This window comes from Papaver somniferum, chromosome 8 (assembly GCF_003573695.1).
Source record: "Papaver somniferum cultivar HN1 chromosome 8, ASM357369v1, whole genome shotgun sequence".
In the NCBI taxonomy this organism is placed as follows: domain Eukaryota; kingdom Viridiplantae; phylum Streptophyta; class Magnoliopsida; order Ranunculales; family Papaveraceae; genus Papaver; species Papaver somniferum.
Window position 1 is genome coordinate 175,013,170 of NC_039365.1, and position 72,089 is coordinate 175,085,258.

Consider the following 72,089-nt stretch of genomic DNA (forward strand, 5'->3'; position numbering starts at 1 on the left):
CAGTACATCTGTTTGAAAAAGGTTTATACAATTTGCTCAGTCGAGGAGTCTCCGCCCGCACGCTCGTCTCTTCACTTTCCTAAAAAACAGCAAATCGTTTTCACCCATCAACAAAAAGGTAAGTGAAGACTGAACCACCTATTTACCCAGATATTCAGTCATGTCCTTGATTACAGTTGCGGCCAATTTGGAACATAACCTCCTCCATATAGTTCCTACATCAATTAGTCTCAACCCACCTCCAGGTTTGAGCAATGGGGTGACACGGACACTAGCCACATATTCACCGAGTATGGGAGGGCACTTACATGACAACCATAAGTTAACAACCCCATCTATGGATTGTAGTAAGTCATCAACAATAGAAGCAGCAGGGCCACTCATTGCATCCAACATATGTTGTGCTATGAGACCCTCTCTCCCACATGAAGTCCCTTTAGTGAAGCTCTTAATGGAAGGTAGAATCGAAGTTGCATCCACTGATAAAGTTGTAGCTGAAATGTTCTTTATGGGGATAGCATCAGGGGGTGCTGGCGGGTGTTTTAACAATAGTAATAATATTTTTGGTCTGACCGACCGGAGGGCCCAGAGGGAGGGAATCCTTTTTATGGCCACTTTTTTGTCAAATGAAACCTAACGAAAATGTTCAATTTCACAAAATGATTTGATACACAGAAAAATTTTGTGGCTTTTCTTTTTTCATTACTTTTGTCATGAAAGGAAATAGCCCTGCTGAATCATATCTCTTTCTCTTATCTATTTTATTTTCAGTTAACCATCGTCACCAAACCACCAACAGATCCACCACCATCTTTCACCGATAGATCCTCCACTACCAGCAGCGCCAGATCACAACCATTACCACCACCGCCACCAACACCATCACCTCCACAAACACCAAAAGCTCTGCCACCAACTCTAGTGACATCATCTCATTTCTTCACCTGCCACAACCATCACCGCTGTCACCACCTGAAAAGGCGAGGGTACCCAAATATACCTCAAGCTAAAACTTTTCCTACCTATAAGTCCTTTCTCCGAAAGTGATTGTCTATGGACTGAGTCGAGACAATTTTTTGTACCCAAAATAGATTTTAGGCACAAAATATGATAATTTGATTGTGATTAGTGTTATGAAACAAATCTAAGAAAAATAAAGAGACACAAGAATTTAACGTGGTTCGGCAAGTGTTGCCTACATCCACGGAGAACAGAGAAATAGTTTATTGATGGTAGGATACAATAATTTTCCATGGGTTAGCTAACCTAATATTCCCTATCTCTTAGGGTTTAGAATACATATATTTATAGTGTTATGTAACCCTAATTTTGATGTAAACTTGATATGCAAGCAACTTGGGCAACAAGACTTCTGGAAACTTCTAGAATCTTCTTTACGGGCTTGATTAGCGGGCTTGATTAATGGGGATTCCGTGTATTTATACACGGTACAAACATCGCCCCCCCTTAACCTCCAACTTGTTGGGGGTTAAGAAATTTCTTTATCCTTCTGTGTCGACCGTTGATGACGTAACTCACCCCCAAGTGTGAGTAAAGATATTACAAAGACGCCCCTAACTGTAATCACCTGCAAAAAATTTGCTCACGTGTTAGACGAGACTTTTTTCCACGTGGTGGACTTGTGATGCTCGAGAGCTAGTCGGGTCTTGAGTAAAATGTAATGTGCGTGCTTGAGTCTTAAGTTAAGGAGATTAAGGCAACATGTGACGTCGGCATGTACATAACAGCACAAATGAATCATGGCACACTGTTGTACATATCCGGCATGGTTTTCCCTGCAAAATATGCTCATGTTAGTTTACCATTCTTAAAAAACGAGATACATACCTGAAAATTTCCTTCCTAAATACACGGATTGCCAAGTCCATATTTGTCCTCGTTGGGCTTTATGGGCAAGGCTTTTTGCTCGCAACGTAACAAGACTGAAGCGCTCGCTGCTCGGGCAGGCTGCTGTTGGTTGTGTTGAGTACGATTCTTTATACCAGTATCGGGCATCGGGCTCGTGGTTCGACGAGACTTTGGACCAACATTGTGCGTTGGGATCGTGTTCTAGACGAGACTTTGTGCTTGCCAAGGTGCAAGTCTTTGTACTCGCGTGCAAGGAAAGATTTTATGCTTGCAATAAAAGCAAGACTTATGTGCTCATGTGAAAGGTGAGGCTTTAGGTGCTTGCGATGTGATGCAAGGATAAATATTGAAGGGTCTAAGCAATCCTCATCTCGTACTCACCTCTAACTTCAAACTTGATCATGTCGCTATCCACGAACCTCGAACTCGATCATGTTGTTGCTCCAAGTGCATATAAAAATTCTTGAATACTGGATGTTTTGCTTCCATGTTGTAGTGAATTGAAATGCGATTCCAACGAGCCAAAAATCACTCAATTCGGACTTAAAACGAAGAAGTTATTGACGAAACAAGATTTGAATGAAGCGCGTGTGCTGTTGCGTATGTGGCAGTGCTGACTGTGCAGAATTTGCTGACATGGCAGATAAAAGCTGGCGTGACATTGGTGACTGGACACAGAATGATGACGTGGCACTTGTTGCCCGACCTAAGTTGTTGATGTGGCGTGGCGACGTGGCGTCGTGTTTGTTGACGTGGCAGGTCTCCTCACTGACATGTCAAATGTTGAATGTACCTATCAGCTGACATGGACAGGTGATGTGGCATTTTCCGCTGACGTGGCGAGTTGACTGTGATGCTGATGTGGCGAGTAAAGTCATCTGGTTGAACCAAATCGGTCTGGTTCCTGTTGAACCGTTACTGAACTGGTTCGGTTTGAACCGAACAGTGGTGAACCTGAAGCTGGATCGTGGCTGGACAGATCTTATGGTCCAGATTCGATTGATTTGACGGATTGGATCCTCTGGATGAAGAGGTGTACCTGAGGCTGGATCTATGTGGTTGTACAGGATAGAAGCCTTTCTAACGCTTTCTTCCACACCTATATCTGTTACAGTATCTCTGATTTGCATCTCTTCTGCAACTGTTTTCGCAACAGTTTCTGTAACTGTTTCGCAACGCTTTCTTCAAGTTTGCAACTGTTTCGCTATGAACCCTAATATTTTTTTTCCTTTTTTGTGCTGCTGATTTTTGCATGGAATTTCGTGCAGATTTCTTTCGCACCTCTCTCAATGATAAAGCACGATTCTTTCACTCGAATCCCCTTAGACGGCGCCAAAAGATGTTGGAGCATAAATTGATCACCCCAACAATCTTCGAGATACGTGCTAGATGATCGAATCACCGCCGTTGATGAAAATCTCCAAAGAATTGCTGATTAAATAGATTTTAGGCACAAAACACGATAATTTGATTGTGATTAAATAAATTAGGGTTATGAAACAAATCGAAGAAAAATAAAGAGACACAAGAATTTAACGTGGTTCGGCAAGTGTTGCCTACATCCACGGAAAACAGAGAAATAGTTTATTGATGGTAGGATACAATTATTTTCCCTGGGTTAGCTAACCTAATATTCCCTATCTCTTAGAGTTTAGAATACATATATTTATAGTGTTATGTAACCCTAATTTGGATGTAAACTTGATATGCAAGCAACTTGGGCAACAAGACTTCTAGAAACTTCAAGAATCTTCTTTACGGGCTTTATTAACGGGCTTGATTAATGGGGCTTCCGTGTATTTTATACACTGTACAAACAACAATACAAATAATTGGTTCACACTTCGTATGATCGTCTATGGATATGAGATCGAGACAATACAACAACGAAGTATGTTACTTGATAAAATGGTTCAGACTTAACCAAAAACAATAGGATTCACTTATCAAGTAAATAGGAATTAACGTTTGTGTTATTTACTTTAATTATAATAAAACAATTGTAATGCGGAAATACAAAGTAAATAATACAGCAAGATTTTGTTAACGAGGAAACCGCAAATGCAGAAAAACCCCGGGACCTTGTCCAGAATTAAATACTCTCAGGATTAAGCCGCTACACAAAATTACACCTAACTTCGTATAGTTGAGACCAAGAAACTAAACCTATAGTTCACCTAGTTCCGTCTGTATTCCCACGCCTCCAACTTATAAATAAGTCACGTACTTGGAACAATTACTTTGGTTCGTATTCCAAACAGTAAAGAAACAACACATTTGTTTGGTATCAACTCTCTTCAAACAAGTGTTATGAGTCGGACAAAGGCTCTTCTGTTTATCTTAACATAAAATCCTTCGTCGGGTCCTTAGATCTATCTTATGTTCAATTACCGAAGTAATCATTTAAGATTAAGCCAACAACACTATTAATCCAAATAATTGTGTTGATGTCGATCTATTAAATTAATCAATCCAATCTATCACAAGGATAAACCGATTATTAATTGGATCCTCTTTTACCGAAACAAGTATTGTGCACACCAAAGATTATGAACCCACAAATCGTAAATCTTCAATATCTTCTTCGTCTTCAAATCTTCTTAGATCTTCAATAATAACCTGCACACAATCACTTGAATCTCTTGTGATCAATCACGCACCGAACGGAGTCTATTAAGAATGGATTATCACAAGATCGTCTTTAGAACTAACAACATTCTAAAGATCCCTGTCAAAACTCCGAAATAGTTTGAGTGAATCTTATATCAGAAAAGAAAATTCTCAAGCATACACAAACTAGGTGCAATCAAAGTTCAACCACCGTTAGTCAATCAAATCAATGACAACAAAAGATAAACCGCAATTATCTAGTTTCCCACCAACGGTACACGCTAGAGCTTCTCAATCCCAAACAAGACTTTAAACTGAGCGGCCGTAAGAGATTTCGCCTAATTAGGTTACTCTCCTCTCCGAATAGGCGGATGCACCAGTAACAACACAACAAAGAGGAAGCTTTTTGTTACGAATGATTAGTTTGCTAGAAAGGAAAACTTCAAGTATTTATAGGCAAGGAAGTTTGGACACCAAGGAATTTCCAAAACCGAAAATATTCTCAAGATATTCATTAAAGCAAAATTCGGTTTTCATAATTCCTGGAAATGCTCTGTCCAAAAATAATGATCGAGATCTCTCGGAAAATCTCTAATTAGTAAATGCACATTACCAATTCTTATTTCCCTATAAAATGAAGTTAATAACCTTAATTAAATGATTCTTAACTTATTTATGTTTCGATCCTGGGATTTTCTTCCCTTAGCTATTAAGGAATAACTTTGAACGATTAAAGAAATAAACATTCATAGCACGTGTTCAAAGTATGTCGACATCCTTAATTTTTAAGTTCTCTTTCACGCTTACAACCTTGAAACCGATTTGCCACACTTCCAAACAAGTTTAGAATTGGTTCATCTGACTTTCAAGAACTATGCGATTGAACAAATAACATTCAATCCCAATCATGGGTTTAACGGTTCTATCAAAACAAGTTTCGGTTCTACCTTCCATGTGAGTATTGTGCATAGTCACACTAGTTTTCCAAAATTCGGTTGACTAGGTACTAGGATCGGTTCCCCACATATATATGGTATCTAACTTATATGTGTTGCACATGTCCATAGGATCGGTTCCCCTTTGCCTAAAAACGTGTTGAACATGTTCATATGATCGGTTCCTCTTTCTGGTATAAACCTTGTTGCACCTCATACAAGGATCGGTTCCTCTTTGTGATGTACTGCACCTCTTACTAGGATCGGTTCCCCTTTCCCATATTTGGCCAGACATAAAATCACAAACCTGATCATACCATCTCAGGTGATTATTTATGATCGGTTTCACTAATAAAAGTCACACCAATACATAAGTCAGGCCTTTGTGAATAGTTCTACCAAGAACACAAACAAGTCGTGAACGGTTATACTCAATCACACATATTGGTTGTTCATAAGATATGAAATGAATAACAAAACCAATAACGTCTGGCGATTTCCTTTTCAGTTCACAAACAATTTTATGAACTTACTTCCTTAGAGCACATGTAAAACATTGTTCCCTAGGATGAAATCCTCACCTCATACCCATATATAATCACAATAGTATTCAAATGATTATGGCGATGTATTATCTACAAAGTTTAATGGTTAAGCAATAAACCTCGTATTGTATTCCTTAATACTATGTTTATCTAGAGTTCAAATATGCTTCGCAGTTTTGTTTTCAATATGCACGACTTGAAAGATACGTTAGGGAATGAAACAGTTCAAGTCAAATATCACTAACCTCAAGTGGAAGGATGATTGTTGTCATTGTAGCTCCTTGCTTCTTCACATCTTCAAGTCTTCGCAATACTTGTAATGTCTCATTATCTTAATCCTTTCAAGCTAACTTATACGAAGTTCAATCTAGTACATAATCAAGCGACTCTTAACATGAGTTTTGATTCACTAAAATATGACAACCAAACTTGACATACCAACGCTTGGTGCGTTCAACCGAGCTATGCTCTAACACCACTGTTACCAATTCATGCCTAAAATTCAACTGAGCTCAAAACATTTTTTATTTTCAATCAAACCCCACCAGTACGAAGTTACAAGAACAACAACATGGAACCCCATGTACAACAATAACACACCACTGCTACTCTTCCCATTTCTTCATCTTCTCTAAATGTGAAATTCAATAACCCACCAGTGCAGTTTCCAAACCTGTTGTGGTCAATACTTTTCAATGAAATATCAATTTCATATACCAAAAATAAGATTAAATCAAAATCTAATATAAATCCAGGAAATATATAAACCGTAAAATCACAAAAACATACAGTTTGTGATTAATATAATGAAAATCATGAAATCAATAGAAGAAAAAAACAAAATAGAAAAATCTAAGGTTTCAATTTTGTAATTTTATATGAACAAAATCAAAATTGGAGAAGAAAACCAACATAAAATGATACATGATACTGATTCATACTAATTAGAGAACGAAATTTCTTTGATTTAAGTTTTCAATTTTGTAATTTTATATGAACAAAATAAAAATTGGAGAAGAAAACCAACATAAAATGATACAGGATACTGATTCATACTAATTAGAGAACGAAATTTCTTCGATTTAAACGAAATCCTTCACATAATTTGTTGTTGAACTCATCAATTATACTGATCCATACGTGAATGTTAAGAAGAAGAAGGGGAGGAGGTGGTGTGGTTGTTCTTTATAAATCTAGCAAGATGAACGGCTGTAAACTAGAAAATAGGTAACGGTGGATGCGCTTCTGTGAGGGAGTAAAAAAGAATGGAAATAGAACAAAGAAGAATAAAATCGTTTCGATTTAGGGAAACTCCTATGGAGTACAAAATCATCCATATCTTTGTGATAATCCGGATCTTATGGACCAAAGAATGCTACTATGGATAATGTTAACATCCACATCTTTGTGAAGTCAAGAAAGAACTCCACACATTTGAAGAGGTTGATATGGAAAGTCCATCCGGTCATAGGGTGACCGGATATGCCATCCGGACATTGAATGTCCGGATATATATATATTTTTAAACTTTTTCCTCATCCGGTCACTGGATGACCGTATGATAGTTTTTTTTTTTGATATATGTGGTTAGTGATGTTTATATGCGTCCCAAAATAATAGCAATGGTTTATTTCTAAAGGTAACATTTTCTGTTCGAGAGAGGCACGTTTATAAGCGTTGATAATCTTAAAATTTAAAAGGAAGGATCATTCGGTCTTTGAGGAGCCGGATTGTTTTTTTCGGATTTTTTTCTTCCTAGTGTCCGGATAATTAGTGACCAGATAGATCATCATTTTGATTTATCCATAGTGAATTTTTTCTCCAGTTATTGATAAGGATCCCTATATTTATGGATACTCCTTAAGTTATGGTTGATTTTAAATCCATACCATAGGAGTTTGCCTTAGGAGATAGGTTTTCTTTCATATGTAAAGGTGACACATGGATGGTCACGGTCTAGTAAGATGAACGACTGTAATCTATTGGTTAAAAACCAGTTTGATCAGTCGTTTTGACACTACAACAGTTGACCGAGCCGAAAATCCAATGATTATGACTTCTTGAACTATTGACCTAGCCGAAATCAACGGTTCGGCTCGCATTTGGTTCAAATTTAGCCGGTTTCGGTCGGTTTCGTCTGTGCATCCCTAGAAACTCGCTCGAAAGCTGCATTTTTTTCGCCCCGACTAGGATGTGGTCGGGCCACACACATTTTGTATGTGGCCCCTCTTTATTTTCTGACACCTATTTAACTAAAATATCCGTCCCCTCCAAATCCCCTTAACTGCTCTATTTTTTGAGAAAAATAGGAAGTTAAAAAAAAGTAAAAAGAGAAACGGTTAGGTAATAATACTGTTTTCCAAGTTTTTTCCTGTTTTGTACGACGTGTCAGCATTTAAAAATGGACCACATATTTGAAGTATATGGCCCGACCACATTGTAGCCTTGCCGCATTTTTTTTGGTTCAAGTCCAGTATATTAGAAAACAAAAATATTCACAAAGCTAAGGCACCTCCAAAAGAAACGTCACCGTGGAAGCATCTAATTTGCTTCTTATTTAGCCGTTTACTATACTGTGAATTTGCTCGTACTTTTATTTTTAACAGTTCCATTTCAGCGGTGTTTTGCTTTTGTTCGATCAGCCTTCCCCACCGTGGCAGTGGTGTTCTACTTATTATTTTTTTAACTACGAGTTCTAAAGAATATTATTACAAGAAACTTGTTGGAAGCCTAACAAGCTAAGCTCCAACAACATACCACTATATTAGTTGAACAAGTTATCGTGCTAGTCAAATTCCGTAGGAGGTAATTATATGGCAAAGGGGCAATCGAAACAAATAGGGGGGCTAATTGTACGGCAAAGAGGCAACCTAACTATACCTTACATGTCAAATTCCATAGTATTGCGCCATCGGGAATTCGAACCTAGGACATTAGACGGCATCAAACGTTTGAAGAACGAAAATGACCAGCTGATATTCACTGGGCTCAGCAAGATCGAATCCGTCCACGGATTTTGAAATCTGTGTGTTGGATTGGATGTGGATGGGGCTGAACCCGAACCGATCCGGGATGTTTATTAGTAGGCTCTAGCTTCTCGTAGTAGATGCCCATAACTAAATTGACCTAACTCACACAGGCCCAGCCTGTTAATATTCAGCGAAATCCTATCTGTTTTGCTCCAATAAATATCGCTCATTGGAGAAGCCAAAAAACTAAATCTATTTCTGTCTCGCCGCCTCAAGTAGGGTTTCTCATCTTTCGTTTTCTAGATTAGAAAAATTAGGGTTTTAATCTTTTTTCTTCAGAATAACTTAAGGTTTTCATTGAGTAGATTGAAATAACTGGGGGATTTGACAATGACGATATTGTAATGGTCTCGTTCGTCGTAATGGCTGTTAATCATGGCCTTGCCGACCACTCTATATATCACCACCCATATTCTGAGTTGAATCCCTGGATTTCATTGTTTTTCAAATATTTGATTTAGTCTATTTCTTATTGTTTGATTTCGTTGTTTTTCAAGTATTTGATATGATTTAGGTTTTTTTTTTCAAGTTTTAGAAGGGGCTTATGATTAAAGAAATTTATAGACAAGCATATGGCTGAATCTATTCTATGTTGATTAACCTAATCTTCTCTATGAAGCCTTTTTTCTTTGATTAATAAAATTATCTATCAATTTGTTTTTTATTATTTTTAAGATTTATGTTATTATCCAATTGATTTTGATGGTGAAGGAGGATTGAAGTGATGATTGTTGCATAGTTCAGATGAGATTCGTCTCTGATTAATTTAAACAGAAATTAGTCTTTCGCTCCTATCTGATCATTCCTTACCATTTGATCTGTCTGTAGATTTTGATTTTTTCTGTAGTTCAGGTATAATATTGCTGGTTAATTTATCTTTTTGTATTGTAAGAATTTGAGTGTCGATGATGATAAAACAAAGGCTTGTTTCTCAAGAACATTCGCAGTTGCCGCCTAAGAGCTTTCGCCTTTCGCCGGGTTTGAGAGTTAATGCTGTTCTATCCTTCCTTGGATGTCTGAGACACACTCTTACTTTTTAATTTCCGGCTAGGTTTAGATGTTGAGTAAGATGGAGGTGATGATTCTTTCCCCATATTATCGACTATGATTATAATGTGCGTTTTGTTTAAATCTCTTTCTCAACAGAAGAGGTTTTCCAAGCCAGTACTCTGATCCATCTTTACACTCACAAATTTAATGTCTGTTTTTTTTTTTTTTTTTTTTTTGTGTTATTACATAAATCCATTTTTCTGAATTCTGCAGTGCATAAATTGTTTGTGTTTTTAAAAGGGCAGTCCCTTTGCTCTGTGAATTTGCTGCCTCCATCTTGTGTCATCTTTTTGCTGTGTTGTGACAAAGCTCTCAGATTGAAAATACATAACCTGAAGAAGACATCCCTTTTCTTTGATTATTGTTGCCTCTCCACACCTTTGAGCTTACTAATCAAATAATCTACTTAGATTTGCTCAGTCATAGATGAAAATATGAAAATTGGTCTGGTTACACGTGGGGGTTTACTTATTCCGAATGTTTTACCTCTAAAAACTCTGGCTACATCTATTGAATCTGAATTTTTGTTAGATTATGAGTAAATGTTTTACGTCCTAGTCTTTGATCATAAAATTGGCTATGATTACAAAATACCCGCGCTTCTGAGAGTAATCTATGAAGCTAAAAAGGTAAAATGGTTGAATTTCTTGATATGAGCCATTATTGATAGACTAAACGATTTAGGGTTTGGATATTTTATTCGGTTATCTGATTGAATTCATTTGGAAATTTGGCAGTGATGGCAGTTCTGCTTCAGAAAATTCCTGATAGAGAAGTTGAAATATATCTGAGCTTAGTTTTGTTCATCTTTTTGATAGATTTGTGTATGAAATTTTTATTCCAATTAGTTGAGACCCTGTTTACAGGGATAACCACTTGGGAAACTATATATTCATATGACAAACTGAGGCGATATGGCATTTTATACTGATTCGGCCTATATTTTTGATTTTTTCTTGCTAATTGTGGCGATTGTTCAGTTTGTTTCGGATCATGTTTTGAGTTTGGACGGTATGCCATACTTGTGTCCTGTTAGCTGGTGTGTTCGGATAACTTGTGGACATGAAGACTAAAACAACTCATATAGTGTGTTGTCCGTAGTAGCTTCTTCTCAGTATTTATTGAGATCGGAGCTTTCATATCAGCATAACATTTTCTAAGTCAAAAATCTGACTAAAAACTTTAGTTTCATTTTATTGTTTCATTTTATTGTTTCATTGTTTCACTAAGACTAGCTGAAGATCATCATGGTTAGAAAAGTCTAGGTTAGTTCGGATTTTTGATGAGGGTTTAGATTATCCCACTACAACCATAGAATTTGTGTACCGTTTGGGTTTGAAAACCAAATAGTTATTCATAGATCCGCGCCTGCCTTTATATAATTAGATACAAAATTATCTATTTTTGAAACAGGGATCAAAGTAGTTGATCTTTTAGCTCCTTATCGACGTGGGGGGAAAATAGGACTATTCGGGATGAAGCAATAACATTGTCGAATGAAACCATAGAGGAGACATTAATATGGTAGAAGGAGGCTCTGAATTAGATGTTTGCTACAGCAAAAAGGTTAGAAGCTTTAAAAGTGAGTCACACTAATGGTAAAGTGGAGTTTTTTTGGAAAGGCTGGAATAATGGGTAAAAGAAAGTAGGCTATTATTGGGGTGCCACATTTCTTAAGAGGGGGCTTCACATAACAAGACAAAAATGGGTCACACATAAGTAATATCAAAAGCTCTTTATCTCAAATAATTTTGTAACAACTAAATAACTAAACCCATGCCAAACACTTCAAAAACCCAGATGTTTGGTAATATGTCGTGCCAAACACTTCAAATACGTTTGGAAAAAAAATTTCACGAACCTAGACGTAGAAGAGAAAGTTTACTTCGCGAACCTAGACATGGAAGATTACATCTTGAAAAATTACATTATAAACCTAGATGTAATCCATTTTGAAGCTTCTTCTAAAACATCCAGGAAGAATTACGTCTAGGTTAGCTTATAAGATAAACAGTTGGAATTAAAAGGAACCTGGACGTAAACATGCAAGCTAATTCTACGGTTTGAATTCATCCAAACCTGGACGTAAGTTCTGAAATTACGGCTAACGAACCTAGATGTAATCGCAACGATGAAGTGAATTGAATTGAACTGAAATTAGTGCGAAGGATGTAAAAGTGAATTGAATTGAACTGAAATTAGTGCGAAGGATGTAAGTTCTGAAATTACGTCTAGCGAACCTAGATGTAATCGCAATGATGAAGTGAATTGAAGTTGAATTGAAATTAGTGAGAAGGAAGAGGAGCTGTTTTTTTGTGAATAGAGGAGCTGTTTTTTTGTGAATTGAAATAGAAAAAATTAGGTTTTTAAATTTTTATTTTAGTTCAAGGATAATCTAGACATTTTGTTTATATGTTAGGGTATCCCATAACTTTTTTTTGGACAATAAGAATCCAAGTGAAGCCTACTCCTCTTTAATGGAGCGTGACGTCCTTCCCAAAAAGCCATCAGTTAACCACGGAATGTCACTTTTATATCAATTTCCAAGAAAAAGCGCATGATTACATTTTTGGATAAAATAGTTCCCCTTTCTTCCATCACATTCATACAGTGTCAATTTTGTTATTTTAAGAGTTTATTTTTCTGTAAGGCTTTGAAGCCGCTCGGTTTGTAACTTTGGCAAAGAACATGTAAAAGAGTTAGCATACCTTTATACCTTTATATGGGAATCAAAAAGACCAGTTTAAATTGTAACTTGGCAAAGAACATATAAAAGAGTTAGCATACCTTTATATGGGAATCAAAAGAGACCAGTTTAAACAAAAGATTTCAATCGTTAGATCTCTGACAGAGATGAGAAACCATCGTTCACGGAACAATATTCTGAAATTTAATTGAAGTTATAACCATCAGTGGTACACTATGGTTCAAAAAAGCTAAAAACTCTGAAATCCAATTGAAGTTATAAGCATCAGTGGTACAAACAATAGTTTTAACAACATTGTTAGGGGTACAATATATCCTCCAACACAAATGCCATTCAAAATAGCAATAACTCTAACTCATACCATCCATGTATTTAGAGTTGTTACTAAGATCAACACAAGCAAATGTCAAAAACATCAAGGGAAGTATGTGAATGATTGATCTCTCCAAATATAATACTTCACTTCCCATGTTATTCATAGTACTGCACTTCCCGTGCTATCCGAACATATATAGAATAAAGAATAATAATATATAGAATAAAGAATAATACTATTTACTCATCTAGCGCTATTCAATAATATTGTGATTCATGTGCTAATCAACTTAGCAATCAGTTGTGGGGAGACCTCAACATTCATCGCAAAAAGATCATACAACACATACTACACAATCCAATAAGATTTGCAGTACACACATCATACAATAGTTTCATCATCTGGACTAAGTTTCCAAATATTTCTAACATTGAAACTCAAGTAGCCACAATAATAAATGATTTTAGCAATCCATCGATAACAACTTATTTTGAGAGTAATAAGAGAAACTAGACTTCAATAGCAGTAGTAATTAAAATGACAACCGTATGTATGATATGAGCTTATTCATGTTTGTAGAAAATTGATCACTTCCCTTCTATCTAGATTCCACTGTAGTAGTAGCACTAACCAAAATAAGTTAGATAAAATTGATGGATTGGACCTTAAATATCCCATGCATATTGATTAATTTTTTGCCAAACAACATGAATTATTAACTTGTCACACCATGTACATTCTCTTCACATGATAAGATCATGAATGAGTGAACACCAAGAAAACAACAACGAAGTCGGATCTTAATACATTTTTTCCAAAATCAAAACGATATGAATTCAGAACATTAAAATCTATAACTAGATTGAAACTACAATAAACAACATTTTTAGTATGGTTACATATGTACCACACAGAAATATGGATGCTAGCCCAGAGAGTAATTTCAATTCACAAATATTTATAAATTTAATAAGCTACATACCTTATGTTGTGAATGATAAAAAATTTATCAAACCCCACCAGCAAATCACCCCTACCACTACTGAAGTAAGTAGAGGAAGCAATAATAACTTTTATCCCTTTCTCTTCGTTCAGGCTTTTTATCGAACATTTGCAGGAACTTGTGGTGATAAGACACCACGGTGTTGTGTTAGAAAACCTTTGAAATGTTCCCCCTTCCCTGCAAATTCGAGTTCTAAAAAGAACCCAAGTTCCCTAATCATATAAGGAGGTAAAAGAATTCAGAAATCAATCCCTCAATCCCTTAAATCCGAAGGTGGTAGTAGCACACATGCAACCTCTCCTTTTTGTTGATTTCTCAGTTATAAAACCAACCTCAACATTAATTAAATTAGTACCCATTCTTCCTACATCTCTCGGTGATCCGTTTATTGTTTGTCAAGAGCACCAAATCTTATCTAACCAAACCCCAAAGAATTAAGCATTTCAAGATAAAATCTTAAACACCGTCGTTGATTTCTCTAAAGTTTTGAGACAAAGAGAGAAAGTAATTTTTTTCCTGGATCCAGAGAAGAGAAAGATCGTACCTTAAAAATGATTCAGGATTTGTTTGTCTAGTTCGAATAAGAGAAACCATTTCCTTTCAGGGTTTTGTGAGGGTATTTTGGTCCGGAACGGAAGCAGTGAACTTACTGAATTACAACGAGTCAGGAACGCACATGGCTGTTAGCTTTTGGAAGAGTTGCACCTTTCCACGGAATAACAAATATTCCCGAGGTTCGCTCTTGTAATAACGCTAGATTCTATAACCGTCAAAATGTGACCCATATTCATAAATCTATAATTCCGGTCCTGGAACCTTTTTGGGAAGGCTAGAATAATGAAGATCAAGTCAATGCTTTTTATAATAACGCTAGATTTCATAATTGTCAAACACCCATATTCAGAAACTTATAATCCTGGTTGGAGAAATCATCCGAATCTTTGATGGTCTGAGGACCAGAATCAAGGTCAGTTTAAGGATTTTTCTTATGAACGATGCACCCTCCCTAATTGCCCTAACATCAGCACCACACCTTAAAAAAATAATGAAAATAATAGCAAAGGACCATTAACCTGCACAAAACCAAAACTAGCTGTTAAGGAACCTGAAGACCTGAAACTGGTAAATGACATTTACTTATACCTTTAAGTCCAATCTCCACCGCCAAAGATACCCCATGCCTTTTTAGCAATTCGGCCAATTATGTTCCGATTTACATCTGGGTCGGGGGTCCGTGAAGTTTTTGCTAAACGATGTGCTTCAAACCAGACACAACAAGTGTGGCTAGTAAATGTAGAGGAATGGTTGCCTGAAAATTTTCGCTTCGTAGTGTATCTCCTCCGGTTTTGAAAATTTTCCTCATTCTGGATCTAAAGGATCTCCAGCATCTTTGTCTTCACTTTTCGATAAGAAGAAGGATTCAGTTATTTCAGCTGATATGGATTTCTATTCATACCCAGTAGTTGATGGTAAGATGTCTATGGACATTCTGTATGAAATTTTTGATGAAGATATCCGGCAATGTGAGGATAGGGTCATCGGAGCTTTTGTAGGAAGCAGATTAAATTTCAATTGGGTTCGAAATGCTGTCAACCGAGCCTGGAAACCTAAAGGTAATATGAACACGATTATTCACGGTGACAACATGTTTATTTTCGAATTTCAATTACCGGAAGATAGAATTAAGGTTTTAGAAATGGGCTCTATGTTTATTTCAAATAGATTGTTTATTGTTAAGCCTTGGTCTAAAACAGTAGAACAAGAAATTGCTACACTAAAATCAATTCCAGTATGGATGAATTTCAGAAACGTTCCACTATTCATGTGGAACAACAAAGGATTGGGCACGATTGCTAGCTATTTAGGAAAGCCTTTAATGATGGATACTCAAACTCAAAATAAGAGTAAGAGTAGAATGAGCAACACTTACATTATTCACATTACAAGTATCGTAATCCACTAGGCTATCGATATTTTTTTTTGTAATATTTTATATATTATTGAGTACCTCTTATGTTATACAACACTTACATCTGTACCCACATTTGGAGTTCCCTCGGATATTCTTGTTCTTGTAGGTAGACATTAACAAAAAGTATTACTGCTCCGGCTTGACATAACGTATTATCTAGTGCATCATAGTAAATAATTCTATAAATTATCGACATTTTTTGCTTATTGCCGTTGTAAAATTATCAAAAGAAAAAATTGACTTTATAAAAGGCTCTGTAAAAAAAAAATCGCACAGGGCCCTTTTAGTCACAGGATCGGCTCTGGTCCCATATGAGCCATATCATGCATTTCTGAGTTCTGTCCGTCACTATGTGTGACCACATGGTAAATCGACCATGAACTGGTTTGTGTGTTTGAATATCGCCTGACAAGATCATGAATCGGTTCCTCAACAGAAATAGAAATCATGTGTGACAGTAATTTGTGCATAGCACGGCTCACGTTTGGTTGTGCAAATTTGAGAACTTACCAGTTGGTTGTACAACTGATACGTACAGATGTAAAACGTGATGAACTCACTAATTTTGAACTTGCAATAATTGCATATTGGCTTCATATAAATCCTGCATTTTTGGTGTTCCTTTAGTTAGATTCGTCGCCACAAAAGACGGGTATGCACGGTTTTGTCCGCCTTTGAGATAGTAATGTTCTTCTTGGAACTCAACTTAAGCCGTCAAATAGTGCAGAAATGATAGAAACACAGAAAGCTTGAAAATTAACGAAGGGCCTATGGAAATCGAATGATATTTCGTATTTTCTGAATCACGAAATACGTCATATTACATTATTAGAAGAACAAAATGAAAATTGCAGAAAAATAAAAGTTACATTACATTTGCAACTACACATGATTAAATTTAAGGCAATAAGGTTATGAATTTAACCAGAACTTCGACAGCATTTTCAGCTGCAAGAGAGGCAAAAACATCAGCTTCATTGGATTCAGCAGAACCACCACCAGCCAAATCAGATAAAGCTCTAATTGTAATGAAAGGAGTCTTATGTTGCAAACAAACTAAGGCAACTGCGGCAGATTCCATGTCAAGAGGTGTAACATTGAATTTTGAATGTAGGAATTCTCTATATGCTGCATTATCGACAAATATGTCTGCACTACATCCTCTAGCTACTCTAACAACCTGTGGTGGCCTATGCAAACAGGTCGAGTTTACGCACCCCTCCAACTTCATGCCCTGCAAAAAAAAAAAAAAAAAACTTATGAAATTCGAACTCCAAATTCTGAACCCTGAACCAGAATTAGAACTAAACAAAAGTTAGATTCTGGAAAGTACTGACACTATGCACTCACCTCGAGCTTCTTCGCTAATTCGTAATATTTTCCATCCACAGGAACCCAAAAGGCGTGCTGTCGAACTTCAGGAGTCCCATCTACGGGAAAGATTTCCTCCGGTTGGTACCAAACATTGTTCAAAAGGTTGTCAGACGCGGTGGACTTCTTGGCCTTTGTATTCTTTTGAGTTTTGTAATCAGAGAATTTAAGGTAACCAAATTTTCTAGTGTAGTCCCCGTTAGACTCCAGTGCTAGTTCATCATTAGGGCCATCTCCGAATCGCTGCCAGTTCCAAAGGCCAGTATGAGACCAATACTGAGGAATAACAACGTCTCCGACATGGAGTTTAGGATCTGCATTTCCTGCAATTCCAAAATGCAACACTGATTCCACCTTGAACAGACTTAGTAGCAATTCCGTCGCTATACCTGCATTTAACTGTACATCTACATTTTAGAAACTGAAAAAAAAATTCAAAAAAAAGTTAGGAATTTCGCAAGAAAAAGACAAATTTTGTCTTTTTTTAAAAAGAGCACAAAATCAGGATGTTCTCATAGTATGCATATGAGCCAAACATATCTTACCATACCCAATCCCGTCATGACCATAACAACATTTTTGTTCTCCACTTTTCCGAAACGAAATCTTCTTCCTGCATATCAAATAAGATCAACTTGATCATTCCGATTTTAAGGCCACATTAAGTTTTGTGAGCACATTTGTTCCCTAGAATGTCCTGCCAGAGACTTCTGATATACATACTCGAATAAACACAAAATTGGTTAAAAAGACCAAAACCAACAATTCATGGGTGAAAAGGACATTTAGATTTTGATATTGTTTAAATGGACAAAAATGTAAAAATAGTCAGGATTTAAACAGTTTCACCATACACATTTTTAAATATTTTTTCTTATTTTTAATTTGCATCAGGATACATCCAGTTTCATCCTTGCTATTTTTTAAGTTTAAGTCAGGATGAATCCAGTTTCATCCTCGTTATCCATTTCACCCATAAGAACTTTTACTCGTCCATTTGAACCATGTTTTAAAAATATTTGGACAATGATCCATTTTCTTTTCTGTTGAATAAAACCAAATTGACGGGTTCATTCGAAGAATTTTTTTTTCGGGGTAGGTTTTTGACACTTGACAGATACTTGGAAAAATTAATGGTGCTAGCTACCACTTGACAAGTGACAGGGGAGGGTTCCTAGCTTCTACATAAGACCAAAAGAAAGAAAAGAACTCCAACATGTTAGCTTTGAACTTTCTGTCGGAGATTTTGTGATCCACACACAAGTTAGGTTTATTGAAATGTTTTTGAAAAATGACAACATCCTTGAAACCAGTTCAAACGGAATCAATCTATGGTAAATTATACTACTAACTATTTATAGAAAAACCTTACAAGTAATGCAGACTCACGCAAAAGAGATGAATAGGGAGCAAAATAGCATTTCTGACCAGAAAAGGTCAAAAGAATGAAGCTGCATGTCTTAACTAACTTACCTGAAAAATCCAAGTATGGCACAGATGGATCAGCAACAAAGCTTGAAGATTGAAGAAGAGGACCCAATTCGAATGAATTTGGAACTACAAGACCCAAGAACGAACGATTCTTCAACTTTTTGTTGTTGATAATCTCATTGATACCACCTTTCGTTGCACAGTTCTCTGCAAAACTCGCTGCGATTATTAATAAGATGAGAGAAAACCGTAAATCCATATTGTGATGCAAATCTAGTTTTATGGCCGGCCTTTGATAGTGTTGTGGTTCTTCTCATTTTCTCCCCATGTATATAGGAGATTGAAGAGAGCTAACGAGAGGCTCTCAATACAGTCACGTTTTGGTAATTCAACTCTACTATTACAACGAAAGTGACATATCCTTCGAAGAATATCAAGATTGAGATTGACATATCTTTCAAAAATAACAAAAACAGGTACGAAAATGGCATATGCAGAGAAAAATAAGAAATAGAAACAGGAATATGATATCTGCCGATTGCGTATACTCATTAAACTAGAATGGGAACAGATAGAGGAGACTTTCAAACATTGGACTTGCCAAATTTCTTGTACTCTCACGGCAATTCCCATGTCATGGATCTGTGTTGCGAAATCAATGATTCATTGCCACACCAACAAATCAAAGATTTTTGTTGTGTTTTTAATTAGAAGTTGGCCAAGAAAATCAAGAAGGAAAAATACTATGATCCTGTACCACGTGGGCAGCGCCAACAGTGACTGACTACAAATAAGCAGTGCAACAAATAAACTATAAAAATCTGTCAAGATTATCAAAGCAGGCAGGCAGGCAGGGACATAAGTTCTGACTTAATCATATGATGACATAATTGATTGCTAGTTATGTGAAAGTGAAAATGATGGATTTCCATGCTCTGCCCTCTCAAATGCATATAAGTAACTTTCCGCATGTTATCCCGGGAAGTGAATTACAGGCCATAGCGAGGCAACTGCACTCTACCAGTTTAAGTAAAAGTCCCATCATAGGACAGTTATAGAACTCCTGCAAACAGGTCTATTTACTGAATCATAAGAGAATAGGAGACTTTGCTAATATGCCGAAGGGAGTTCAACATTTCCAGAGGCGTCTAAGGGAACTCAAAACGGACTTGCATTTATACCTAACCGAGTTGCTTAAGAAACAAATGAAATGAATTGATCACTCCATCAACTCGGTTTAAAAATGGTGAGTTGGCTCATTTTATTTCTCCACCCAGAAAACCCTAATTTGAGCGTGAAACACGTTTTTTCCATTTCCCATCTACTAATAAAAAAAAAAACTTTCTGATGGAACCGTAATAATATTTGATAATCATGTTTTGATGATCTCTGGTGAAATCTTAATTAACAGCCACAAACCCATAACATAAAGTCATACCTGACATTGCTGTGATGATATCCCCGGTATTTGTTGCTTGCAGTGCTGGCAGAAGTTTTATTCATCGCTGTTAACCATCATAATGCATCATTATAAAACAACAAGGATGAAGGCTGGAATTCATCTATCCCTATTGAACCACCCAGAAATGGAGAAAAATTACATGAATAACGCATCCTTAATAGGCCAAAATCCAGCATGGCCCATATCTTTATGCATTAATTTCTCCAAATATATAGGGAAATAAACATGCAAGCAAAAGCCCATGTACGCTAGTTATGCGCAACATTTCCTCGAGAAGTCAAAATGACGATAGAATTTCAAAAAATGATATTGAAACATTTTTTTTTTTCTTTTTCTTTTTTTCTGAGATTAACTACTGCTTGCTTCTGCTGACTGCTCTCATCCACAAGTTACATTTCATTCGCAATAATTCTTTCTTGTGAGCGCAAAACATGTTTTTCTTTTGCAAGTCTTCTTCATTGATCTATAACGAAACATTAATGCTATTCTCAACAGCTTTGTCAACTGTAATTTTGGTTGGATGACAGGATCCGTAGATAAATGTAGGTAGGGCATGCTTACCCCAGCCATTAAGACAGGGACAATTACATAGTGATGTGAGCCCGTATTTTCAAATAATGCATGACTTGATGGTGTGAGCCCGTATGAGCCGTTTCATCAAATTCAAATCTTGCATGTCTTTTGTCACTAGATGACCACATGGTAATTCAACCATAAACTGTTCTCTTTGTCTGTAAATGGAATCTCATGTCAAAAATCATGAACCCGTTGTTCGAATGAGCTAGTGATTTGTGCAAAGCACGGCTACTTACCACAACTCGAATTAGGGGTGAGCATGGTCCGGTATGGACCGGTTTTCGCCTCATCCGCATCCAATCCATTGCACTACGGATTTGAAATTTGGCATCCGCATCCAATCCATATCCAACGGATTAGCATCCAATGGATACACGGATGGACGGATTGGATGCGGATAATCCATTGGATTTGTTTTAGTTAAAATTATAGTAAAGAAAATAAAGCGAACACAAATGGTTCCTTATAAAATCTACATATCCTATATATGTATACAAATATAAAAATGTCATGTACATCACCCCAAGCAAACATCTTAAAAATTTCTAAATGATCCATAGTATTTTCTAGAACTATATAAATGCCCTTAATTTAACGGATATGGATGTCCAACGGATTTTCAAGGTTGCATCCGGATCCGATCCGTTATCCGTTGGATTTCAAAAATTCCATCCGCATCCAATCCATTAATGAACGGTCCGGACATCCATCCACAAATGAACGATTAGTCCCGGTTAAATCCGCGGATTACGGACCAAATGCTCACCCCTAACTCGGATTGAAAATGTTAATTGGGCTTGGAGTAATATTATCCAGGGAAAGAACAATATTGTATTGTTTGTTTTTTTTGGTGCTGTTGTTTGCCGGGTCATTTCCATCTAGGTAGTGGAACAACGGATGTCCTATGGCTTCATGGGGATGGAAATAACAAAATTACTTCCTGTATTGTTTGGTCATTTCCATCTATAGAGGATATGATGCTTTCAACGAAGAACAGTCTTAATTAACGGAGTCTCGAATAGACATTTTCATCATTGTTTATCACAGAAGGAGACATCTCCAGAAAAACAGAAAAAAAAATCTAAAAGAAGAAACCTCAAACTACTAGATCTAGCAAAGGAAGTCCGGTCTTTTCATGTTCGAGTACGACAGCACATACATCAGAATCTTCAAATTGTTACTATGATTTGGTCAGAGCAACATTATTTTGATTTTTGAAGAGGCTGTTGGAAGTGCTCTTAGCTTATCTCCAAATTGTCTCACTTGTTTCACTCTATCTGCTGAGCCAACACTAGAACGAAAGAATATAGCAACTTCCTCCAAAACCTTCGCATTTTTCAACAAAAAACTCAGAAGTTTGAGCTCAGCATCACATCCTTCCGCTTTTTCAATCTGGACATACTTGAGTTGAGACAACATTTCCGGCGATGACAATCCTGCTTCCCAGTCATCTCCAACATCCGCTAAATTTGACTATATCCACACAATCACAGCAACAGATATCACTTACAAATGTTACATAAAAATAAATGTCACCAAATGAGATAGAAGAAAATCATAAATGTCATATATTAGAACTGTTGGAACGACAACATACAAAATAAAAAAACGAAAGGCTTGGCAGTTACCTCCTTGGATTCAAGTACTAACCCAATCCAAGTTATGTTAGGAGAAATCTTAAGTATGCTATATTTCGCAAACAACCTCTTACAAACCACATTTCCAGCATCAAATGCTGTAGATTACATAAGCGAGTTGGTTGACAGTCTACCAAGTCTGCAGCTTGTGAGAGAACCTTGACAAACAAAAGAAAAAAAAATTCAAATAGTGTAGCAGCTAAAATATTACTAGTTTTAGTAAACCAGGAATACTTAAGAGAGGATCACTTTCCAACAGTTCCCAATGAATGCAGTTAATCACTTTTTCAGATGTTCCCTGTGAAGTTAATCACTGATAGATCGGCTTAGGTTTAAAAGTCCCTAACATGGAAAATTACAATATCGGAGCTCAATGGGGACTAGAACCTGGATTCAGGCTGATATGAGGATGATGGATTTTGTGATTTTATTGTCTTGCAGTATATAAGTTAGTTCCCTGAGGTTGTGTTAGAATGTGGGTTCATCAAATAATTGGAGACTTTTGTTTAACTTTAAGATGTTTAGGCTCCAACTATTTCAGAAGGCTTCATTCGTATGTTAATCAAAGAAGCAGGTTTATTTCTATAACAATTTTCTAGGACAAGTTGTATTCTGTAACATTTAGAAGTTAAAGTGTTGAAGCATTTAGGCTCATAGAACAAATATATATCAGAGATCAATGTGGCCGGCCTAGTTAGTACTTATTCAGCCTCAAACTTTTGATAATCTTTGGTGTCAACTCGTCCTCCTTATCCTAGACTTGAGATAAAAACACAAAAATGGACAATCATCTAATGAACGTCAGGTTAGTTAAGCAGCAGCTTTTTTGACTTCTCAAAATTTGGACTAGACATTTACTTAAAACATTTCCCTAAATATATTAAGATGTTTGATTCATGGAAGAGAGGAAGCACCCATACCTCAAGGAATCCAGGTGATAATCTCATTTGTTGCACCATATAAACTGCTTCTATTAACATTTTGTGTCATCTCTTGGAGTTTATCAATGTTGTACAAAAGTAAAACAAATCTCTGAATATCAGAGTCATCACGAAGAATGAATACCATGTACACAAAAGATATTTACTTCTGATCATGTTCTTTGCCACGCGAAAATGACCTCCTGCTGAATCTTAGAAAAGGTAGAGATTTCCAAATACCCATCCACCTTTTTGACAAAACACTAGCTTGAACAGCATATTTAGTATCAATAAAAGAGAGGATGTGATGAATTAGTGCATCTGGTAACCTACTGATTCTATCTTCCACATTAAAATACGGTGCATTTCTTGATTCTTCCAGTCTTTAAGGGATAACCTAAATTCAAAAGTATACCTTAGAAATTAAACCCCCAAAATTGGTTGTTCAGAACCCTCATCTCCAATTTGCTAAGAAACAATCCGAGAAGAAACCAAAATCCTAAACCCTAACTTTGCAGAGAATTATTTGTAGATCAAAAACCCTAAATTAAGAGATGGAAAAGGAAATACCTGGCTGATCTTGAATTGCAATTGCTCAAACCTAAAACCCCAGTTTTGAAGTCTTGAAGTATGTGAAAAACCCCCAAATTCTAATTTTTGCTTCTGATCACTGCATATAACCACTGTACTGAATTCTCACGATTTCAAGAGTAAATGGGAGTGAGGTTATAATCGGAGTCGTTTGATATTTCGCGGTCAGGTTTATATAGACATGGAATTTGAAAATATTGATTATCCATAATCCGACATGGAATTTGATGTCATAATTGTTTGAAACCATAGTGGAAGACGTTCACCGTAGAATTTAGATGCTTCCAATGATATGCTCGAATTGCTCCGATCGATTTGAAATTCTATTGATCTTGTCTAATTTGATCAATATTGTCGAAGACAGATAGCCCTTGTAATGTACTCAATGATAATGAAGTACCACCAAAAATAGGTAATATAAATTACTCAAAGAGTGAATAGGAAACAATGATGGCAATGATCTACCATATCTATAAAATAAAATACAGAAAAAAGCAACCAATAATCGTTAGTAATGAAATTTTGTTTTATTTAGATACATGTACATAACCTATATTAGCCTACCCGAATCTTAACTTCAATTAAAATCCGGTCAGAAAAACCTGTGAAATCTTGAGACAACAATGGAGAAGATTAAGATAACCGATGAGATAACCTCCTTGTTAGAGCATTGCTCGGTCGAACTCACAAGTGTTGCTATGTCAAGCTTGTTGTCAAATTTAGTTGTCAAAACTATATCTTGATTTCTAGTCTACAATTAGCTAAATCTCGGTCTAGGATAGAGGTAGTTGAGAAACGAACCAGTCATCATTTTCGTTCTACCACTTGAAGGAGAAGATCAACCGAAGTTTTTGGAGAACTTCATCAACAAAAGGTAAGTGAAGACGAAACCACCTATTTCTCAAGTTATATTTATTTTTTATCCTTGAGACGATTATCGGATAACTAATTAGACTAGCTTGCATAGACAAGAATTTCGACTCGAGAACTAATTATTTAGTTAACGAATTTCTTGAAATATAATGACTAAGCTTAATGAACATTTGCTCATACTTCATCAAATTTCGGTGGAGAAAAATTTATTGTTCAGAACCAAATCTTGATTCAAGGTGATCATTCGAAAATAGCCTGAAACAGTGATATGTGTCATTGATGTTATTCAGGATTGTTTCGAATTAATTTAAAGAAATATAGAAATACTATATTCGTAATACAAGACAGTGTTATCAGTCTTAAAAACTGGGAAAACTGTTATATGTCTGAAGACGTGATGGACGGGAAAATTTCGCGTAGCGTGCCTTGGCGTGCAGGCCATAACTTTTCCACACCGTTCCAACTTACCCTTGTTCTGCAAAGGGTTTAAAACCATTGAGGCTATGACCGATGCATCTTGCATGCATCGCAAAGCTCAACGTAGGAAATTTATCACTGAATTTCCTATCGAGCTAAGTAACCGTCATATTTCCGAGTCTTGTCCAGGCATGCCTTGGGCTTACGCATAGGCCATTGCAGGCCTAATACCCCCTTTTTGGCTTGGGCATTGCTGAAAGCATTCACTTGTCTTGCTCGTACTAAGGGTGCATCAATCAGTCTCATGTCGTACTTTTCTTACGCTTATGCAAGCTCCGCTAACTTGCATGTCGATGTAGCTTACTTTCGATGCCATGCCCAAAGCGCCATTGGTACATGCTTAGGTCGTACGCCTTGATAGGAAGTATGAGCATCCAAGGAATGAAGTGCAACTCACCTCATCAAGTCTGCCGACAATCATCTCTTGCATCGCAATACAGACCCAAATGATATGAGAGGCCAATGTGCCACAATCATCTATGAATTAGATGATATGAGCGACAAGGTGTTGGACCGGCAATGTTGCAACTCATTGTGGTTGCCTACGTACCTTTACCTAATCTAAATGGATCAAGCAAAGACCGTAGTTCATCCTCGAAAGGACAGAATCTTAAGCCAATTCGTTTCCAAAGCCGTGCCCAAGCAATAATGGTAATGGCCTACTCCGTATAGGCTGTTCCGTCAAAATGCACAATGATTATGCATTATAGGGTCCGCGGTGTGGCATAATGATGCCTTCACATCATATGCCCCATTGGCAAGGCTACGAAGCTATAAATGAGACTTAGGCATCATTTATACTCTTCCGGCTAAGCTATGAAGCTTACTTGGTAACTTGCAATGTCTACAACTTAGAAAAGGGGAGCGGATTGACATGCCAGCTTCACCATTTATGGTCGTTGCGATTTACTTTTGAGTGACCGGAAATGATTACTAGGTTCTATTCGGTATTGCACAATGATTGTGCAACACTGGTTATGGCTATCGTACACTGATTGCGCGGCATTCTTTATGGCGTATTCCACAATGATTGTGCAATATTCACTCAGACAACCCTCTCTGACCTGATGCACAATAGTTATGCAATATTGGCTAGACCATCCCTCTCTGTCCTAATGTACAATGATTGAGCAATATTGGCTCTAGGCCAATAACCTTCATAATGCACAAAGGATGCACTTCAAAGATCTAGGCCATCTACCCAACTGTCCTAATGCATCATTTGATGCTAGATTTAGCTCTTAGACAAATGCCAAACATAATACGCCATTTTGGCGCGGTATTTGCCTTAAGCCAATCTATCTCTTACCAAGCAACGGAAGCTTTGGATAAAGCTTCATCTTAGGTCATGGCGCATCTTTTAGCATGCACCATCCTAAAAACACGGGTGTTACATCATTCACTCTTTAAAGAATTTCTTCCCCGAAATTCAAAATAAAAACTATTGTGGACAAACTCTTTGATTTGGATTCTTGAGCAAAAGTTTCATACCAGATGCTCAGAAATCACGAGTTTCTTCAAGTTTTCGTGAACATCAATTTAGACCTTCTGAGAAACCGTCCCATACCGCCTTCCCATGGATCCAAAAGTGGTCACAATGTTACCGAGAATCTCAATTGTCCAGTTGCAAAAAGGATATCTCAAGCAGGTATCCCAAGGTGCGTCTCATACCACCACTCAGGAATCCTTAAAGTTCACAAGTTGAAAAATGTCATCGTACTAATAAGCGACATCTTAGCGCAACATTGTGAGGACCCAAGTTTAATGCTAGTGCAGTGGGATACAATCCACTGTCCCTGACGGATTTCCATTTACCCATCGTAATGGGTTTCTAGCCAACCTGACAACGCACACCGTCCCGGACGGGTGAGGGGTGATCAATCCCAATGCCGGTGGTAGTAGGATACCAGCCAACTGTCTCTGACAGCACCGTCTAGACGGATTTCCGTTTACCCATCGTAATGGGTTGCTAGCCAACCTAACAACGCACACCGTCCCAGACGGGTGAGGGGTTATCAATTCCAATTCCAGTGGTAGTAGGATACCAGCCACCTCTCCCTGGCGTATTTCCTGACAAACTCACATCGCTTAAACAAGCTTAACTCGATTCGCAAAGTAACCGGCCTAGCAATTACTGACTCTTTCCGTGCAAAAGTTGGCCTACTCTCCAACTATATTTCCTTTTAAAGGAAAATTTATTTATTAACGAGTCCACTCCGCACAATCCCTATAGTTATCTCGGAACTTTCTCTGATACCAACTGTTACGGACCAGAAAATTACGCCTAGCGCGCCTGGGCGTGCAGGCCATAACTCCCCTGATGCGTCATGATTATGCTACGGTCCGGGCCTCGAATCTAGGAAATGCACGCCCATTTTCCTTCACAAGAATTCTTGTGGAGCATTATGCATCTAACTTAGCTTCCACATCATTCCAACGTACCCTTGTTCTGCAATGGGGTTAAAGCGATTGAGGCTATAGCTGATACATATTGCATGCATCTCAAAGCTCAATATAGAAAATTTATCACTGAATTTCCTATCTAGCTGACTATCCGTCATATTTCCAAGTCTTGTCCAGACATAAGTATGCCTTGGGCTTACGTAATAATGGTAATGACCTAGTCCGTATAGGCCATTCCGTAAAAATGCACAATGATTATGCATTATCGGGTCTGTGGCGTGGCATAATGATGCCTTCGCGTCATATGCCCAATTGGCAAGGCTACAGAGCTATAAATGAGACTTAGGCATCATTTATACTCTTCCGTCTAAGTTATGAATCTTACTTGGTGCATGATCTGCATATGCACCTTCAACCAACTACCCCTCTCTATATATGTTAACTTGCAATTTATACAATTTAGAGCAGGGGAGCGGATTGACATGCCTGCTTCATTATACGTGGCCGTTTCCATGTACTTCTGAGTGACCGACAATGATTGCTGAGTTCTGTTCTAAATTGCACAATGATTGTGTAACACTGGTTCGGGCTATCACACAATGATTGCGCGATATTCTCTCTGGCGTATTGCACAATGATTGTAAAATATTGGCTCGGCCATCCCTCTCTGGCCTGATGCAAAATAGTTGTGTAATATTGGCTCGGCCAGCCCTTCCTGTCCTGATGCACAATAGTTGTGCAATATTGGCTCGGCCATCCCTCTCTGGCCTGATGCACAATAGTTGTGCATTATTGGCTCGGCCATCCCTCCCTGGCATAATGCACAATGATTGTGCAATATTGGCTATAGACCAATAGCTTTCATAATGTGCAAAGGATCCGCTGCAAGGCTCTAGGCCATCTACCCAACTGGCCTAATGCATCATTTGATGCTAGATTTGGCTGTTAGTCAAATGACAAACATAATGCACCATTTTGGCACGATATTCGCAAGTCAATCTATCTCTTACCAAGCAACGAAAGCTTTGGATAAAGCTTCACCTCTAGCCATGACGCATCTTTTAGCATGCACCATGCTAAAAATTAACACGGGATGTTACATAAGCCGTATTACATGTACTTGTACACGTAGCGGAGTATCTATATATCGACTTTCAGATTTGGGTGATATGCATATTCGTATGTCATCATGGGAAAATATGTTTTATTCGTGATCAGGATAGGTATGCATATTCATAGGCAAACCATTTCGGAACTATGGTAAGGGAACTGGGCTAAAGATCGAACCGGTATGCGATCCAATACAGTTCTATATTCTAAAACCAGTTTAGTACCCAAACCGGTACGTGAACTCTGGAACCGGTAAAAGTCTTAAGTTTGCAAACCGGTACATGAACTAAAAATGTTCTATCAACTCCGGAACTTTGAGGAGCACCTAAGTTTGCAAACCGGTATGTGAAATGAAAATTTTCTGTCAACTCCGCAACTCGGTTATGCCTTTAAGTTTGCAAACACCTTCGCGTATTGTGAATCATTTGACTCACGAACGATCCAAGTAATTGTACCTTGTATTTTTACCAACTATGTTGATTTTGATCCAATTGCGATTGAATTAAATCTATGAGATAATTTGCATTTGATTACATTATTGTGACTCAAGATTAATGTCTTAATGAACATGAAAATTAGTGTTAAATTTTTAAAGTTCAAATCGACTAGTTTTGGTTAAGCATGTTGAACATATTATTTATACACGGTTCGGTTACGGTTTACCTAACCAAAGTGTGTATCTTGTTTATGTGAATAAGATTCAAAGCTTTCATATAATGGTGGATATTGCTTGCTTGGTTCCAAAACTATCTTAGCTTAAACCTAAATCAACCTAGGATCTGAAGTCTATATAAGGGGAACTCTTGGCAGCTGGGATCTTTGAATCCTGACACTAGTTTTTGGTGTGTCCTTGTTGTATCTAGAGTCATCCTCTCTTGAAACCCTTTTAGGGTTTAGTGATATAAATATTTCATTGGGATTCGTGAAGCCATGTCCTGTTATCTTTTATCTTGATAATTAGAGTATCCTAATCGAGATATAAAAACGATCAAGATATAAAGTAATCATCAAAGTTCTCTTTGTCTCAGACTTTGTTGATTTTGTAAGTTTTATACTTGTGAGGTGAATAATAATCTAGGTTGCACTTCGGGTTATATAAGTCCGGATTTTGAGAATACCCAGACTTTTGTCAAGTTGCTATCGATTTCCATCACATTGATATTTCATTTGATCTGATCATCCGTTGAGATCGTAAATCAGGAAATCAGTCAAAATCCTTCTGAGTGAATCGAGTAAAATTATCTCTTTGTTCGTAAATGGATTTGAGATTAATTTATGTCGATACTATGGATAAAAATCCTTGTGGTTTGTTAATGTCCGCCAAAATCCTTTTTTTTCTCGGAATAGTAAGGTCACTGATGTTGTTCTCTTTGACATTTTATGGGGGTAGAGTTTTTAAATGAACTTTTGCTTAATTGTTATTTCTTTCTGGGGAGTGTGGTTGTGGAATTTTAAAAGGGAATGCTTGTATCTTTTAAATCTCCTAGGATGAGCACTAAGTATTTATTAATATATATATATGATATCATCTAAATAAGTTGATATGAGAAGTTAAATTTTAACCATGTTATTATGGAGTATATTCGTCTTCCTTGAAGCTTGAGATATCTTTTGGTTGCATTCATTATGATCCCGCGGTTGTCGTACCTTTGTTAATTTTATTGACAAAAAAGGGAAGAATTATTTAGTAGTTTCATACTACATACATATGGTTTACGGATCATTATGTAAGGAGGAGCGAATAATTTAAGAAGTAGGTTCTACCTATAATACAAAAGATGTAAGTATTGATTAAGGGGGAGAAACATATCACCATAGTATTACTTCATAGTTGAGATACAATTGAACTTTGGAGAAAAGATTATAATACTATGTTTCTATATAATAACAATTGAGAATATATATTGTTTTCAAAATTGTTATCGCTATGAAATCGGTTCTTCAACAACAACGACGCTGAGTTGAATACGTTCAGAATCATTGCAACTTGGAACATCAAAGAGTTCAAGCAGAGTTGAAGAAACCAAGGAAATCAAGGCATGATGGATCGATGAGTTTTTCGAAGCTTTATTTTTGTTATCCATATGTATTAATAGTTTTGTCACTAAAATTGACAAAGGGGAAGAGTGTTAGAGCATTGATCGGTCGAACTCACAAGTGTTGCTATATCAAACTTGTTGTCAAATTTAGTTGTCAAAACTATATCTTGATTTATAGTATACAATTAGTTAAGTCTCGATCTAGGATAGAGGTAGTTGAGAAATGAACCAGTCATCATTTGCATTCTACAGTTTGAAGGTGAAGATCAATCTAAGATTTTGGAGAACTTCATTAACAAAAGGTAAGTGAAGACTGAACCACCTATTTCTCAAGTTATATTCACTTTTGTATTCTTGAGATGACTGTCGCATAACTAATTAGACTAGCTTGCATATACAAGAATTTCAAGTTGAGAACTAATTATTTATTTTACGAATTTCTCGAAATATAATGACTAAGCTTAATGAACATTTGTTCATACTTGATCAAATTTCGGTAGAGAACAATTTATTGTTCGAAACCAAATCTTGATTCAAGATGATCATTCGAAATAGCCTGGAACAGTGATATGTGTAATTGATGTTATTCATGATTGTTTTGAATTGATTTAGAGAAATATAGAACTAATATATTCGGAATACAAGACAGTGTTATCAGTCTTACAAACTGGGAAAACTCTTATATGTTTGAAGCCATATTACATGTACTTGTACACGTAGCTAAGTGTCTATATATCGACTTTCAGATTTGTGTGATATGCATATTCGTATGTACGTCATGGGAAAATGTGTTTGCTTCGTGATCCGGATATGTATGCATATTCGTATGCAGACCATTTTGGAACTGTGGTAAGGGAACCGAGCTAATGATCGAACCCATATGCGAGCCAATATAGTTTTATATTCTAGAACCAGTTTAGTACCCAAACCGGTACTGATGTGGTTTTTCAAAGTTGTTGTAGTAAGATGATTCGTTCACTGAAATTTTTTGAGAATTTGTTTTAAGACTTAATAAAGAAAATAAGGAAAAATATATACACACAATTTGTCACAAGATGAAGAGACGCTGAGACGCGGGATTCCACTACTTTTCATATTGTTATGGTTCAATCATTAACTCTAGACAATATATCTCAAACAAAAGAAGTTGTGACTCTAGTTCTTTGCCAAAAATAGATTTCGTAAAATATTATTTGTAAGTTAAAAGCATGACGCATCTAAAGCATTTAGAACTAAGCATGCGACATCTAACAAAATAACAAATAATTAATAGAAATCATAAAGCAATTAAATAAATGCAAATAGTCAATAAAAGAATTAATTCATTTACCACAATCATGAAAAGTTGCTTCCTCCGTCGTCCCAGTGATGGGGTTTAGCTCCACATGGTGAAAACACACTTAGAATAATTTTTCATTGCTCAAAAGTGCTTACAAGAGGTGAAAATATTATAAAACAGAAAAACTCTTTGCACCTTTCTATTATACGCTATGTTTCTTCCCCTAACTCTCCATTCCCTCGTCTAAAACTCCTCAGCACCTTATATAGCCTCTCATGCACAAGAAATCTCTTCCATAACTACAAATATTTTTCATTACTCGACATTAAGGAAAATATTATCGGGAATATCTTCTTACCTTATAGAATATATTCCAGAGAGTAAAATCTTCTCTCACAGTTCACGTATCTCCCATAATCAATTCCAGAATATCAAGTATTTATCACGTGAAATCTTCTTTCATACCATTTCTGTTTTAATGCAACAGGATATTCCCAATCAATTCCAGCGAAAAGATCCCAACAAATCATCCTAGAAATCAACACAGGAAGTTACGCAATCTGAAACTATTTTCCCGCCAAAATGTATTCTTTAAACAGTGAAGAAGATGGTGATGATTGCCCCTTATCCAGTGATAGGGTGCGGATAACACGTTTCTTTCGGGGTGCCCCGGGCAACTTTTTCTGGGGTGTTTTCAATGCATTTCTGGGATGCCTTTAGTAATTTTCTTCGGGGGTCCAAATAGCACTTTTCGAGCAACTTTTTCCACACAAATGTATTTCTCCAAAAACACCTATCCAAACAAAAAAACACCATAATTAGTACAATATCGAGCACTAACAATACAGAACACTGAGAACAAAATAGACACATAAATGTGTCTATCAGGTACGTGAACTGAATTTTTTTGTCAACTCCAGAACTTTGAGTTGCACCTAAGTTTGCAAATCGGTATGTGAACTGAAAAATCTCTGTCAACTCCGGAACTCGGTTATGCCTTAAGTTTGCAAACCGGTTCGCGTACTGTGACTCAGCCGACTCACGAACGATCCAAGTAATTGTACCTTGTACATTTACCAACTATGGCAATTTTGATCCAATTGCCATTGAATTATTTCAATGAGATAATTTTCATTTGATCAATTCTCATTTAATCACATGATTGTGACTCAAGATTAATGTCTTAGTGAACATGAAAAAATGAGTGTTAAAGTTCAAATTGTCTAGTTTTGGCTAACCATGTTGAACATAGTCTTTATACACGTTACGGTTTTTACCTAACCAGAGTATATATCTTGTTTATGTGAACAAGATACAAAGCTTTCATCTAATCATGGATATTATTTGCTTGGCTCCATGCTATCTTAGCTTAAACCTAAAGCAACCTAGGCTTTGAAGTCTATATAAGGAGAACTCTTGGAAACTGGGGTCTTTGAATCCCGACACTACTTTTCTGGTGTGTCCTAGTTATATCTAGAGTCTTCCTCTCCAGAAACCCTTTTAGGGTTTAGCGACTATAAAGACTTCATTGGGTTTCTTGAAGCCAGGTCCATTTATCTTTTATCTTGATAACTCGAGTATCCTAATCTTGACTGTTTGTGGAGCTCGCTCCAATGATCAAGATAGATAGTAATCATTAAAGTTCTCTTCATCTCAGAATTTGTTAATTCCGAAAGTTTTATACCCTTGAGGTGAATAATAATCTAGGCTGCACTTCGGGTTGTATAAGTCCGGATTTTGGGGATAGCCAGACTTTTGTCAAGTTTCTATCGATTCCTTAACCTTAATATTTCGTTTGATTTGATCATCCGTTTAGATCGTAAATCAAGAACTAAATCATAGGCTTAATCTATGGGAGGAAGATTTGGTTTAATGTCTTTAATTGAGTTGAATAAACTCTTAGTTGGTGTGAGACCGTCTAAGGGAATCAATTGTGCAGAGTCGCGATGGGATTCAAGAGGTGTAAGGAGCGCGACTGTACCTAAATCAGTGGGAGACTGATTTCGGGCTCAACTACATTCCAGACATAAGTCAATTGGTAGTAGGATGGTATTTTTAGCGGCTTAATACAGTTTGGTGTTCAATCTGGACAAGGTCCTGGGATTTTTCTGCATTTGCGGTTTCCTCGTTAACAAAAATTTGGTGTCTGTGTTATTTCTTTTTCCGCATTATATTGTTTATCTTTATAATTTAAATGTCACAGGTTGTGCGTTGATCAATCACAATATATTTTTCCGACCTAGTTGTTGGATAAGACTTGATTGATCCTTGAACATTGGTCTTTGGTACTGTCCACGAACTCTCTTTGTAGTTAGGTTCACGATTCAGTTCTGTAAACGTTCTAACAACACGAGAGAGAAAAAGATATAACTCTAGACACTTTCCTTGATTGAGTTCTTACTCTCGGAGTTGTGTTGAGGTTGTCCATACAGATTTCATACGAAAAGGTTGGTGGTGTATCTTGGTATCCCCAATGTTTTCACTCCTGTTTTAAGATAAAGTTGTAGAGCAAAAATAGGAGAGAGACTTATTTGTTAAGGAGTAGAAAATTGAAATCGAACAAATACAGTATAACCCATGTAATTAATAGTATCGCACCACAAAAATTATTAACCATTACGATATTAAATAGTCAATAAAAATAATTGTTAATTTAAATATGTATTAATAATTTATTAATTTACGAGAATGTTGTTTATATACTTCTAGAAACATTTTTAGTCAATGGATTGATTCTTCAACAAATAATTGTTGATTTGGGATTGCTTCTTCCTTTTCTTTTGTGTTTGTCTTGATTTTTTAACAAATAAATGACAGGGATATCATCTTCCGAATCCGAAGATGAGCATCGAGAGTTATCATAATATGTGAGCTTTGAGAGTTATCATAATTTTTGAGCATCGAGATTAAACGAGCTTATTTTGAAGGGATTATCGTCTCTTCCCAGCTCCAGAGCACTCTACAATAAAAATGGATTAAATTATCACAATAAAGTAAAGTGAATGTTGAATATACGTCACTCTCAAAAAATACCAAGTCATAATTAACATAAATGTAGAGTTCTTTAATATAGATATAGGAGCATTATTAATTTACAATTCAGATGGGACCTATAGAAAGTTTTAAATTTTTTTATTAATTTTTAGATTTAGCGAATTATTAATGTAGCACGTCGTTCCCGACTTTATATCAAAAAAAATTGTTATTTTCTCATGATTATTAATTTATCACGGATTATTTTATAGAGGTTATACTGTACTACCCATTTTCATGATTCTTTACAAAGATTCTTTACAAATATTTCTATGGGATATCTTATGAGTTTTTATAGTCTAGTTTTGACACATTTAATAGTATATTAAGTCAATTGAACTTATGAAGGAAGTTGAGTTAATGTTTTCACGCGTTAAGAATATACTAGTTTAGTTTCATCTCCACTTAACATATACCCTATAGGGGTACTCTTCATATATGTATGAGTATAATAATTCACCAATCGAACTTGAAAATTCAAGACTGAAGACAATGTCGACAGGGGACTTCATCAACATGCATATGTGAAGACTGACTATCATATTTACTCATATTATCTACCATTCTATCTTTTGAGACAATTCGTATGAGTTTAGTATAATGACGAACATTAAAAAGAATAATCCAATCTTAAAAATAAGTCAAGTTGGCTCTTAAAGTTCACAAACTGTTTTACCAGTTTACGAAATTGAACTTATAAAAGTAAAAACATGATTTTTAAATCTCAATTAACTCGCGTACATGATAGACACATTTTTGTATCTAAATTGTCCTCAATGTCTATATCGTTGGAACTCGATTTTTGTACTAATATTGTTTTTTATGCATTTTTAGGTATTTTTGGAAAATAAATATTGTTGGAAAATTCGGCTCGAAAAATCACTCGAAGCACCCCCGGAAGACATTTGCTATACAGACCCCAGAATTGGCTAAGGGGCACCCTTATTCTCAGCACCCACAGTTATGTGTAGCCCAAATTCATCTTTAGCACCCATCTTCATCGTTTGAATTCTTGTTTTGGCGGGAAGAAGAGTTTAACTCCTGGCAGATTTTTCGATCGGATTTTGGATGGGTTAGAGGTAGACTGAATCGCTGAAACTTCATGGGTGGACGTGATATGACTACATAACGTTGGTATGGGTGTTATTTTGGACAAAATTTGGCTGAATCATCGTGTGGAGAAAAACAGAGTTTCATAAAGTTTTCACGGGTTTAGTTGAATTGCAGAGAGTTTCTCACGTGTTGGAGAGAGTCTATCCTGTTATGGAACATGATATGAATGAGATAGAGTGTGTAAAACATCTCTAGGCGCGTGGAAACAATAAAACATGAAAGAAATCTCCCCGAAAATAATTTTTATCACCCGAGTAATGAGAGAATATTTGAGAGTTTAATGCGATATTTGGAGGTTCTGTTGGGTATATATAGGGTTGTGTGGACTCATAGAAGAAAGAGGAGAGTTTGGGGAGACTTTAGAACACGACAGAATCGAAAAAATCAAGTTGCATAGAACTAACATTTCTGCTGCTGCATAGCTGAAGAACACGAAGAACAGACTAACGAAGACAGTCGTTTATCAACAGTGATAACGACACAGAGGTGGGGGTCGTAGAAGCGTAACAACGACAGTTTGCTTTTATCGTTCTCTGTAACAGAGGTTTGTAACAAATATAAGTGTTACGAACCCGGTTTTAACAATTTTCTCATACTTTCATCATTTGTAAACCATCTTTGAGCATAAATGAAATCAACCTTTGAGCGTGTTTCCAACATGATGAGAGGATAAATTCTCGCGTAACCAAGGCAATAGATGAATCTATTCACACATGAATAATGGGTAACTATTTCATTTTCTCTAATTTCTAATTATAATTCACTCAATCACTGCTTTTGCAGAGTTCTTAAAAGTTTACATAATTTTCTTAATTACTTGTGATTCAATTTGATAGGTTATACTTTGTTTAATCAATTGATAGTCTATGCTTAGGGAATACAATTAATATTTGAAAATGTGTTTGATTATTTGTGAATTAAGAAATAAAGGATTAAAAGGCTAAATTAGAGTTATGAAATATTTGATATCATTCATTCATGTGTAATAGTGAATTCTAGTGTCTTGGTTATCTTTAAAATCTTGAAATCAATTTTTGAGTTAAGTCTTGTTTGTTTTTAAATTTCATTAAGTGTAAAATTCATTGCCTTCACAAGTCTTGAACGAACTTTTACTACAACAACTTTAAAACCCATCAATTTTTGGCGCCGCTGACGCGGACTTGTCTTTAGGCTAAAGTTTTAGGTTTTTTTTTTAAGGTTTTTATTTGTTCTTCTTTACGTTTTTGGGTTTTTGTCTTTTCCTTACAGATTTTGGAATTTGGAGCGAAAAATTTTTTGCCAAAGCTTTTGACGAATACTTAAAGAGTTGGAGTAAAAGGCAAAGCGAAAAAAGCGAAAGAAGAAGATTATTTTATTTTTGTTTTAAAAAAAAAGAGAGGGAAAAAAAGAGAGACATTTTTATTTTATTTTTATGATTTTATTTTTTTAGACTTTCCTTTTTTTTTCTTTTGCACTTTGGAACGTTATTTTTTTTAAACCCTACGGAAAGGTAGTTTAAATATAAACTGTGTGCAGAGAAGGACGGCGATTACGTTATCGTCTCGGTCCCTCGGGTTCGTACATGACATAGGAGTTGTGGCTCGAGTCGACTTCAACGGTTCATCCCCCGTCTGGAACGGGAGGTGTAAGATTGTCGAAACACTCGCGAATCTCCTGCTAGCGAGTTACTGTATTCCTTCGTTTGCATATATGCTGAGGAACTGAAAACAGTTGCTTTAATTTCCTAGTAATGGGCAAGGACTGGCCATACAAGATATGGGTTCGGATTTCATCATCGTTCTCTTCTTGCCCGCCTTAAGAAAACGATACCTAACGCGAACCTAAGCTTTAAAATTTGGAATAGAACGAGACCGATAAGGGTAACGAGCTTAATAGGAAAGTCGTTCAAAGAATATTGGTTACTCTTTTGAGCATGCTTTGAAGTTCATGATGGTTTCTGTGATTTGAATACGCCGCCTTGTAATGCCGGTGATACCTTGGGTATCAAAGCTCCACTGAGCTTCCCTCGTCTCTATTCAATTTACTTTGACTCTGATTGATTCCAGAGAGGTTTGCTCAGATTGTAACGAATTATTTTTTGAAAGAATAGAAGCTGGTCTAGAAACAATCTAAGTGGAGCCATCATGCTTTTTGTTTTCTAGAAATATTTAGGTTTGGTTTGGTGGAGTCAGCCTGCTGTGTGTTTGCTTAGAACCTCCCTTCCTTTAGGATTTTTCTTTTTCTTTTTGTTTTTATCTAGTGTATGCCCAAGGTCATTCGAGAACGGGCTTGGAAAAGAGACAATCTAGGTCGTTTGATTAGTGACAAACCTAGTAGTCCCTTTTGTGGAAGCAGGGAGCTCGAAGACTCTTCTTTTGAGAGCCCTGTTTTTGGAAACTTTAGTTTTGAGAATCTGTCTCTTCATGAGGAAATTACCCCTAGTACTTCTGTAGTGCCAACAATGGCAACTTTGAATGATTACATGTTCCCAACTAGGTCCAACCGAGCCTCATGTATTAAATTGCCAGCCACTACGGCTAATTTCTAGATAAAACCTAGTATTCTTCAGATGATCCCTATATTCTTAGGAAAAGATGATGAGAACCCTTATTTATATATTAGGGACTTTGAGGAAATTTGTGGGACAATTAGAATAAAAGACTTTACTGATGAAGTCTTGAAACTTAAGATGTCTCCCTTTTCATTGAGAGATAAATCCAAGACTTGGATGAACAACCTACCATCTGAATCCATTGAAACATGGCAGGAACTTACTGCTGCTTTCTATATGAAATTCTACCCTAAGCATAAAACTGCAGCTGTTAGGCAGAAAATTAGTGCTAGTGTGCAACAAGAGGGAGAGTCTCTTTATAGGTTTTTAGAGAGATTCAATGATCTCCTATCCCAGTGTCCTCACCATGTATTTGATAATATGAAACTAGTAGAGATTATTTATGATGGTTTAGACTATTCGACCAAAGCCATGGTCGAGTCTATGTGCGTTGGTGAGTTCACTAGTAAAAATGCTGATGATGCTTTTACCTTCTTAGGAGTTGTCGCTGAAAAATCCCAACAGTGGGAGTCTTGTGTTGAACCCCCTAAAAGACTCTTGGTCAATAGAAGTAGCACCAATGTGGTAGATAAAAATTTTGGTTCAGATGCTAAGTTTGCTGCTTTGTCTAGAAGGTTAGAAGCTTTGGAATTGAATCAGCCTAAACATAGGTCTCTTGTTAAATCTGATGACAGGATTAGAGCCTCTCAAGTCTCTAGTTGTGGAGTAGAATCTAATAGTTCATTTTGGGAAGGACAGGTTAGTGAAGAGCATGCCCATGTTGTCTATAACAACTCTAAGTTTGAAAACCGTCAGAAGTGTGACCCATACTCATAGACCTACAACCCTGGTTGGAGAAACCACCCTAATTTTTCTTGGTCTAAGGGCCAGAATCAAGGCCAGTCTAGTAATTCTCAGCCTCCCTCAGGTTTTGGTTATACTAAGAACTCTTCAGGTCAACCCCAGTTTCCAAATGAGAAAAAGATCTCCACCTTAGAAGAAACTCTTACTATGTTAGCAAAGAACCATGATATGTTATCAAAGAACCACTATAGTTTTGAGGAAGAAACCAGGCAAAATTTAAGAATAATTCCCAGTCTCTTGCTAATTTAGAACTTCAAGTCGGCCAAATAGCTAAGTTTCTTAGTGAGAGAGAAGATGGAAGGTTGACTAGTCACACTGATCCTAACCCTAAAGGAGAGAAATCGTACAATCATGTGAATTCTGTTACAACCCTTAGGATTGGAAAGAAAGTTGACAATAAGGTCGCCATGCCTGAAAGTGAACATGCTGTAGTTCACCCTTCTGGGCCAGAAAATGAGGAGACCGATAGAATCTCTAAAGAGACCAATGAGGGTGCTGTTGATCCCGACTTTGTTCCCAGAGCCCCGTTTCCCCATCTGCTAGTTCCAACTAAGAGCGAGTCGAACTTTAATGATATATTGGAGATTTTTAAGCAGGTCACTATCAACCTACCATTGTTGGATGCGATTAAGCAGATTCCCGCTTATGCTAAGTTTCTGAAGGATTTGTGTACGCGAAAGCGAAAAATTATTGTTCAGAAGAAATCCTTCCTAGCTAGTCAAGTGAGTTCCATTATTCAGAATACCACTACTCCTAAGTATAAAGACCCAGGATCCCCTATTATTTCTTGCACAATAGGTAAATACCGTATTGAGAAAGCATTGCTTGACTTAGGAGCCAGTGTGAATTTACTTCCATACCATGTGTACTTGAAGCTAGGACTTGGTGAGATGAAACCTACCCAGATGACACTTCAGTTAGCTGATAGGTCCGTTAAAATTCCTCGTGATGTGATCGAGGACGTTCTTATTGAGGTCGACAAGTTTATTTATCCATTGGATTTTTTTATCGTAGATACCCAACCTGTCCCTGACCCAGAAAACCAAATACCAGTGATTTTAGGTCGCCCGTTTTTAGCTACATCCAATGCGATCATTAATTGTAAAAATGGTATTATGAATTTGTCTTTTGGTAATATGACTATTGAGATGAACATCTTTAATATTTGTAAGCTACCCTCTGAACTAGATGACTCAAGCATAGAAGAGGTGAACATGATAGGAACATTAGTCGAGGAGTCATTACCAAACACTTTGTTTGAAGATCCATTAGAGAAATGCCTAGATCACTTTGGGATTGATTTTGATGATGATAATGTGATTAATGAGGTGAATGCTTTGTTAGATTCAACCCCTTTGTTAGATACTAGTAATAGATGGAAACCTAAGTTCGAACCTCGACCCATTTCTAAGTTTACCCTAGTTCCTTCGTTAAAAGAGCCTCCTAACTTGGACCTAAAACCATTGCCAGATACCCTGAAGTATGTGTTTTTAGGCCCTTCTGAGACTTTACCTGTGATTGTTGCTTCCGATTTGGATAGTGATCATGAAAGTAGGCTAGTAACCGTCCTCCAAAACAACAAGGAAACTTTAGGGTGGACCATAACAGACATTAAGGGTATAAGTCCTACTGTTTGTATGCATCAGATCTATTTAGAGGAAGATGCCAAACCTTCTAGGGAAATGCAACATCGACTAAACCCTAATATGAAAGAAGTAGTTCGAACCGAGGTCCTTAAGTTGTTAGACACAAACATTATCTACCCTATTTCAGACAGTAAGTGGGTCAGCCCCGTTCAGGTTGTTCCCAAGAAATCCGGTATCACTGTAGTCCAGAATGATAACAATGAATTAACCCCAACCCAGGTGACCACGGGTTGGCGTGTCTGTATTGACTATAGAAAATTGAACAAGGACACTAGGAAGGACCACTTTACCCTTCCCTTCATCGACCAAATGCTAGAGAGACTAGCTGGACATAGTCATTTTTGCTTCTTAGATGGCTACTCAAGATATAATCAGATCGTTATTGCCCTAGAAGACCAAGACAAAACTACTTTTACCTGTTCTTTTGGTACCTTTGCGTATAGACGCATGCCTTTCGGGCTATGTAACGCCCCTGCGACTTTTCAGCGTTGCATGATGAGCATATTTTCAGATATGGTAGAAAAGTTTTTAGAGGTCTTTATGGATGATTTTTCAGTGTGGTTCGTCTTTCGACGATTGCTTGCATCATTTGTCATTAGTTTTGACTAGGTGTAAGGAAAAGAATTTAGTGCTTAATTGGGATAAATGCCACTTCATGGTTCGTTCAGGAATTGTTCTAAGGCATATCGTATCTTCTAAGGGTATATAGGTAGATAAAGCCAAAGTTGACCTTATTAAGACTTTACAGGTCCCCAAAACCGTAAAAGACATTAGGTCATTCTTAGGGCATGCAGTTTTTTATCGTCGATTCATTAAGGACTTTAGCTTGATTTCTAGACCTCTTTGAAATTTGCTTGCAAAAGATGTTAAGTTTGTCTTTGATGATGCTTGTTTAGAGGCTTTTGAGAAGCTTAAGACTTTACTTACTACCGCCCCCATAGTCCAGGCACCCAACTGGAACCTACCCTTTGAGATCATGTGTGATGCTTCAGATTATGCTATTGGTATTGTGCTAGGACAGCGAGAAAACAAATTACTTCATGTGATTTACTATGCTAGAAAAACTCTGAATGATGCCCAGTTGAACTATACCACTACCGAGAAGGAACTTTTAGCCATTGTGTTTGCCTTAGACAAGTTTAGACCCTATCTCTTAGGTTCTAAGATCGTCATATATACTGATCATGCTGCTTTGAAATCTCTTCTGTCTAAGAAGGATACGAAACCTAGATTGATTAGGTGGATCCTTTTGTTGCAAGAGTTTTCTCTATACATTAGAGACAAAAAGGGTGCCGAAAATGTAGTAGCAGACCACTTGTCTAGGCTAGTTGTTGATTCCCCTGATGGTTCCCTTACTATAAGGGATGACTTTCCTGATGAAAAACTGTTCTCTGTTACCCAATTACCTTGGTATGCGAATATAGTGAACTATCTTGTTACTGGTCGAATGCCTCAACATTTGGGTAAACAAGATCGTTCTAGGTTTTTAGCTGAGGTTAAGCACTTCTTTTGGGATGATCCTTATTCATTTAAGTATTGTCCCGACCAGATTATTAGGAGATGTATACCTGAGAGTGACCAATCCAGTATTATTTACTTTTGTCTTGATCATGCTTGTGGGGGTCACTTTAGTGCTAAGAAGACCGCTGCTAATATATTGCAGTGTGGATTCTATTGGCCTTCATTGTTTAAAGACTCCCACAGTTACTTTGTTACTTGTGAACGTTGCCAGAAATTAGGAACCATTTCCCGTAGGAACATGATGCCCTTGAACCCTATTTTAGTTGTTGAGGTATTTGATGTGTGGGGTATTGAATTTATGGGCCCGTTTCCTAATTCTTTTGGTAACCTATACATCCTTGTCGCTGTAGACTATCTCTCTAAGTGGATTGAGGCGGTTGCGTGTAAAACCAATGACCATAGGGTTGTGATTGAGTTCTTGAAAGATAATATACTTACACGTTTTGGTACACCGCGAGCTATAATTAGTGATGGAGGGTCGCACTTTTGTAATGGACCTTTTAGGCTTTTGATGAAGAAATATGGTATTACACATAAGGTAGCTACCCCGTATCATCCACAGACTAGTGGTCAGGTAGAAGTTTCTAATAGAGAGATAAAATGTATATTAGAGAAAACCGTTAATCCTAATCGGAAAGACTGGTCGTCTAGGCTTACTGATGCCTTATGGGCTTACCGTACTGTGTTTAAGACCCCCATTAGAATGTCGCCTTATCGGCTTGTGTATGGCAAGGCATGTCATTTACCTGTTGAGTTAGAACATAGAGCTTATTGGGATGTTAAGCAGCTAAACTTTTCACTTGACAAGGCAGGAGCCCATAGGAAACTCCATCTCAATGAGTTGGATGAGATTCGTATAGATGCTTACGATAGTGTTAAGGAGTATAAGAACAAAATGAAGCTTGCGCATGATATAAATATTTTAAGGAAGTCATTTTCTCCAGGTCAAAAAGTTCTTCTATATGATACCCGCTTGCATCTTTTTCCTGGGAACTTACGTTCTCGGTGGACGGGTCCTTTTATTGTTCGCACTGTCTTTCCTTATGGAGTTGTTGAGATCGAGACACCGGATGGTAGTAGTTCTTCTAAGGTTAACGGTCAGAGATTGAAACCCTTTTTAGAGCCCTTCCCTATAGGTGATGTTAAGGAGGTCCCTCTGGAGGACCCTGTTTACCCTTGATTGACCATCGAGGAGGTTGTATGTTGTATATTAGTTTCTCTCTTTACCCGGGTACTATCTTTCCGACTTCTCTCTTTACTGATTCCTCATGTTACTTTACTTTTTGGTATTGCTCTTTCATTAGAAACATTGAGGACAATGTTAGATTTAAGTTTGGGGGTGGGGAAGAAACTTTTTGTTAGCTTTTAGTTGCAATAAATAAACTCCAGAGCCTAGAAATTTATGCTTATTAAGGTTGGAACTAACCAATCTAAGTGGATGGGAACATCTTGGTTGTAGGAGTTGAGGAACCAATCTGATTAGATGGAAACATCTAAAGAGTCTATTCATAAAAGCACAGAGTTCAGGTGTTAGAATTAAAAAAAACATGATAGTTTCGCCATTTCTCGTTGAATCCTAATACTTCTATTTTTATTTTTTTAAGTGATTTGGTGGGGCTCACGATTCAAGTTGTTACCATTGCTAGGGTGAAGTAGAGTGATTTAGATACAAAAAAAATAAAAATAAAATAAAATAAAATAAAATTGAGTATTGAGACCAGACCATCAGACCAACCGGAATAAATTAAATAAAGTCGACCGCTGGTGCCCTTGTATATGCTAGCTGTGTTGACCTAGAGTTAGGATTATCGACTGCTGGTCCCCTTGTATATGCCAGTTGTGTTTATATTAGCCTGACCGGTATCTCGGTCCATTAGGATAGGTTCATCTTGGTAGAGGCCTTCAGACAGATATGGGAAACACCATTCACTTTAAACCATCTTTCTCTTTATCCATCTTCTTAATCTTTCCATATGATTGGTTGACTCCGGTTATGATGTCCAGAAACTATCTGACTAGAGATCTGTCACTTATATATGAATTTTAGTATGATGAGTGCAAACTCGTGTACAACAATTGGAATTTCGCATCAGGGTACTTCTTCCTATAGTCAATGATTGTACGCCAAGCAAGGAGTTTATTTAGTGCATTCCAAGGTTATGCGTAGATAGCTAGGGTCTGGAGTAAAGGTTTTGTTGGTACACCTCTGGTAAACCCTCCGGAGACAACACTCCGCCGCTAGGACAACCTAGCGGTTTAACGGCTTGTTGCACGTGCTAAGTGTAGTCATTTTATTTTCTAGATTAGTTCTGATCGAGGACTAGCAAATAATAAGTTTGGGGGTATTTAATAGACACATTTTTGTGTCTAAATTGTCCTCAATGTCTATATTGTTGGAACTCGATTTTTGGACTAATATTGTTTTTTTTATGTATTTTTAGGTATTTTTGGAAAATAAATATTGTTGGAAAGTTCGGATCGAAAAATCACTCGAAGCACCCCTGGAAGACATTTGCTATACGGACCCCAGAATTGGATAAGGGGAACCCTTATTCTCAGCACCCATGGTTATGTGTAGCCAAAATTCATCTTTAGCACCCATCATCATCATTTGAATTCTCGTTTTGGGGGGAAGAAGAGTTTAACTCCTGGCAGATTTTTCGATCGGATTTTGGATGGGTTAGAGGTAGAATGAATCGCTGAAACTTCATGGGTGGACGTGATATGACTATATAACATTGGTATGGGTGTCATTTTGGAAAATTTTTGGCTGAATCATCGTGTGGAGAAAAACAGAGTTTCATAAAGTTTTCACGGGTTTAGTTGAATTGCAGAGAGTTTCTCACGTGTTGGAGAGAGTCTATCCTGTTATGGAACATGATATGAATGAGATAGAGTGTGTAAAATATCTCTAGCACGTGGAAACAATAAAACAGGAAACAAATCTCCCCGAAAATAATTTTTATCACCCGAGTAATGAGAGAATATTTGAGAGTCTAATGCGATATTTGGAGGTTCTGTTGGGTATATATAGGGTTGTGGGGACTCATAGAAGAAAGAGGAGAGTTTGGGGAGACTTTAGAACACGACAGAATCGAAAAAATTGAGTTGCATAGAACCACCATTTCTGCTGCTGCATATCTGAAGAACACGAAGAACAGACTTACGAAGACAGTCGTTTATCAACAGTGATAACGACACAGAGGTGGGGGTCGTAGAAGCGTAACAACGACAGTTTGCTTTTATCGTTCTCTGTAACAGCGGTTTGTAACAAATATAAGTGTTACGAACCCGGTTTTAACAATTTTCTCATACTTTCATCATTTGTAAACCATCTTTGAGCATAAATGAAATCAACCTTTGAGCGTGTTTCCAACATGATGAGAGGATAAATTCTCGCGTAACCAAGGCAATAGATGAATCTATTCACACATGAATAATGGGTAACTATTTCATTTTCTCTAATTTCTAATTATAATTCACTCAATCACTGCTTTTGCAGAGTTCTTAAAAGTTTACATAATTTTCTTAATTACTTGTGATTCAATTTGATAGGTTATACTTTGTTTAATCAATTGATAGTCTATGCTTAGGGAATACAATTAATATTTGAAAATGTGTTTGATTATTTGTGAATTAAGAAATAAAGGATTAAAAGGCTAAATTAGAGTTATGAAATATTTGATATCATTCATTCATGTGTAATAGTGAATTCTAGTGTCTTGGTTATCTTTAAAATCTTGAAATCAATTTTTGAGTTAAGTCTTGTTTGTTTTTAAATTTCATTAAGTCTAAAATTCATTGCCTTCACAAGTCTTGAACGAAATTTTACTACAACAACTTTAAAACCCATCAGTACATGAACTAATTTGCTCAGTTCGTGAATTAGTTGATTTTGAGATAATACTGGACACTAATTAATTTAGAGGTACACAAACTGATTTATTCAGTTCGTGAACTAGTGGATTTTGAATGTTTCTTATACACCTTTTGTTTCTAAGTACATAAACTGTTTTGGAATTTTGCGAACTTAACAAAATCAAAAGGTTCCCGAGTTATGAGACGACTTTGAGTTCATAAACTGTTTTGATTGTTCAACAACTGATTTGGTTTTGTGATATTAAATTTGCTTATGCTTGATAGTTCTATAAATACTTAACCATGGATCTACAACAAACCACTTAGTGCATTATGTGTACTTACAGTTTCTCACATCATATTTGTAATTCAAAGCAAACTTCTCACGTGATTTTATGCATAATCTATATGGAAAAGTTTAGCTTGCTTGAATACAAATAAATTCGTAAACATGGAAACTAGTTCACGAACCTTCCTAACTGAAAAAGTTCTGTCAACTCCGGAACTCCGACTCACGAACGATTGTACCTTGTACATTTACCAACTATGGCGATTTTGATCCAATTGCGATTGAATTATTTATGTGAGATAATTTTTATTTGATCAATTCTCATTTAATCACATGATTGTGACTCAAGATTAATGTCTTAGTGAACATGAAAATGAGTGTTAAAGTTCAAATTGGCTAGTTTCGACTAACCATGTTAAACATAGTCTTTATATATGTTATGGTTTACCTAACCAGAGTGTATATCTTGTTTATGTGAATAAGATACAAAGCTTTCATCTAACGATGGATATTATTTTCTTGGTTCCATGCTATCTTGGCTTAAACCTAAAGCAACTTAGGTTTTGAAGTCTATATAAGGGGAACTCTTGGCGACTGGGTCTTTGAATCCTGACACTACTTTTTGGTGTGTCCTAGTTGTATCTAGAGTCGACCTCTCCAGAAACCCTTTTAGGGTTTAGCGACTATAAAGACTTCATTGGGTTCGTAAATCCAGGTCAAGTTATCTTTTATCTTGATAACTCGAGTATCCTGATCTTGATTGTTTGTAGAGCTCGCTCCAACGATCAAGATAGATAGTAATCATCAAAGTTTTCTTCATCTCAGAATTTGTTGATTCCGAAAGTTTTATACTCGTGAGGTGAATAATAATCTAGGCTGCATAAATCCGGATTTTGGGGATAGCCAGACTTTTATCAAGTTGCTATCGATTTCTATCACCTTGATCTTTCGTTTGATCTGATCATCCGTTTAGATTGTAAATCAGGAAATTAATTACAGTCTTAATCTGTGGGAGATACATTTGATTTAAAGTCTTTAGTTAAGTTGAAGAAACACTTAGTTGGTGTGATACCGTCTAAGGGAATCAATTGTATAGAGTCATGATGGGATTCAAGAGGCGTAAGGAGCGTGACTGTACCTGAATCAGTGGGAGACTGATTTCAGGCTCAACTACATTCCAGACTAAAGTTAATTGGTAGTAGGCTGGTGTCTGTAGTGGCTTAATATAGTTTGGTATTCAATCTGGACAAGGTCCTGGGATTTTTCTGCATTTGCGGTTTCCTCGTTAACAAAATTTTAGGTGTCTGTGTTATTTCTTTTTCCGCATTATATTGTTTATCTTTATAATTGAAATATCACAGGTTGTGCGTTGATCAATCACAATAGATTTTTCCGACCTAGTTTGCTGGATACGACTTGATTGATCTTTGAACATTGGTCTTTGGTACTGTCCACGAACTCTCTTTCTAGTTAGGTTCACGAATTCAGTTCTGTAAACGTTCTAAGAACACGAGAGAGAGAGAGAGAGATTGTTAGAGCATTGCTCGGTCGAACTCTCATATGTTTCTATCTCAAGCATGTTTGTCAATGTTAGTGATCAAAACTATAATTCTTGATTATTAGTCTACTATAGATAAGTCTCGGACTAGGATAAAAAGTGTAGTTGAGCTCAAGAACGCCATGGCGGATCATCATAGAAGACGAAGAACTACTCAAGGAACTAGTGGAACTTCATCGACAAAAAGGTATGTGGAGACTTTAACTTATCTATCACTCATAAGTCTATCTACTCTATCTCCTATCTTCAGACAAAAGTCGTTTTACTATATAGACTTTGATTATACACATTTGCTATTTCGAGCTGAGTTTAACTCGCCTATATATTTCTCAAAATATGTGTTGGAAATCTTTCGCTTTGGCCAAGTTCATCTTTACCTAGTGACGAAAGTCATGTTATGTTTCAATCACTTTGAAAATTTCTTTGACGAAAAATGGTTTGTGAATAACAACTATATAACGTCCTCTAAGAATGTTTCAATGATTGAAATGAGAGTTTAGATTATATAACCAATGATGGATATAAGCATTGTTGTGGAAACACATATATGTATAAGTATTTATTCCTTGAATCGAAGTTTGCGAACTCTTTTGATCAAGAGAACCGGAACAAGAGCCGTGAACTTAGTCCCCGAACTCAGTCCGAGAACCCAGTCCGCGAACTGGAGGAAGTTCTCGACCCGAGGAAATCTGCTGGAGTTTGAGAACTCCTTCCGGGAACTTAAGTCCGCGAACCCAGTCCGCGAACTTGAGTTAGGTTATATCTAAAGACGATTGTTTATGAACTCATGTTTATATAAACTAAGTAATTCTAATTGCAAACCGTGTCTATAAAGTTCATGAACCGATTCGAGTGAACCAAATCGTTTTTACTTCAATTGTATCTTGTGTAGTTACATAAGATTTTCTTGCAATTGAACAACTCTCTAACTAGTTCATTTGAGTCACTTGAACTAGTTATGGTGAAGAAGAATATGGTTGATATGAAAGTGCTCATATGGGTAACCATTTGGTTAACTATTGTTGAACCAACAAATGTACATGTTTGGGTATGGTTACACAAACCTAAAAACGTGCATTTTATTTGTGTGTAACAAGCTAAGTTTTCGATCTAAAACTTGAAAGATATTATCTTGAATCTAATCAGGTTTTCATCTAACGGTGAATATTGAATGCTTTGTTACCAAGCTAACATTGATTGCAAACCCTGATTTGAAATACTATATAAGGGATAACTCTAGCAAATGGGAAACCTAATCCCACACCTTACGTGTGATACTAGTTGTGTAAGCTAGAGTCGATTCTCCTTTAACCTTTGGTTTCTTCTCTAAAACCAGGTTAACGACTTAAAGAATTCATTGGAATTGTGAAGCCAGACCGATACTACTTTCTCGTAGTTGTGTAATCTGATATTGCTATTTCTATCGTACGAGTGCTACCACAAATATGGGCTTGAGATTGATATCTCCGATATGAAAGATACAAAAGTAGTCACAAACATCTTCATCTCATCATTTGTGATTCCATAATATCTTCTTTCGCCGCGTCGATTAATATTATTGTGAGATGATTGATAATACTAGGTTGTTCTTCGGGAATATAAGTCTGGGTTATCAATTGGTTCCCGTTCACCTTGATTTATCAAAAGAAGGAACAAAACTCGTAGGTATTTCTGTGGGAGACAGATTTATCTATTACCGTAAACTTTTCTGTGTGATACATATATGTTTATTAAAGTCTTCGACTTTGGGTGGTAGCAACTCTTAGTTGTGGGTGAGATCAGCTAAAGGAATCAAGTGTGTAGTATCCTGCTGGTCAGAGACGTAAGGAGCACAACTGTACCTTGGATCAGTGTGAGATTGATTGGGGTTCAACTACAATCCAAACTGAAGTTAGTTTGTAGTAGGCTAGTGTCTGTAGCGTCTTAATACAGTGTGGCGTTCAATCTGGACTAGGTCCCGGGGTTTTTATGCATTTGCAGTTTCCTCGTTAATAAAATTCTGGTGTCTGTGTTATTTCTATTTCCGCATTATATTGTTTATCTTTATAATTGAAATGTCGCAGGTTGTGCGTTAGGTTCAATCAATTAGAGTATCCGACCGTTTGTTGTTGATTTAAATTGATTGACACTAGGATATTTTTCTTTGGTACCATCCAAATTATCTCTCATATATTTAATCGGACTCGCAGATTTCTATTTGCTTGAGCAAGGTAAATCGAGAGATCGAGATAATATAACTCTTTGATATACTTTTTATAGATTGAATCTTGTTGATTCTCTTAAAAGTATATTGGATTTTGTCCATACAGATTGCTAAGCAAAATATTGGGTGTGGTTGTTGTACCCCCGCTTTTTCAATTGGTATCAGAGCAGGTAAACACGTTTAAAGACCTTACAAGTCTGTGTTTGTAGCGATCTGACTCTATGGACATTAGTGCTATCTCAAGCATGTTTGTCAATGTTAGTGATCAAAACTATAAGTGTTGATTATTAGTCTACTATAGATAAGTCTCAGACTAGGATAGAAAGTGTAGTTGAGCTCAAGAACGCCATGGCGGATGATCATACAAGACAAAGAACTACTCAAGGAACTAGTGGAACTTCATCGACAAAAAGGTATGTGGAGACTTTAACTTATCTATCACTCATAAGTCTATCTACTCTATCTCCTATCTTGAGATAAAAGTCGTTTTACTATATAGGCTTTGATTATACACATTTTCTATTTCGAGCTGAGTTTAACTCGCCTATCTATTTCTCGAAATATGTGTTGGAAAGCTTTCGCTTTGGCCAAGTTCATCTTTACCTAGTGACGAAAGTCATGTTATGTTTCAATCACTTTGAAAATTGCTTTGACGAAAAATGGTTTGTGAATAACAACTATATAACGTCCTCTAAGAATGTTTCAATGATTGAAATGAGAGTTTAGATTATATAACCAATGATGGATATAAGCATTGTTGTGGAAACACATATATGTATAAGTCCTTATTCCTTGAACCGAAGTTTGCGAACTTTTTTGATCAAGAGAACCGGAACAAGAGCCATGAACTTAATCCCCGAACTCAGTCCGAGAACCCAGTCCGCGAACTAGCGGAAGCTCTCGACCCGAGAAAATCTGCTGGAGTTTGAGAACTCCTTCCGGGAACTTAAGTCCGCGAACCCAGTACGCGAACTTGAGTTAGGTTATATCTAAAGACGATTGTTTATGAACTCATGTTTATATAAACTAAGGAATTCTAATTGCAAACCGTGGCTATAAAGTTCATGAACCGATTCGAGTGAACCAAATCGTTTTTGCTTCAATTGTATCTTGTGTAGTTACATAAGATTTTCTTGCAATTGAACAACTCTCTAACTAGTTCATTTGAGTCACTTGAACTAGTTATGGTGAAGAAGAATATGGTTGATATGAAAGTGCTCATATGGCTAACCATTTGGTTAACTATTTTTGAACCAACAAATGTACATGTTTGGGTACGGTTACACAAGCCTAAAAACGTGCATTTTATTTGTGTGTAACAAGCTAAGTTTTCGATCTAAAACTTGAAAGATATTAGCTTGAATCTAATCAGGTTTTCATCTAACGGTGAATATTGAATGCTTTGTTACCAAGCTAACATTGATTGCAAACCCTGATTTGAAATACTATATAAGGGATAACTCTAGAAAATGGGAAACCTAATACCCATACCTTATGTGTGATACTAGTTGTGTAAGCTAGAGTCGATTCTCCTTTAAGCTTTGGTTTCTTCTCTAAAACCAGGTTAACGACTTAAAGACTTCATTGGGATTGTGAAGCCAGACCGATACTACTTTCTCGTAGTTGTGTAATCTGATATTGTTATTTATATCGTACGAGTACAACCGCAAATATTGGCTTGAGATTGATATCTCCGATAGGAAATATATAAAAGTAGTCACAAACATCTTCGTCTCATCATTTGTGATTCCATAATATCTTCTTGCGACGCGTCGATTAAGATTATTGTGAGATGATTGATAATACTAGGCTGTTCTTCGGGAATATAAGTCTGGATTATCAATTGGTTCCTATTCACCTTGATTTATCAAAAGAAGGAACAAAACTCGTAGGTATTTCTATGGGAGACAGATTTATCTATTACCGTAGACTTTTCTGTGTGATACAGATTGTTTATTAAAGTCTTTGACTTTGGGTGGTAGCAACTCTTAGTTGTGGGTGAGATCAGCTAAGGGAATCAAGTGTGTAGTATCCTGCTGATCAGAGACGTAAGGAGCGCAACTGTACCTTGGATCAGTGTGAGATTGATTGGGGTTCCACTACAGTCCAAACCGAAGTTAGTTTGTAGTAGGCTAGTGTCTGTAGCGGTTTAATACAGTGTGGCGTTCAATCTGGACTAGGTCCCGAGGTTTTTCTGCATTTGCGGTTTCCTCGTTAATAAAATTCTGGTGTCTGTGTTATTTCTATTTCCGCATTATATTGTTTATCTTTATAATTGAAATGTCACAGGTTATGCGTTAGGTTCAATAAATTAGAATATCCGACCGTTGGTTGTTGATTTAAATTGATTGACACTTTGAAATTTGTCTTTGGTACCATCCAATTTATCTCTCATATATTTAATCGGACTCGCAGATTTCTATTTGCTTGAGCAAGGTAAATCGAGAGATCGAGATAATATAACTCTTTGATATTCTTTTTATATATTGAATCTTGTTGATTCTCTTAAAAGTATATTGGATTTTGTCCATACAGATTGCTAAGCGAAATATTGGGTGTGGTTGTTGTACCCCCGCTTTTTCAATTGGTATCAGAGCAGGCAAACACGTTTAAAGACCTTACAAGTCTGTGTTTGTAGAGATCTCACTCTATGGACAGTAGTGCTATCTCAATAAAGACACTACCGGATCCAGGGATTTCAGAATTCTCATCCATGACTGATTTAATAAAATCTGTAGAAGAAATTCTGTCTAAACCTCCTCCAGGTTTAAAATCCATTGAAGCGTTTTCAGGACTTGAAAAGAAACTAGAAAGCTTATCTCTTGATGTTGAGGTATACCTCCAGAAAGAACAAGAATCTCTTGATAGGCTGAATCTAGTTATGATGAATAATGTTCATGTTGAGGTTGATATTGATTTAATAATCAGTCAGAGTCATGGTCCTCCTCTGTGTAATCCAATTGGTTGTAACATACTGAACGAATTACAAGAGGAGTTTAAATCTCAGTCTTTATACTGCATCACCTCAAAGCATGAATCGATTCATTTCTCAATTCCTGATACTCACCATCAAGATAGTAGTATTGCCTTCTTTTATGAAGAATCTAGGACGTCTCTTTTTATCAAAAGAGTTTCCCTTCGAAGTACTAAAAACTATATGCATAAACAGTTTTTTATAATTTGGAAAACAAGAAATCAGAAACACAAATCTTTTTGGGTTCTTCTGAAGTTCTTTGATAGACTTATAAAAACAGTTCCTTGGGTGTTTCTCAACACTACAAGATGTAAGAGTTGCTGGAAAGAAACTCTCTCTTGGTGCCATGGTGAGAAAGACATTGTTCACCTGAACACAACTTGAGTGTCTTGTTAGTGCATCCTCACCAAAGAATGCGCTGCTATGAATACGGTGAGGGAAGCACGAGAATTGGGGCGCGCAAATTATGTTCGGTAAGGTAGTAAAATTCTATTGAATTCTTCTAAAAAGGTATGTAAGATTTAACTTCGTCTAAGAAGTTAGTTTCCAAAGACAAAACAAGACCATTAGAGAAGAAAGTATGGTCAAATTGTCTTGATATACAGAATTCTGAGGATTCCTCCCAAGAGGACCATGGTGGACAAATTGTTGTTCACCGACACAACTTGGTTGTGATGATTGTAAATCTTATCTCATGTGCCTGATTAAAATAGACAAGGTTTTGTACCTCTCAGGCTTTAGGAAAAGTTTTTCCTTTCTTAGTTTTGTTCTTCCCTGTCTATCAATAAAAGAAAGGGTTATTTTCGAAAATTCTACTCTCTCTAGGGTTCATAGTTTTGCGTACACGAACCTGTTAAAAGGTTGCGTAACCCTAGATTCCTTTGTTCCTTCCCTGAAACCTCTTTTTATCTCAAGACTACTTGTTGAGTTTAAACTGTGATTTCCTCTCACAAACCCATACGTCTATGGATACTCCAAGCATGATGTCTTCTGATGGAAAAGATGTTAATATGATTGTTAAACCATCAATCATGGAGGAAAAAGAGAAATCTTCATTTCCTCATACCTTGAAAAGAAAAACAAGGAATGTGAGGAAGCCAAGAGCCGTTCCTTCAAATTCTAACAAGTTTTCTGATGTTCGTGAAGTGATGAAGGAGATGCGTAAGGAGTTCAACAAATAAAGACTTTTGTGTATAAGACTCATGAGATTCAGAAGGCCCTGGTTCGACATCAGTCAAGAAGGTTTATTGATATCAACTCCCACATTAATGAACCTTATGTCCCAATGGCTGTTGACGACAAGGAGTTCGGGGACGATAAAGAATTCTTCAAAGGTCTTATTGCCTAGTAAATCTTCTATTTTCTTGTTTTTTTTGGAAGAATAACTAGAGTTTGGAATAGCCATTATTGTGATTTCACATAGCTATGTCCAACGTTTTCATCTTCATGTTTTTAGGTTTATTCTTTTAAATTCTAAAACTATTTGGAAGATGATTTTTTCAGTATTAATCTTTATGGTTTTATATATTGCATCTTGTTATGGGATATGTGTGTTTGCGTCCGTGAACTATGATTGTCCCATATCTTGTCAAAAGTAAAGTATTTCGTAAGTCGATATGCAAGTATTGATAAAAGAATGAATGGACTTTTGACAAATACAAAAGTTAAGCGTATCATGTCAATTACTGATGGAAGATAAGTTAAAATATTTTGTTTGTATGTCATTGTGCGAATAGTGATGGTAAATAGAATGAATCCTTGTGTATTCCGCAGTATTGATCTTCCCTGATCCATACTTTATGTATTACCGTGAGGCTCCGTAAGTTATCTTATGTTGAACACTATTGACCGAGTTGATTATTTTATGATTAACTTAGTTATTGCTCCATAGATTCTCTTATGTCGAGCATGACCAATTAAATTGATTACTTTTTGTGGTTAATTTGGTTGTGTATTCCAATTAGATTAATTGTAGGTTCTCTTGTGATTAATCTGATTGAGTATTTTTGAGTCTCCATAAGTTCACTTATGTTGAGCATTTCCGATTAAATTAATCATAGGTTCTCTTTTGGTTAATTTAGTTGAGTATTTTGGATTCAAATTCATATTCTTATGTGATTTGTTATGTCTAAAGAAATCCTTCTTTTCTTTCGAAATTAAGGTCGCTCTTGTTGTTCTTTCGGGAATGACATCTAATGGGAGAGATTTCTTAATTGACCAAATCTTTTTGGGGAGTGCTGTTGTGGAATACTATAGGGGTTATCTTGTATCTTTAAACTCCTTGATGAATGCATTTAGCTTCGGCTTTATGATTGCATCTAAACAAGATGATATATGCTTTCTTTTGGTCATGAAATATCTCTTTTGGAAATTTCATTAGGATCCCGTTCTTGTATCTTTGCCAATTTTATTGACAAAAAGGGGGAGAATTAATATGTAGTTAACACTACAAATACATATGGTTTTAGGATCATTAAGTAAGGGGGAGTGGTTTCCATGTGAGATGAGTATTGACTAAAGGGGAGTGATACATATCACCATAGTATTGTTGTCAAAGTTGTGATACAATTGAACTTTGATGCTGTGTAATGATACTATGACACTATATAACAATGATCGATAATTATGTTTTCTCATTGTTATAGCTACAAATTTTCAACAACGATGATGTTGAACTTACAACCTTTGGGATCATTGGAGTATTTGGAAGTGATGAAGATTTCGAGTAATGTTGAATATTAGATATGTGGAATAGGAGCTACATAAGTTTCTTTATTTTTTTTGTATTCCATATGTATTGATAGTTTTTTTCACTAAAATTAACAAAGGGGGAGATTGTTAGAGCATTGCTCGGTCGAACTCGCATGCGTTGCTATCTCAAGCATGTTTGTCAATGTTAGTAATCAAAACTATAAGTCTTGATTACTAGTCTACTATAGCTAAGTCTCGGACTAGGATAGAAAGTGTAGTTGAGCTCAAGAATTCCATGGCGGATCATCATACAAGATGAAGAACTAATCAAGGAACTAGTGGAACTTCATCGACAAAAAGGTATGTGGAGACTTTAACTTATCTATCACTCATAATTCTATCTACTCTATCTCTTATCTTGAGATAAAAGTCGTTTTACTATATAGACTTTGATTATACACATTTGCTATTTCGAGCTGAGTTTAACTCGCCTATCTATTTATCGAAATATGTGTTGGAAAGCTTTCGCTTTGGACAAGTTCATCTTTACCTAGTGACGAAAGTCATGTTATGTTTCAATCACTTTGAAAATTGCTTTGACGAAAAATGGTTTGTGAATAAAAACTATATAACGTCCTCTAAGAATGTTTCAATGATTGAAATGAGAGTTAGATTATATAACCAATGATGGATATAAGCATTTTTGTGGAAACACATATATGTATAAGTCCTTATTCCTTGAACCGAAGTTTGCGAACTTTTTTTATCAAGAGAACCGGAACAAGAGCCGTGAACTTAGTCCCCGAACCCAGTCCGCGAACTGGCGGAAGTTCTCGACCCGAGAAAATCTGCTATAGTTTGAGAACTCCTTTTAGGAACTTAAGTCCGCGAACCCAGTCCGCGAACTTGAGTTAGGTTATATCTATAGACGATTGTTTGGGAACTCATGTTTATATAAACTAAGGAATGCTAATTCCAAACTGTGGCTATAAAGTTCATGAACCGATTCGAGTGAATCAAATCGTTTTTGCTTCAATTGTGTCTTGTGTAGTTACATAAGATTTCCTTGCAATTGAACAACTCTCTAACTAGTTCATTTGAGTCACTTGAACTAGTTATGGTGAAGAAGAATATGGTTGATATGAAAGTGCTCATATGGCTAACCATTTGGTTAACTATTATTGAACCAACAAATGTACATGTTTGGGTACGGTTACACAAACCTAGAAACGTGCATTTCATTTATATGTAACAAGATAAGTTTTCTATCTAACAGTTGAAATATATTAGCTTGAATCTAATCAGGTTTTCATCTAACAGTGATTATTGAATGCTTTGTTACCAAGCTAACATTGATTGCAAACCCTGATTTGAAAGACCATATAAGGGAGAACCCTAGCAACTGGGAAACCTAATCCCCACACCTTACGTGTGATACTAGTTGTGTAAGCTAGAGTCGATTCTCCTTTAACCTTTGGTTTCTTCTCTAAAACCAGGTTAACGACTTAAAGACTTCATTGGGATTGTGAAGCCAGACCGATACTACTTTCTCGTAGTTGTGTAATATGATCTTGCTATTTCTATAGTACGAGTACAATCACAAAGATTGGCTTGAGATTGATATCTCCGATAGGAAAGATATAAAAGTAGTCACAAAAATCTTCGTCTCATCGTTTGTGATTCCACAATATCTTCTTTCGCCGCGTCGATTAATATTATTGTGAGGTGATTGATAATACTAGGTTGTTCTTCGGGAATATAAGTCTGGGTTATCATTTGGTTCCTATTCACCTTGATTTATCAAAAAACAGAACAAAACTCGTAGGTATTTCTGTGGGAGACAGATTTATCTATTACCGTAGACTATTCTGTGTGATACATATTTGTTTATTAAAGTCTTCGACTTTGGGTCGTAGCAACTCTTAGTTGTGGGTGAGATCAGCTAAGGGAATCAAGTGCGTAGTATCCTGCTGGGATCAGAGACGTAAGGAGCGCAACTGTACCTTGGATCAATTGAGATAGATTTGGGTTCAACTACAGTCCAGATCGAAGTTAGTTTGTAGTAGGTTAGTGTCTGTAGCGACTTAATACAGTATGGCGTTCAATCTGGATTAGGTCCCGGGGTTTTTCTGCATTTGCGGTTTCCTCGTTAACAAAATTCTGGTGTTTGTGTTATTTATATTTCCGCATTATATTATTTATCTTTATAATTGAAATATCAAAGGTTGTGCGTTAGGTTCAATCAATTAGAATATCCGACCGTGAGTTTTTGATTTAAATTGATTGACACTTGGATATTGGTCTTTGGTACCATCCAAGTTATCTCTCATATATTTAATCGGACTCGCAGATTTCTATTTGCTTGAGCAAGGATTAAATCGAGAGATCGAGATAATACAACTCTTTGATATACTTTTTATAGATTGAGTCTTGTGGATTCTCTTAAAAGTATATTGGAGTTTGTCCATACAGATTGCTTAGCGAAATATTGGGTGTGGTTGTTGTACCCCCGCTTTTTCAGATATAACTCTAAACACTTTCCATGATTGAGTTATTACTCTCGGAGTTGTGTTGAGTTTGTCCATATAGATTGCCTATGCAAAGGTTAGTGGTGTATTTTGGTACCCCTAATGTTTTCACTTCTGTTTTAAGATAAAGTTGTAGAGCACAAATAGGAGAGAGACTATTAATATTTGTTAAGGAGTAGAAAAGTGAAATAGAACAAATACAGTATAACCTCTGTAATTAATAGTATCGGACCACAGAAATTATTAGCCATTACGATATTAAATAGTCAAAAAAAATAATTATTGATTTAAATATGTATTAAAAATTTATTAATTTACGAGAATGTTGTTTATATACTTCTAGAAACATTATTAGTCAGTGAATTGATTCTTCAACAAATAATTGTTGATTTGGAATTATTTCTTGCTTTTTTCTTGTTTTTATCTTGATTCTTTAACAAATAAATGACAGGGATATCATCTTCTGAATCCGAAGATGAGCATCGAGAGTTATCATAATATGTGAGCTTTGAGAGTTATCATAGTTTTTGAGCATCGTGATTAAACGAGCTTATTTTGAAGGGACTATCGTCTCGTCCTCAGCTCCAGAATACTCTACCAAAAAAATGGATTAAAGTATCACAATAAAGTAAAGTGAATGTTGAAGATGAAAGTGTATTCATAAATTGAGCCACCTTCACTTAAATAAGTTACGATAGATAGTCGAGATGATATTGAATAGCTTTTTATTACATAATGAAACAACAACATGAAAAACTCTTCCCATGTTAACAAAATATTAGGACAAAATTCAATGAGTCGTCACTCCCAAGAAATACCAAGTCATAATTAACATAAATATAGAGTTCATTTAATATAAATAGGAGCATTATTAATTTTTACATCAGATGGGACCTATAGAAAGTTTTTTTTTTAATTAATTTATAGATTACCGAATTATTATGTAGCACGTCGTTCCGGACTTAGAGATCGAAAAATTTTATTATTTTCTCATGATTATTAATTTATCACGGATTATTTTATAGAGGTTATACCGTACTACCCATTTTAAGGATTCTTTACAAATATTCTTTACAAAAATTTCTAAGGGGTATCTTATGAGTTTTTATGGTCTAGTTTTGACATATTTAATAGTATATTAAGTCAATTCAACCTACGAAGGAGGTAGAGTTAATGTTTTCATACGTTAAGAATATACTAGTTTAGTTTCATACCATTTAACATACACCCTATAAGGGTACTCCTCACATATGTATGAGTATAAGATTTCACCAATCGAACTTCAAAATTGAAAACTGAAGACGATGTCGACAGGAAACTTCATCAACATACGTATGTGAAGACTGACTATCATATAATTTACTCATAGTATTAACCATTCTATCTTCTGAGACAATTCGTATGAGTTTAGTATAATGATGAACAGTAAAAAGAATAATGCAATCTTAAAAATAAGTCAAGTTGGCTCTTAAAGTTCACCAACTGTTTTACAAGTTTATGAAATTGAACTTATAAAAGTAAAAACATGATTTTTAAATCTCAATTAACTCGCGTACACGAACTAATTTACTCAGTTCGTGAATTAGTCGAATTTGAGATAGTACAGGACACTATTTAATTTAGAGGTACACAAACTGATTTATTCAATTCGTGAACTAGTGGATTTTGAATGTTTCTTATACACCTTTTGTTTCGAAGTACACAAACTGTTTTGGAAGTTTGCGAAATTACCAAAATCAAAAGGTTCCCGAGTTATGAGACGACTTTGAGTTCACAAACTGTTTTGACTGTTCAACAACTGATTTGGTCTTGTGATATACACTTTTGTTATGCTTGATAGTTCTATAAATACTTAATCATGGGTCTACGACAAACCACTTGGTGCATTATGTGCACTTACAGTTCCACACATCATCTTTGTGATTCAAAGCAAACTTCTCACGTGATTTTATGCATAATATATATGGAAAAGTTTAGCTTGATTGAATACAAAGAAATTCGTAAACATGGAAACTAGTTCACGAACCTTCCTAGCTTAACATTTTCAATCAATATAAACGGAGGACTCCCTCCACACTATAATCTCAATCCTAGCACTTTTGTATCCTAGTTGCTGCTAAAGTGGTCATCTGAAAACCTAATTCTTCTCTGGTGAAACTTTATTAGTTTATGAATTTAATAGACTTCATGGAGGGATTCGTGAAGCTCGATTATTCTATTTTTTACCTGATAGTTCTTGTTATCTGGATCTTGTGCTTTTTAATCTTTTAGTTTCTGAACTATAGATCAGGAACTTGATAGACAAAAATCACAAAGTACTTTTTGTCTCAGACTTTGTGATTCCACAAGATAGATATCTAAATCACTCCTGGTTTGATTTGCTTAGATTTTACTTGTAAAGTAGAATTGGTTAGGCATCTCTATAACTTTTGAAGAGAATAAGTTCAACCTAATCTTGAGTTTGCTTGATATCTTATTTTCTTGAAGATGCCTCATAGCATATAGATTTCCATACCTTAATTGAATATCTTTGAAAGAAATCAAATAGGCTTTCTGTTAGAGGTAGAATAGTCAATTAAAGTAGTTTTCACTTTGGTTTAAGAAAATCCTAAGCCAGTAAAAGAAGTCAACTAGGGAAATGTTATTGCGTAGGGTCTTCCAAGATCCAAGAACGTAACAGAGCATAATCGAAACCAAATTGCTCGTAGGGTTCATTCAGCCTCAACTGCATTCCATTCTGAAGTCTGATAGTAGGTTCGTGTTTGTACTATTGCGACTTGATACAACATGGTATATATTCAAGCTCTAGAGTAGCCGCGTTTTTTCTGCACATTGTAATTTTCCTATTTAACAAAATTTATGGTATCATTTGTTATTTTTTTCCGCATCATATTATTTATATGTATAATAATAATATTATAATTACAATACATTAAATAACCTAGACAGTTTTGAAGCCTAAAAGACTGTACAAAACCTACAAGATTTATTTTTGAGAATTCGTATACCGAAGAAAGATACAAGATTCGTCCTTGTTGGAACTCGGTCCATATTATACTTTGGGTACATACCAAGTTTTTTATCGGATATTAATTTCTAAGATCGTCCAAGTTAAATTTGTCTTCATATCAGGTATCATATATGTACTGTTGATCCGTGGTACTGATTGTGGCAAGTTTGTCCATACATGTTTCCAAATTAAAATTTGGTGATGTACTTATTATCCCTTCTTTTTCACTAGTATATGAATTTCCTGACATTGTTATATTACATAAATTAGAAATGTTATTATTAAATGATGAATAAAGGAAAAGTTAGTTAAAGTTTTGTGTTTTTGAGTTAATATTAGAAATTAGGGTAATAATAATGATATCATAAGTAATTTTTCTCAATTTTTCATATATATATTTTTAATATTGATTATTGAAGAAACTCATTGGATCATCCACACCCAACCCATCCGATCAAAATTTAAATCTGCCATATGATAAGATCAATCAGAATGAGGCGAAAACTAGACCAATCCAGACCATGTTCACCCTTAATGTTAATAGTGATATTTCGAGAGTTGTACGAGTTTTATTTTTTTAGGTGATATTGGGTTATTTGCATCTAGGGTAGCAAAATAAGGGATATTTTACGTGCATGGAAAAGAGTAAATTATTTTGTATTTTCAAATTATCCTACCACCTATTTTACTATACAAGATTTAATTTAAGGAGAAATAATCTGAGCCAGAACAATATGTTTCTATTAAATAACACAGAATCAAAATCGGCCGGGTCAGATAAAACAGATAAAACATTAGAATCGAATGAGTCTACCTAACCATTGTAAATCTTGTTCTATGAATATTAATAACACATTACAAAGCTAATTTTTGGTTGAAAAAAGTTGATTTTCTTTTCCTTCGAGTAATTGATTAAGTAATATACATGAATAAAGTCCACTTGTCCTCATCATGACTCAACTATGTCCTATTAATTTCGTAGTCGTCCGAGAAAGTGTTCTTCCATTTAACACCGACTTGATGCACTATAACTCAAGCCCAGTTGACATTTATGGGCCTTATCCTAGAGTCTTCCCAGTCCCTCGGCAGGATTGCCATGGTTGAACACACCACTTAGATTATTTTTTTTGAAGCATAAAATATATTAGAACTACTAAAGGGATATTACATGAAGGTAAGTGATACCCCGAGATGTATCAATTACATTTGGTTCGGTAGGCCAAAAAACTGCAGTGACATGAAAAAATAGCAGAATATGAGTAGTAGTCTCTGGATCATAGTTGCATTGGACGTTGATGTTGAAGTTGTCGAGGGTCCGTAGGTCTTTGACGAATACTTTCCACAAGAAAAGTTGTACTTTTGATGGACACAAATGTGCCCGATGGAACTTGGTTGATGGTAGTGAGTTCCAATGCAGTTGATCCGAGATGCTAGACATGCCTTAGTATCCTGATGCCGTGGGATACTGCTCAAGCGATATCTGTATACTTACTTGTTTTTTGGCTTGATACATGATTCAATTTGAGTCTTTAGATTGTTGGTTGAAATAGATTTAATTCCTGCCCTTGAGGGATTAGTGCTAATAATACTATTACAAAGGTTACTAAGAACTGTAAAAAGGTAGAAGAGGAATTAAAGACTCAAACTAGATTAAACTAAGGTAATTAGAAGAACTAGAAAATACAACAAACTTCTTGTAATTTAAAACACAAGAAACTGCAGAAACTTGTCTAACTAAAGCGGAGTCGAGTTCACCGGCCCATTCGTATGTCAATTAGGCTATTGCTTGCTGCTGAGATAAGATGCAGAACTGAAGCTGTGATAGTTCCTGGTTTTCAGAACTTATGGATTCCAACATGAGGAGATGATGAAATAGCTGCATGCTAAGAAAGGTCAATCAACTTGCGAGACTTCGGGCATCTATTATGATTTCCATAGGCTTCACCACTCACCAAAGATGGTATTTATCAAAACATGATAATATAAGGTCAATGTGAGTTTGAAGATAAACTTCTGATCCAACTAAATTTAGGAATCGGAGATTGTCGGCTAGGAATCCCAATTTGGTGCTGATATGAGTGCAATTGAAGATGCTATTTTTTTAGATGTTCGGGCCAAATCTCAATACCCAAGGACTCATTTGGTTAAAACTATATTAATAAAAAACTTTAAAAATACCCTAATCTTGGTGAAAGAACAACACATCCAAGGAAAGCACAAGCTTCCTGAAATACAGTACACTAGCTATAATATGAGAAGAATCAATTCCTAGTAACCGATTCAAAAACAGAACTTCAAAGAAAAACTATAAAGAACACTGCAACACCTGCAGTACTAAGTTACTAATCACGGTGAAAACAACGCATGGATAAGAAATAAGAACATGATACCACCAACAAAAACAAACCAATTTTGATCTTCAACTACACTGGTGGTTGGGACGAAAATGCTTTCACTTCAGAAATCAAGATTGATAAACCTTTTTTTTTTTTTAATTTTTTTAAAAATCAGACATAAATGACTAACTTAAAAAACATAATTAATGGTATTTTCCGTCAGAAAGATATGGCAATAAAATGGGTCCTCAGGGTATAACGAGAAAAAAAAGTCCCTTGGAATAAAGGCTGAAAAAGATTTACCTCAGATATTAAGATTGAAGCGGCAATAGCAGGTGGAAAACATGCCGGAAAGGATTGTCGAAGAAACCGGTGCCGAGAGATTTTATTGAGAACCAAATCTTAATAGAAGTACAACAAGGATAGGAAGAAATCTCCAAGATAAAAAGGTTGGGTAATCACAAAAAGATGCAGCAAGCAATTTAATTGAATCTTAAAGGCCGGTGAATCGAGATTAGCTGATAAGATTTGTTAGGAACATGGCGGCTGATTTAGGGTTTGATGATGGTGTTGAAGATTAAACTATTTTTTTGGGTTTGATTTCACTCTATTTTGTTGATTCAATTTCTGCGTACCTAACTGTTTGAGGGTGAAAACAGCTTCTGCTGGTTTCGGTAATTTCGTGTGATGTGGGTGAGAAACAAGTCTAAACCCTAAACAATGTACTGCAAGGGAGTACTTTAGACTCTAGATATCAATCTGTACAAGTCCGGATTAAACCAAGAATGGTCGTTCCAGACTTGATTCGGTCACAAAGTGGAGGAGAAGGGTTGGTTTTGGGAAGGGAAACGAAGAGAGTGTTGAGACCAGAATAGTTGTTTTGTGACTTGTATCAGAAAGTGGGAAGCTAATAGATGGGAAAGCTAGCAAAGTTTTTCTGAATGTTGTATGCTCCTGACCAGAACTTGTTGTTCGGTGGAAATAGGTAATGCCTATTTATACAAGTCGAAGTGAAACGTACTCTGGTCTAAATAAGAAATGAAAAAACGGGTGAGTAAATGGGAGGAGGTGGTAACCGGTAACGCCTGGAATTGATGTTCCATAAAAGAAAGCGTTTCACCATTACACCCTGTATTTACTAACCGCCTCATCCTTATGACACTTTCTTATAACGAGCGTAGTGTACGCCGCACGCTGTAAACCGCCAAACCAATACCCAATGAGCATCCCCCAGTTTGTGACATGCGTTGATGTCTCGAGTGTTTTCGTGGAAAACATGTAGCACGTTGTTGTTGTCTGGCAAGTTGAGCTTGGGAGACTTGACGGCTCGGTGGTAACCTTCGACGGTCAAGATTTTGCATCTTAAGAGGAAAGATAAACGTTGATTATTGCAACCCTTTGTTTGGTAGCCAGTGGCATGAAAGCATGATCAGTATGGCTTTAATATTGCCTAGTTTAGGCGCGACCAAAATTTAGGGTTTTGTCTTTGTTTAGGCGCGACCAAACTAGGGCCAAAGGTTGCCATGCATTAGCTGGTAACCTTGGACGGCTAAGATCTTCACCTTAGATGAAAAAGTGGTCGTTGATTGTTGCAGGTCTTCCTTTTGGTAGCCGCATAGGGAAGGCCGGTATAGCGTGGCGCGGCAAGGTGGTTGGCATGCCATTGACACATGTGGTATGGCATGCCTTGGCGCGGTTTGGCGTGGCCAAAACTAGGGTTTTGGGAAAAAGGTTACCATGCGTTGTTTGGCACATCTAGGATGGAAGGGTGGTCGTTGATCGTCGCACTCCTTCGTTTTGGTAGCCGCATAAGGAAGGACGGCATGGTATGGCGCGGCAAGGTGGTTGGCATGCCATTGACACATGTGGCATGGCATGCTTTTGCGTGGCCAAAGCTAGGGTTTTGGGCCAAAGGTTACCATGCGTTGTTTGACGACCTTGGACGTATAGGATTTGCATCTAGGATGGAAGGGTGGTCGTTGATCGTCGCACGCCTTCGTTTTGGTAGCCGCATAGGGAAGGCCGACATGGTGGGGCCAAGGAAAATGGCGCTGATGGCTTGGCATAGTGGGTCCAAGGCAAGGTGCGGTTGGCTTGGCATGGTGGGGCCAAGGATTTGGCATGCCATTGGCGCATGGTGCGGCTAGCATGGTTGGGTCCAAGGAAAGGTGCGGATGGCTTGGCATAGTGGGGCCAAGGGTTTTTCATGCCATTAGCGCATGGTGCGACTAGCATGGTTTGGGCCAAGGCAAGGTGGGGTTGGCTTGGCATGATGGGGCCAAGGGTTTGGCATGCCATTGGCGCATGGTGCGGCTAGCATGGTTGGCATGCCTTGGCGCGGTAGATGTGGCTGGCATGGTTTGCCATGTGCACAGTGATGCAGCTGGCATGGTTGGCATGACTTGGCGCGGAGATAACAACTTGCTTCAGTTCCCTGGGAAGGTGACGTCTGGCTTCAGGAAGATAACAACTTGCTTCAGTTTCCTAGGAAGGTGACGACTGGCTTAAGGAAGATAACATCTTGCTTCAGTTCCTTGGAAAGGTGACGATTGGCTTCGGGAAGGTAACAACTTGCTTCAGATTTTAGCCGCCTCATCCTTATAACACTTTCTTATAACGGGCGTAGTGTACGCCGCACGCTGTAAACCGCCAAACCAATACCCAATGGGAATCCCCTAGTTTGTGACATGCATTGATGTTCCATAAAAGAAAGCGTTTCACCATTACTCCCTGTATTTACTAACCGCCTCATCCTTATAACACTTTCTTATAACGGGCATAGTGTACGCCGCACGCTGTAAACCGCCAAACCAATACCCAATGCGAATCCCCTAGTTTGTGACATGCATTGATGTCTCGAGTGTTTTCGTGGAAACATGTAGCAGGTTGTTGTTGTATGGAAAGTTGAGCTTGGGAGACTTGCCGGCTCGGTGGTGACCTTCGACGGTCGAGATTTTGCATCTTAAGAGGAAAGGTAGTCGTTGATTATTACAACCCTTCGTTTGGTAGCCAGTGGCATGAAAGCATGATCAGTATGGCTTTAATATGGCCTAGTTTAGGTGCGGCCAAAAGTTAGGGTTTTGGCTTTGTTTAGGAGAGACCAAACTAACGCATGGTAACCTTGGACGGCTAAGATCTGCACCTTAGATGAAAAAGTGGCCGTTGATTATTGCAGGCCTTCGTTTTGGTAGCCGCATAGGGAAGTCCGGTATAGCGTGACGCGGCAAGGCGGTTGGCATGCCATTGACACATGTGGTATGGCATGCCTTGGCGCGGTTTGGCGTGGCCAAAACTAGGATTTTGGGACAAAGGTTACCATGCGTTGTTTGGCAACCTTGGACGGCTAGGATTCACATCTAGGATGGAAGGGTGGCTGTTGATCGTCGCACGCATTCGTTTTGGTAGCCGCATAGGGAAGGCCGGCATGGTATGGCGCGGCAAGGTGGTTGGCATGCCATTGGCACATGTGGCATGGCATGCCTTGGCGCGGTTTGGCGTGGACAAAAGTAGGGTTTTGGACCAAAGGTTACCATGCGTTGTTTGGCGACCTTGGAATGCTAGTATTTGCATCTAGGATGGAAGGGTGGTCGTTGATCGTCGCACGCCTTCGTTTTGGTATCCGCATAGGGAATGCCGACATGGTGGGGACAAGGCAAATGGCGCGGATGGCTTGGCATAGTGGGGCTAAGGAAAGGTGATGTCGGCTTGGCATGGTGGGGCCAAGGGTTTGGCATGCCATTTGTGCATGGTGCGGCTATCTTGGTTAGGGCCAAGGCAAGGTGCGGATGGCTTGGCATAGTGGGGCCAAGGGTTTGGCATGCCATTGGCGCATGGTGCGGCTAACATGGTTGGAATTCCTTGGTCCGGTAGACGTGGCTGGAATGGTTTTCCATTGGCACAGTGGTGCAGCTGGCATGGTTGGCATGCCTTGGCGCGGAGATGTGGCTGGCATGGTTTGTCATTGGCACAGTGGTGCGGCTGGCATGGTTGGCATGCCTTGGCGCGGAGATGTGGCTGGCATGATTTGTCATTGGCACAGTGGTGCGGCTGACATGCCTTGGCGCGGAGATGTGGCTGGCATGGTTTTCCATTGGCACAGTGGTGCCGCTGGCATGGTTGGCATGCCTTGGCGCGGAGATGTGGCTGGCATGGTTTGCCATTGGCACAGTGGTGCAGCTGGCATGGTTGGTATGTCTTGGCGCGGAGATGTGGCTGGCATGGTTTGCCATTGGCACAGTGGTGCGGCTGGCATGGTTGACATGCCTTGGCGTGGTAGCATGAGAATTAGGGTTTGCATAAATGATGTCGGTCAATGTTAAGGGTTCTGCCGTGGAACATGGCACATAAAAAAAGGTACCTTGGTAATTCTTACGTAGGCATGCTGATCGATTCAATAAATGTGCTAATGGTCATAGTGACGTCATGTCAGATGTACAGTTTTACGATTTTAACCCTAAGCTAAAAACCACCATCAACACTAACCTAAGATATGGCTTGCAGATTAAAACTGTTACTGCTCAGATCTAAGCTGATCTGAGCAGTTAAGGGTGACGGAAATTTTGCTTTTCTCCCGGCCGGATATCGCCTTGTCGCTTGTACTTTGACTCACTGTTAAACTTACCTTTTTGAGACTCCAGTATGTACCACTTAGATGTATAGTCCCGCATCTCTCATAGAGAAAATCACATAGCTGCTATCGGGGTACCAGTTCACTGGGAGAGTATCAAATTACATGTACGAAACAAAAAAGTGTTTTATCTTATATGAATTTTGGTACCCTCCTCAATAAACTTGTATCCCTGTTAGTAATACGAGAAAATCTCTTTTAAATAATGTTAGGAACCAACAAACCATCTAGCAGTGCACACGAAATATGTAGATTAGTTTGTTTCCCAATAACGTTTTGTTTATAAGATTTTCTCTGGGAATAGTGTTGCTGTTGCAATTATCAGCTCATTATTTTTTTTTATCTTTCTTGTAGACATATACTTCAATTTTGGTGTTTGTAAACAAAGATTCAAAAATAATTTTAAAAAGAATACAAGATTAGTTGAAGATGTGAAGAATTTATAATTTTAATAAAAGAAAACAAAATTAATTGAAAAAATAAAAAAGAATGATTTATTATTTTAAAAATATACCAAAACATTAATAGCAAAACTGAATTGTTTCAAAATAACCAAATGAACATGTTCAACTTGAACTGATTTAAACTCGGTAACACTTACCCAATTCTGGAATACAGTTTTAGCAAGCTTCACTAATATAAACTCTTGACACTTACTAGCAATGCTTACATATTTTGATTAGTTTCCTCACATTTTAGTTGTTATCTGCTTCTTCAACGAAATGTCTCTCTTAAACATCATATTAATATTATATTCTTTTCACCAAATAATAAATTACTCCTATAATTCCCTTGCCAAATAGCAGAAATCTAAACATATTCTGATAGGATATATGCAGGTGGCTAGTCAGAAATGTAAGTGGACATACGAATTTATCATTGTAATTACATGAAGAGTTACATGAAATGAAAGTGTTTTATTTTTACTTTTATGGAAAACAATGAAGTTTTGGTTGCTTAGTGTCACAACTGACATATGTGTGTCTTAACACAATTTCTGTGAATTCAAAGCATAAAAATGGATAGACATTGAAAAGCCGGCAAATAACTAGTTCTAGCAAAACCTAGAGAATGAATTGATACACACAAATGGTAAATCTAACACATCCACTGATTCACCCACTATATTCATTGCCCGAAGGCAAGGTATTCATGAAACCTTCAGTTAATTTATTGGTACTAAAATGCACAAGGACCACTAAGAAAATCATGGGAACGTCCCCCAGTGATCCATTCCCTTTGCATTAAACTCCTCATCTATTTTTGGATTCCCTCTGCTATCAACAGGAATAATTTCATGATTGGGTCGCTTGCGACATATGCAGGAGTATTTTGCAATAATTCCATCCCTTTCTTTCCAAACATGGAGAAGTCCAAAAAGCTAAAAGCTCAAAAGACTCTCCATGGGCATATTGCTGGCTGAATACTTGTTTTTCAGTTCACTTGTGTTGACTCTTGTAGGTCAAGAACTAAAATATAATGATGAAACATCTTCATCGATCAAAAACAAGTAGTAGAAATTGACTTCCCGTTCAATTATCGTGTTCGTCCCGTTTGTTTGTGTAATGGCTTGCTTATAACTTTAAGCCCAATTGTGATTCCTTCCCCATGGGCCTTACTCAGGAGGCGATTGTCACGGTTGTTGTCATCATGAGTCATGACTGATGTCCTCTTTTAAGTGTATAGTCCCAATTATTACAGGCTCTCTTTTATCTACCAAAAAAATTTACTATAGCAAGGATTTGTTTATAAAACCGTAGTTTTTATTTATTTATTTTTGATCACTAAACGAAGTCACCCAGAGAGGTATAAAATATGCTTCCAGTTTTCTGTTGCTTTAAGCAGCCACAGATATGAAATTCTCCACTAATTATGAGCACCTACTGGCAACACGGATAAGAAATTGTAACTACATTTATGTCTACGCATTAGAAACTATACGTGCATGGAGTTCGCATGTGTACATCGAAGCGCGATACACACCTGAACCTCCCCATGCACCAGTGGTTATTCATTGAACTCTCTATGACACAGATAAGTAGTTAACCTTAACATTTGAATTACTAGTAGAGTTTACATATACAACAAAGCAATTGTATTAGAATACAGATAGATCGATGAAGGATAGGAAACCCCAACAAACTAATCTCGGATTAGAAAGAGATCAGAGTAGTAACACTAGAAAGAGGCCATGCACTCTTGAGAAAACCCTATTAATTAACTACTAAACTAGTAATATACAGCACATTACATATTTATTCTCGCTAAATCTTTGATAATTAGATAAATGCATAGCATCATGAGCAATCAGCCTTGATTCCTTTTCTTAGCAGAGTGACTGCTCATGATGTTATATCATCATTCCATGAAAGCTTCATTCATCCGATCGATACTTTGTCCATTCGGTACCACGGTACTGTACGTGCTGTTGATGACCTAATTAACACCTGTGTTTCCAGGTGCTTATCGGAAACCTCCACCGAGCGTTGGAGCCCAGAAATCTGCCGCGTTATCACTTCCTACTTGAAGTGTACACGCTAGTGGAACTAGACATAACCCTCTACTCCTCAAGTCCATCCTGGGTGCATTTTCCGAATCCTATCATTTTCATCAAAAATAACACGGAATTTGACTTCAGAACAATACTATAATAAGACATTTAGTTGCCGAAATGGAATTTATATTAAGGAGGTACTAGTTCTAGTAAGTTCGCTAAAAATATAAATTATCCGCTTGCACAAGGGTCATTACTATCACACCCAACGATTTTACCGAAGTACTACAGGGGCATCTGCTCAACGCTAGCTAGTACTAGTATTGAGATTTTCTTAAGTGGCTTTTACCTTACCTCCTTATACACCAACCCTCGTGCACTCGTCGGGTTACATATATTATTTGCAGTCCAGATACCATAGATATTTATTTGTAAAACAAATGGGAATCAATACCTGATCAGGAACTCCTCTTCTTTTCATGTTATTGGTGTCGACATGTAAGAGCTGCAAAATTATAATTATGCAACCATCATTAGCGTAGTGATTAAGTTTTTTCAAAAACATGGTAATGATTCTTAGCTATCTCTTTATACTTGCTTTCACATTAA

At 36.8% G+C, this 72,089-nt stretch overlaps 2 protein-coding genes, 1 long non-coding RNA gene, 6 other non-coding genes and 1 pseudogene across 10 annotated transcripts in view; 7 read left to right on the top strand and 3 right to left on the bottom strand.

Annotated features, from left to right (window-relative positions):
- Window positions 1-9,313: 9,313 nt before the first annotated feature.
- Window positions 9,314-9,410, top strand: LOC113307301. Its single transcript, XR_003339092.1, has one exon. It is a non-coding gene; the product is annotated as a small nucleolar RNA Z43 (small nucleolar RNA).
- A 290-nt stretch (window positions 9,411-9,700) lies between these two features.
- LOC113307297 lies at window positions 9,701-9,795 on the top strand. Its single transcript, XR_003339089.1, has one exon. It is a non-coding gene; the product is annotated as a small nucleolar RNA snR60/Z15/Z230/Z193/J17 (small nucleolar RNA).
- Window positions 9,796-9,888: 93 nt separating this feature from the next.
- Window positions 9,889-10,012, top strand: LOC113307003. The gene has a single exon (XR_003338974.1). It is a non-coding gene; the product is annotated as a small nucleolar RNA SNORD14 (small nucleolar RNA).
- A 45-nt stretch (window positions 10,013-10,057) lies between these two features.
- Window positions 10,058-10,166, top strand: LOC113307287. The gene has a single exon (XR_003339080.1). It is a non-coding gene; the product is annotated as a small nucleolar RNA Z103 (small nucleolar RNA).
- Window positions 10,167-10,612: 446 nt separating this feature from the next.
- On the top strand, window positions 10,613-10,698 carry LOC113307365. Its single transcript, XR_003339145.1, has one exon. It is a non-coding gene; the product is annotated as a small nucleolar RNA U36a (small nucleolar RNA).
- Window positions 10,699-10,766: 68 nt separating this feature from the next.
- Window positions 10,767-10,836, top strand: LOC113307285 (annotated as a pseudogene).
- A 250-nt stretch (window positions 10,837-11,086) lies between these two features.
- Window positions 11,087-11,193, top strand: LOC113307342. The gene has a single exon (XR_003339125.1). It is a non-coding gene; the product is annotated as a small nucleolar RNA snoR97 (small nucleolar RNA).
- Window positions 11,194-16,785: 5,592 nt separating this feature from the next.
- Window positions 16,786-19,134, bottom strand: LOC113304802 (5'-methylthioadenosine/S-adenosylhomocysteine nucleosidase-like). The gene is made up of 4 exons (XM_026553941.1): window positions 18,881-19,134; window positions 17,953-18,020; window positions 17,387-17,806; window positions 16,786-17,270 (listed from the first exon to the last, which is right to left on the bottom strand). The coding sequence occupies exons 1-4, from the start codon at window positions 19,095-19,097 to the stop codon at window positions 16,935-16,937; spliced, it is 1,041 nt and encodes a 346-aa protein (XP_026409726.1). The 5' UTR covers window positions 19,098-19,134; the 3' UTR covers window positions 16,786-16,934.
- A 2,731-nt stretch (window positions 19,135-21,865) lies between these two features.
- Window positions 21,866-24,405, bottom strand: LOC113304027. Of its 2 annotated transcripts, XR_003337988.1 has the most exons (4): window positions 24,004-24,405; window positions 23,434-23,830; window positions 22,505-22,671; window positions 21,866-22,349 (listed from the first exon to the last, which is right to left on the bottom strand). It is a non-coding gene; the product is annotated as an uncharacterized LOC113304027 (long non-coding RNA). The 2 variants fall into 2 exon arrangements; XR_003337987.1 differs by having other exon boundaries at window positions 23,434-24,405.
- A 46,618-nt stretch (window positions 24,406-71,023) lies between these two features.
- Window positions 71,024-72,089, bottom strand: part of LOC113304028 (transcription factor bHLH68-like) — a 3,984-nt gene continuing 2,918 nt past the window's right edge. The window contains exons 8-9 of the mRNA XM_026553131.1: window positions 71,935-71,985; window positions 71,024-71,584 (exon numbers count right to left, since the gene is read on the bottom strand). Of these exons, the coding sequence (XP_026408916.1) occupies window positions 71,450-71,584; window positions 71,935-71,985 (186 nt within the window). The 3' untranslated portion in view covers window positions 71,024-71,449. The remainder of the gene's footprint in view (window positions 71,585-71,934; window positions 71,986-72,089) is intronic.

Coding starts and splice junctions, on each gene's coding strand:
- LOC113304802 (XM_026553941.1), bottom strand. CDS start 19,097: ATGGATTTACGGTTTTCTCTCATCTTATTAATAATCGCAGCGAGTTTT. Junction 17,807..17,952: donor TCATGACGGGATTGGGTATG/GTAAGATATGTT, acceptor GTAGATGTACAG/TTAAATGCAGGTATAGCGAC. Junction 17,271..17,386: donor AATTAGCGAAGAAGCTCGAG/GTGAGTGCATAG, acceptor TTTTTTTTGCAG/GGCATGAAGTTGGAGGGGTG.